Here is a 72,089-nt window from a genome sequence, read left to right on the forward strand (position 1 = left end):
CCGGACACATTTCCACTCTTGGATGAAGTAGTGGGTTTGATGCGGTCTCTCTCCATCACGGAGGCTCTACCTCCGAACTATACCCAGCTCCGACTGGGGGCTGAGAGCGGGGAATTTTACGTCCCACCCACCACCCACTTAATAGCCACTGTCGAGGACTTAACCGACATGTGGGAATATGCGTCTGAAGACATCTGGTATGGACAAGAATGCCGACGTCAAACCAAGCCAAGTCCCACTCGTCACAGGGCGTTGCTACCTCTTGAGCATGCGTTGGTTTTTCCCTTGAAGAGGAAAGGGTGATACAACAAAGTAGCGTAAGTATTTCCCTCAGTTTTGAGAACCAAGGGATCAATCCAGTAGGAGGCTCCTCCCAAGTCTCACGCGCCTACACAAACAAACAAGAACCTCGCAACCAACACGACAAAGGGGTTGTCAATCCCTACACGGCCACTTGAGAAAGTGAGATCTGATAGAGATAATATGATATGATAAATATTTCTGGTATTTTTATGATATAGATTAAAAAGTAAAGATTGCAAAATAAAGTAGATAGGAAACTTATATGATAGAGAATATACCCGGGGGCCATAGGTTTCACTAGTGGCTTCTCTCAAGATAGCATAATTATTACGATGGGTGAACAAATTACTGCCGAGCAATTGATAGAAAAGTGCATAGTTATGATAATATCTAGGCATGATCATATATATAGGCATCACGTCCGCAACAAGTAGACCGACTCCTGCTTGCATCTACTACTATTACAACACACATCGACCGACTCGTGCCTTCATCTAGAGTATTAAGTTCATAAGAACAGAGTAACACATTAAGCAAGATGACATGATGTAGAGGGATAAACTCAAGCAATATGATATAAACCCCATCTTTTTATCCTCGATGGCAACAATACAATACGTGCCTTGCTGCCCCCGCTGTCACTGGGAAAGGACACCGCAAGATTGAACCCACAGATAAGCACTTCTCCCATTGCAAGAAAGATCAATCTAGTAGGCCAAACCGAACTGATAATTCGAAGAGACTTGCAAAGGTAACCAATCATACATAAAAGAATTCAGAGGAGATTCAAATATTTCTCATAGATAAACTTGATCATAAACCCACAATTCATCGGATCTCGATAAAACACACTGCAAAAAGAGTTACATCGAATAGATCTCCAAGAAGAGGAAGGAGAACTTTGTATTGAGAATCAAAGAGAGATAAGAAGCCATCTAGCTAATAACTATGGACTCGAAGGTCTGTGGTAAACTACTCACAACTCATCGGAGAGGCCTTGGTGATGATGGAGAGGCCCTCCATGGTCGATTCCCCCTCCGGCGGAGCGCCACCGAAGGCTCCAAGATGTGATCTCGCGGATACAGAAGGATGCGGACCAAAGTTTGGGGAGTCGGTTTCGATTGACGTATGAATACTCTACGAATAGTTTTTTGAACTGGATGTTGTAAACGACCAAGAGCCAATCCGAATTGATCTTGTAACAGATCCGCAACATGGAAATAGTTTTTCGTGGTGCTCCTGGATGGTTTCGGGGTACGAAGATATATGTAGGCGAAGGAGGTAGGTCAGGGGAGCCACGAGGGGCCCACGAGGCAGGGGGCGCCCCCACCCCTTAGGGCACGTCGTCCACCCTCGTGGCCGCCTCGACTGCTACTTGACGACCACTCCAAGTTTCCTGGATTGCATTTGTTTCAAAAAGATCGCTCCCAAAGGTTTCATTCTATTTGGACACCGTTTGATATTCCTTTTTTGCGAAACACTGAAATAGGCAAAAAAAACAGCAATTCAGGATGGGCCTCCGGTTAGTAGGTTAGTCCCAAAAATTATATAAAAGTGTAAAGTAAAGCCCATAAACATCCAAAACAGGTAATATAATAGCATGGAACAATCAAAAATTATAGATACGTTGGAGACGTATAAGGCATCCCCAAGCTTAATTCCTACTCGTCCTCGAGTAGGTAAATGATAAAAACAGAATTTTTGATGTGGAATGCTACCTAGCATATTTCTCAATGTATTTCTCTTTATTGTGGCATGAATGTTCAGATCCAAATGATTCAAAATAAAAGTCCATATTGATAAAAGAATAATAATACTTCAAGCATACTAACTAAGCAATCATGTCTTCTCAAAATAACATGGCAAAGGAAAGTTCATCCCTACAAAATCATATAGTTTGGTCATGCTCCATTTTCGTTACACAAAAGTGCTCTCATCATGCACAACCCCGATGACAAGCCAAGCAACTATTTCATACTTTAGTAATCTCAAACTTTTTTCAACCTTCACGCAATACATGAGTGTGAGCCACGGATATAGCACTATGAGAAAGTCTCACATTGACGCGGCTAATCAACGGGTTAGGGAGATGCCCATCAATTGATGTCAATGCAAGGAGTAGGGATTTCCATGCAACGGATGCACTAGAGCTATAAATGTATGAAAGCTCAACAAAAGAAACTAAGTGGGTGTGCATCCAACTTGCTTGCTCATGAAGACCTAGGGCATTTTGAGGAAGCCCATCGTTGGAATATACAAGCCAAGTTCTATACTCAAAGAATCCCACTTAGTAAATAAAAGTGACAACATAGAAGACTTTCTATCATAAAGACCATGGTGCTATTTTGAGCACAAGTGTGGAAAAAGATAGTAGCATTGTCCCCCTTTTTTTGGTCCTTTCTTTTTTATTTTTGGCCTTTTTTTATTTGGCCTTTCCTTTTTTGGCCTTTTTAGGGACAATTTTCTAAAAATAATGATCATCACACTTCTATTTACTTACAACTCATGAATTACAACTCGATACTAGAACAAAATATGACTCTATATGAATGCCTCCGGCAGTGTACCAGGATATGCTTTGACTCAAGAGTGACATGTATAAAAATTATGCATGGTGGCTTTGCCACGAATACGATGTCAACTACATGATCATGCAAAAAGCAATATGACAATGATGAAGCGTGTCATAATAAACGGAACGGTGGAAAGTTGCATGGTAATATATCTCGGAATGGCTATGGAAATGCGATAATAGGTAGGTATGGTGGCAGTTTTGAGGAAGATATAAGGAGGTTTATGTGTGATAAAGCATATCGTATCACAGGGTTTGGATGCACCGGCGAAGTTTGCACCAACTCTCAAGGTGAGAAAGGGCAATGCACGGTACCATAGAGGCTAGCAATGATGGTAAGGTAAGAGTGCGTATAATCCATGGACTCAACATTAGTCATAAAGAACTCACATACTTATTGCAAAAATCTACTAGTCATCAAAAACCAAGTACTACGTGCATGCTCCTAGGGGGATAGATTGGTAGGAAAAGACCATCGCTCGTCCCCGGCCGCCACTCATAAGGTTGACAATCAAATAACACCGCATGCTTCAAATTTATCACACAAAGGTTACCATATGTGCATGCTACGGGACTCGCAAACCTCAAAACAAGTATTTCTTAAATTCACAATTACATCAACTAGCAAGACTCTAATATTACCACCTTCATATCTCAAAACAATTATTAAGCATCAAGTTGATCATAGTATTCAATTCACTTCTTATGATAATTTTTATTATACCCAACTTGGATGCCCACCATTCTAGGACCAACCATAGGAAATACCATGATGTTATAAAATACTCTCAAAATAATATAAGTGAATCATGAGAGATCAATAATTTCTATAAAATAAAATCACCACCGTGCTCTAAAAAGATATAAGTGAAGCACTAGAGCAAAACTGCATAGCTCAAAAGATATAAGTGAAGCACATAGAGTATTCTAATAAATTCCGAATCATGTGTGTCTCTCCCAAAAGGTGTGTACAAAAAGGATGAATGTGGTAAACTAAAAAGCAAAGACTCATATAATACAAGACGCTCCAAGCAAAACACATATCATGTGGTAAATAAAAATATAGCTCCAAGTAAAGTTACCGATAGACGAAGACGAAAGAGGGGATGCCTTCAGGGGCATCCCCAAGCTTAGGATTTTGGTTGTCCTTGAATATCTTGGGGTGCCATGGGCATCCCCAATATTAGGCTTTTGCCACTCCTTATTCCATAGTCCACCAAATCTTTACCCAAAACTTGAAAACTTCACAACACAAAACTCAACAGGAAATCTCATGAGCTCCGTTAGTGCAAGAAAGAAAAACCACCACTTAAGGTACTGTAATGAACTCATTATTTATTTATATTGGTGTTAAACCTACTGTATTCCAATTTCTCTATGGTTCATACCCCCCGATACTAGCCATAGATGCATCAAAATAATCAAACAACACACGAAAAATAGAATCTGTAAAAAAATAGAACAGTCTGTATCAATCTGTAACTTTCGAATACTTCTGAACTCCAAAACTCCTACCAAAATAGGAAGTCCTAGGTCATTTGTCTATTGATCTACTTAAAAAAGAATCAACTCAAAATCACATTTCTGTGATTTATTGAATTTTTTCTCGTGAGCGCAAAGTTTCTGTTTTTCAGCAGAATCAAATTAACTTTCACCCAAGATGATCCTATAGGTTCTACTTGGCACAAACACTAACTAAAACATAAAACCACATCTAACAATAGGCTAGATGAATTATTTATTACTAAACAGTAACAAAAAGCAAGGAACAAAAATAAAATTGGGTTGCCTCCCAACAAGCTCTATCGTTTAACGCCCCTAGCTAGGCATAAAAGCGAGAATAGATCTAAGTATTGCCATCTTTGGCATTCAATTCATAAGTGGCTCACATAATAGATTCTTAAGGTAATTTAATTTTCTTTCTAGGAAAGTGTTCCATGCATTTCCTTAACGGAAATTGGAATCTAATATTTCCTTCCTTCATATCAATAATTGCACCAATCGTTCTAAGAAAAGGTCTACCAAGAATAATAGGACATGAAAGATTGCAATCTATATCAAGAACGATAAAATCTAGAGGCACATAATTCCTATTTTCAACAATAAGAACATCATTAATCCTTCCCATAGGTTTCTTAATAGTGGAATCCGCAAGGTGCAAGCTTAAAGAGCAATCATCAAATTCACGGAAACCAAGCATATCACATAAAGTTTTTGGAATCGTGCAAACACTAGCACCCAAATCACACAAAGCATAGCATTCATGATCTTTTATTTTAATTTTTATTGTAGGTTCCTACTCATCATAAAGTTTTCTAGGGATAGAAACTTTTAATTCAGGTTTTTCCTCATAAGATTGCAGCAAAGCATCAACGATATGTTTAGTAAAAGCTTTATTTTGGCTATAAGCATGAGGAGAATTCAACACGGATTGCAACAAGGAAATAAAATCTATTAAAGAACAATTGTAATAATTAAATTCCTTGAAATCCAAAGTAGTGGGTTCATTACTATGTAAAGTTTTATTCTCTCCAATCCCACTTTTACCAATTTTAGCATCAAGATCAAAATACTCCAAATTATTAGAACGCCTTTTAACTAAAGTTGATTCATCTCCAATCCCATCATTATTCAGATGCATATTGCAAAACAGGGATGTAATAGGGGACACATCAATAACTTTTAGATCTTCATCATTATTTTCATGAAAACTAGAAGAACATGCTCTTACAAAGCAATCTTTCTTAGCACGCATCCTAGCGGTTCTTTCTTTGCACTCATCAATGGAAATTCTCATGGCTATGAGAGACTCATTGATATCATGCTTAGGTGGAATAGATCTAAGTTTCAAAGAATCAACATCAAGAGAAATTATATCCATGTTTCTAGCCAATTCATCAACCTTGAGTAATTTTTCTTCAAGCAAAGCATTAAAATTCTTTTGAGAATTCATAAATTCTTTATTACTAATCTCAAAATCAGAGGGCATCTTATTAAAATTTCCATAGGAGTTATTGTAGGAATTACCATAATTATTAGAGGAATTACTAGGCAACGGCCTAGGATTAAAGTTTCCTCTATAAGCGTTGTTACCAAAATTATTCCTACCAACAAAATTCACATCCATAGATTCATTATTATTCTCAATCAAAGTAGACAAAGTCATATCATTAGGATCAATAGTGGCACTTTTAGTAGCAAACAATTTCATAAGTTCATCCATCTTTCCACTGAAAACATTAATTTCTTCTATAGCATGAACCTTTTTACTAGTAGATATTTTGATGTGCCATTGAGAATAATTAATCATAATATTATCTAGTAGTTTAGTAGCTTCTCCTAAAGTGATTTCCATAAAAGTGCCTCCCATGGCCGAATCTAACAAATTTCTAGAAGCAAAATTCAAACCGGCATAAAATTGTATGATCATCCATAAATTCAAACCATGTGTAGGGCAATTACGCATCATTAATTTCATCCTCTACCAAGATTGTGCAACATGCTCATGATCAAGTTGCTCATGATCAAGAGATGATCTTAGCAAGAGGAAAATATTTAGAGATAAAAGCATCTTTGCACTTATTCCAAGAATCAATACTATTTTTAGGCAAAGATGAAAACCAAGATTTAGCATGATCTCTAAGTGAAAACGGAAATAACTTCAATTTAACAATATCATTATCCATGTCTTTCTTCTTTTGCATATCGCACAAATCAATAAAGTTGTTTAGATGAGTAGCAGCATCTTCACTAGGAAGGACGGAGAATTGATCTTTCATAACAAGATTCAACAAAGCATCATTGATTTCACAAGATTCAACATCATTAAGAGGAGCAATCGGAGTGCTAAGGAAATCATTATTATTAGTATTGGAAAAGTCACACAATTTAGTATTATCTTGAGCCATTGTGACAAGCAATCCAACACACATGCACACAAGAGACAAGCGAAAAAGAGGCAAACGGAAAAGAGAGGGCGAATAAAACGGCAAAGGTGAAGTGGGGGAGAGGAAAACGAGAGGCAAATGGCAAATAATGTAATGCGAGGGAGATGAGTTTGCGATGGGTACTTGGTATGTCTTGACTTGAGCGAATACCTTCCCGGCAACGGCGCCAGAAATCCTTCTTGCTACCTGTTGAACATGCGTTGGTTTTTCCCTTGAAGAGGAAAGGGTGATGCAGCAAAGTAGCGTAAGTATTTCCCCCAGTTTTGAGAACCAAGGTATCAATCCAGTATGAGGCTCCTCCCAAGTCCCACGCGCCTACACAAACAAACAAGAACCTCGCAACCAACGCGATAAAGGGGTTGTCAATCCCTTCACGTCCACTTGCGAAAGTGAGATCTGATAGAGATAATATGATAAGATAAATATTTTTGGTATTTTTATGATATAGATTAAAAAGTAAAGATGCAAAATAAAGTAGATAGGAAACTTATATGATAGAGAATAGACCCGGGGGCCATAGGTTTCACTACTGGCTTCTCTCAAGATAGTATAATTATTACGATGGGTGAACAAATTACTGCCGAGCAATTGGTAGAAAAGTGCATAGTTATGAGAATATCTAGGCATGATCATGTATATAGGCATCACGTCCGCAACAAGTATACTGACTCCTGCCTACATCTACTACTATTACTCAACACATCGACCGACTCCTGCCTACATCTAGAGTATTAAGTTCATAAGAACAACGTAACGAATTAAGCAAGATGACATGATGTAGAGGGATAAACTCAAGCAATATGATATAAACCCCATCTTTTTATCCTCGATCACAACAATACAATACGTGCCTTGCTGCCCCTGCTGTCACTGGGAAAGGACAACGCAAGATTGAACCCAAAGCTAAGCACTTCTCCCATTGCAAGAAAGATCAATCTAGTAGGCCAAACCAAACTGATAATTCAAAGAGACTTGCACAGATAACCAATCATACATAAAAGAACTCAGAGGAGATTCAAACATTTCTCATAGATAAATTGATCCTAAACCCACAACTCATCGGATCTCGACAAACACACCGCAAAAAGAGTTACATCGAATAGATCTCCAAGAAGAGGAAGGAGAACTTTGTATTGAGAATCAAAGAGAGAGAAGAAACCATCTAGCTAATAACTATGGACCCGAAGGTCTGTTGTAAACTACTCACAACTCATCGAAGAGGCCTTGGTGCTGATGGAGAGGCCCTCCATGGTCGATTGCCCCTCCGGCGGAGCACCGGCGAAGGCTCCAAGATGGGATCTCGCGGATACAAAAGGCTGCGGTGGTGGAAATTGTTTTTCGTGGTGCTCCTGGATGGTTTCTGGGTATGAAGATTTATATAGGCGAAGGAGGTAGGTGAGGGGAGCCACGAGGGGCCCACGAGGCAGGGGGGCGCGCCGACCACCCTCGTGGCCGCCTTGACTACTTCTTGACGTCCACTCCAAGTTTCCTGGATTGCATTTGTTCCAAAAAGATCGCTCATGAAGGTTTCATTCTGTTTGGACTCCGTTTGATATTCCTTTTCTGCGAAACACTGAAATAGGCAAAAAAACAGCAATTCGGGCTGGGCCTCCGGTTAGTAGGTTAGTCCCAAAACTGATATAAAAGTGTGAATTACAACCCATAAACATTCAAAACAGGTATATAATAGCATGGAACAATTAAAAATTATAGATACGTTGGAGACGTATCAGGCGTTGGACGACCACCTCAACCTACGATGTGTACAAGGTGGACACTCCGAGTAAAAAGAATGACGAGGATAACCCGAGCCCCGATGAGGACGAACCCGTCGATAAACCACCAAAGCGCCGGCATCAGCGGCGCCGCTCACAACCGCGTTGGGCAAAGGATAGCAATACTGGCATCGGAGATAATGAGACTCTGGACGATGTCGAAGATCCAGAATACCTCATCGAGCCCACGTCCAAATAGGATGAAAGGGAAGAGGGAGAAGACAGCCCCGGACACGTGAACAACAAAGATGCGAAGGACAGCAACTACATGCCAGAATCCGAAGAGGAGGTTAGCCTCGGTGATGAAGATTTCATTATCCCGGAGGAATCCCCTCGACCAAGAACGCTTCAAGCAACAGCGCATTGCTATAGCCCAGAGCCTGAGGAAGAAGAAGCAGCAGCTCAAAGCCGAACAAGACACGCTTATTGAAAGGTGGACTAAGGTCGTGGCCGCCAAGGAATATGGCCAGGTCCGACCTGTTAAAAGTCACCCTAATCGCAAGTTGCTGCCTCAATTCAACGAAGAAGCCCTTGAGACAATCCCCTCGAAATACAATCAGGCAGATCAACCAAACCGACCACCACGTGGACGAGACAAAATGGCATATCAAGCCGAACACTAGCATGCACCTCCTCGCGAAAGAGGCAGGGAGACAGCGACTGTCAGATATACATACGACTTGCAACGTGACCTAGCCAATAAAGCTAGTCAGACTAGATCAATCTACGGATCAAGGGTCGCGCCCCGGCGCGAGATAATAGCTATGAAGCCCGACGTGACGACCGTTACTACGTTCGGGATCAGAACCGAACTCAGATGCTAGCCGATCTCCGCCGCGACATTGCATGACATAGAGGCACCGCACACCCCCTGTGCTTCACCGATGAGGTCATGGAACACCACTTTCCAGAAGGGTTTAAATCCATAAACATTGAATAGTATGATGGAACGATGGATCCGACCGTCTGGATTGAAGACTTCCTTCTCCACATTTATATGGCTCGAGGATATGATCTCTACACAATCAAATATCTTCCTCTAAGCTGAAAGGACCAGCATGGCACTGGCTAAACAACCTCCCAAAAAACTCCATTGTAACCTGGGAAGATTTGGAAGATGCCTTTCGAGCCAACTTTCAAGGCACTTATGTTCGACCACCGGATGCTGGCCACCTGAGTCACATAATTTAGCAGCCAGGTGAATCAGCTCGCAAGCTTTGGAGCCGGTTCTTAACTAAAAAGAACCAGATCATAGACTGTCTGGATGCCGAAGCCTTAGTGGCCTTTAAACATAGTGTCCGAGACAAATGGCTCACACGACACCTTGGGCAGGAAAAGCCGAAGACCACGGCAGCCTTAACGGCACTTATGACCCGCTTCTGTGCGGGCAAAAAGAGCTGGTTAGCTTGTAGGAGCAATAGCTCGGGTGACCCCGGCACCTCCGAGGTGCGTGACGGTGATGTCTACTAGACAACCTTCTTCTTGTAGACGTTGTTGGGCCTGCAAGTGCACAGGTTTGTAGGACAGTAGCAAATTTCCCTCAAGTGGATGACCTAAGGTTTATCAATTTGTGGGAGGCGGATGAAGATGGTCTCTCTCAAACAACCCTGCAACCAAATAACAAGAGTCTCTTGTGTCCCCAACACACCCAATACTATGGTAAATTGTATAGGTGCACTAGTTCGGCGAAGAGATGGTGATACAAGTGCAATATGGATAGTAGATAAAGGTATTTGTAATCTGAAATTATAAAAACAGCAAGGTAACAAGTGATAAAAGTGAGCACAAACGGTATTGCAATGATAGGAAACAAGGCCTAGGGTTCATACTTTCACTAGTGCAAGTTCTCTCAACAATAATAACATAGATAGATCATATAACAATCCCTCAACATGCAACAAAGAGTCACTCCAAAGACACTAATAGCCGAGAACAAACGAAGAGATTATGGTAGGGTACGAACCCACCTCAAAGTTATCCTTTCTGTTCTATCTATTCAAGAGTTCGTAGTAAAATAACATGAAGCTATTCTTTCGGCTCAATCTATCATAGAGTTCATACTAGAATAACACCTTAAGACACAAATCAAATAAAACCCTAATGTCACCTAGATACTCCATTGTCACCTCAAGTATCCGTGGGCATGATTATACGATAAGCATCACACAATCTCAGATTCATCTATTCAACCAACACAAAGTACTTCAAAGAGTGCCCCAAAGTTTCTACCGGAGAGTCAAGACGAAAATGTGTGCCAACCCCTATGCATAGGTTCATGGGCGGAACCCGCAAGTTGGTCACCAAAACATACATCAAGTGGCACATGATATCCCATTGTCACCATAGATAAGCACAGCAAGACATACATCAAGTGTTCTCAAATCATTAAAGACTCAATCCGATAAGATAACTTCAAGAGGAAAACTCAATTCATCACAAGAGAGTAGAGGGGGAGAAACATCATAAGATCCAACTATAATAGCAAAGCTCGCGATACATCAAGATCATGCCATAGAGAGAACACGAGAGAGAGAACACAAGAGAGAGAGAGAGAGATCAAACACATAGCTACTGGTACATACCCTCAGCCCCGAGGGTGAACTACTCCCTCCTCGTCATGGATAGCACCGGGATGATGAAGATGGCCACCGGTGAGGGATCCCCCCTTCGGCAGGGTGCCGGAACGGGCTCCCGAGAAGTCTTTGGTGGCTACAGGGGCTTGCGGCGGAACTCCCGATCTATCTTCGTTTTTGATGTTTTTAGGGTACGTGGACTTATATAGGCGAAAGAAGTCAGTCGGGGGGTGCTCGAGGGGCCCAGGAGACAAGGGGCGCGCCCAGTAGGGAGGGCACCCTATTATCTCCTGGCCTCCTCAAGGCTCTTCTGACGTGAACTCCAAGTCTCCCGGATCATATTCTTCCCAAAAATCACGCTCCACAAGGTTTCATTCCGTTTGGACTCCGTTTGATATTCCTTTTCTTCGAAATACTGAAACAGGCAATAAAACAACAATATGGGCGGGGCCTCCGGTTAATAGGTTAGTCCCAAAAGTAATATAAAAGTTTATAATAAAGCCCGTAATCATTCAAAACAGATAATAAAATAGCATGAATGCTTCATAAATTATAGATATGTTGGAGACGTATCAGACGGCAACGGTAAACCACGCCGCAATAAAAACAAAGGTCGGAACAACAATAACAACGATGCAGACAATATGGTAGTTAACGCCGGGTTCAGCGGTCCTAAGTCCGCTCAGCGGAAAAAATCTTTCTAAGGCAATAGAGACGGGCCATCCAGCTTAGATAAAATCCTTGAGAGGCCCTGTCAAATTCATGGCACACCCGACAAGCCAGCAAATCACACCCACAAGACTTTTTGGGTCTTAAACAGGCCGGTAAAATCAATACCAAACACAAGGGAAAAGGGCCCCCAAGTGAAGAAGATGACGAGCCCCGTCGGCCGAACACCGGGGGTCAAAAGTAGTTTCCCCCTGAGGTAAAAACAGTGACCATGATATATTCCACTCAGATCCCCAAAAGGGAGTGCAAACGCGCATTACGAGACGTCTATGCCATCGACCGTGTCACTCCCAAATTTAACCCATGGTTAGCCTGTCCGATCACCTTTGATCGCATGGACCACCCAACCAGTATCCATCATGGAGGTTCGGCCGCCCTGGTTCTCGATCCAATTATTGACGGATACCACCTCACTATAGTCCTTATGGACGGACGAAGCGGTCTCAACTTGATCTATCAAGAAACTGTCCGCAAAATGGAGATCGACCCATCACGAATCAAGCCTAGTAACAATACCTTTAAAGGTGTGATACCAAGAGTAGATGCCTGTTATACGGGCTCAATTACACTGGAGGTAGTATTCGGCTCCCCAGACAACTTCTGTAGCAAGGATTTGATCTTTGACATCGTCCCCTTCCGCGGTGGCTATCATGCACTGCTTGGACGAACCGCTTTCGCCCGCTTTAACGCAGTCCTGCACTATGCTTACTTAAACCTTAAAATGCCCAAACCTCGTGGCGTTATCAAAATTAATGGTAACACGGACCGCTCCCTCCGTAATGAGGATCACACTGCGGCCCTTGTAGCTGAAGTATATGGCGGCCTTTGCAAGCCGCACAGTTCACCGGCTAGTAAAGCCAACGGCGTATCCAAACGAGTCCGGTCCGTGCTTAATAGCAATAAATCAATGGATCCGGACCTTGATTAGCAGTTCAGCCTCCGCCGATTGCCCCACCAGGTTGCGTCTTATGTACCGGGCGAACATAACTACGCACTGAAAATACCTTGGGCGGCGCCGGAGACATACTGCAAAAAGGGTCCAGGGCATGGCTTGACCATAGTTGGACCGCACATACCTTTTTCTTAAGGCGGGTTCATCAAGAGCCCTACTTGCGAGATGGTTGTCGCAGGAGATCCTTTTATGACTGGAGCATCCCATCTGTCAAATATCCCTCTCAAAGGACTTAATACTAAGGAGGAAAGGCGCAGACGTGCGGCAGGGCATCATTGGAGTTGTTTTCGCGAACTATGATTTTTACACCCTATGTTAAACTTTCCCTTACGTAAAACTTTTTATTTATTTTTCTCTTTAGGCATGTTACCTGACCTTTGTATTAAAGGGCATTGTCTGTCAAACCACACCTCGATGCGTCAAGAAGGATATAAAAGAAGCAGATGACTATCACCTTTTTGGTTTGATCGTATTATTTCACCATCTGTATTCCCACACCGTGTCCGACCGACATATGTGCTTCGGCACGGCCTTTACATTAGGGGCTTCATTTTGGCCCCGCCATACTCTTAAGTCCGAACTCCTATAGGGAACTCTTCGGCGTCCTGGATATTGCATTATATGCATCAGCTCAGAATCATGTCCTTGGTCAATAGTTGGGTTGCCCGACTCCTGTGCTTACCACCTTACGTTCCACAAGTTCGGCTAAATTAAGTAATAAAGGGAGAACTACTACAATTGTACTTCCCGCTTATCTGATTAAGTACCTCAGTAGAGAAAGCCGAAAACTGACTGTCATGATAGGCGAGTGTGGGTCAGCGATTCGTTGACTTAGTGTTATACTACGAATCGTTCGCGATTTATGCCGTGTTATATGAGGGGCTGGGTTTTTGACCAGCCATGTTGCAAAGGCGCCGTACTCCAGGTTGCCGATGATGCAATGAGGGGCTAGTACTTAGCGCCACCAATGGACTCTTATGGCTAAGTGAAAGCACTAAAGACCGCATAGTCTGATTGCCTAGTTCACCTCACAAGACGCCTCCTATATCAGACCAAGACATTGGATAAAGTGTGGTCATGCATTCCCGAACACCCCTGTAATATTTACGTGGGGGCTGAAGCCGATAACTGTTAAACTTTCAGATATATAAACAGCAAAAATAGGAGGATAAACTAATAATAGAAGCATAATTATAACTAGCATACACAATGAGTTCATTATATGATCCATACAAACCGGACTCAACTACTCAAAGATGACGTCCTTCAAACACTGGCCTTCTACGATGCGAGCTCGCTCAAGTACCTAGTCAAAGTACTTTTTCGGCCTCCGGTGGTCTTTCCCTTCAGGCGGCCCTATGGTGGCAATTTCGGTGGCCTTCATCTTTGCCCACTGCATCTTGACGTGGGCATAGGCCATCCGGGCACCCTCAATGCAGGACGACCGCTTAAAGGCATCAATCCAAGGAAGAGCCTCCACCAGCCTCTTCACGAGTCTGAAGTGGCTACTAGGGATGGATTCGGCCAGCCACAAGCGGACCACAACATCCTTCATGGCCAGTCCGGCCACCCTATGCAGCTCGGACATCTGCTTCAGCTGGTTGCTTAGGGGCACTAGAAGTTCTGGCGCAAGGTATTGCGACCAGAACAACTTCTCCGTCGAGCTCCCCTCTTTGGCTCAGAAGAATGCGGCAGCATCCACAATACTCTTCAGCAGGTCGGCAAAGGCGCCTGAGAACTCCAAACTCTGGTCAGTAAAATATATGTCTTACTCGTATATCTACTCTGCATGATAAAGGCCTTACCAGCCGCAATTTTCTTCTCCTCTTGGATCTCTTGGCGAGTGCCCTGGGCATCATCTCGGGCCTCCTGCAGGCTCTCAAGAGCTTTTGTGAGCTCAGAGGCCTGCTCCGAACTCTTCTGCTCTAAGGACTCACACCTTGCGATGGCGTCCTTGAGCTCCTGCTCGACTTCCCCCACCCGTGCCTCGTGTATTCGGTGGGTGGTTTGCTCTTCCTCTAACTCTTTGGCCGCTTTGTCTGCGGCCACCATACTCGCCTCTGCCTCCTTTTTGGCTTCGGCAAGGGCGCTCTTGAGGGACTCGACCTCGGCTGTGCCAATTACATATATATTTGTAACATGTTCGATAAGTTTAAAATCGACTTAACTAGCAAACAAATTTTCGGATCTGCTGGACTACCCCATACCTTGGGTTTTGTTAAACCACTTGTTGGTGCGGTCGAGTTCCTCATAGATAACCGGAGCTTCTGATTGAGCTCAGCAATTTTTGTGGCTTGGGCAGTAGCGGCCAGCTTAGAAGCCTGTCAATTAACATATACATCGCATTATTTATTTCTTTATGATCCTCTGTTAGAATTATTCTAATCCGGACTGAGTCTCAGGGGATAATCTACACATGGGCTTTCGCCTCACACATACATATACAAAATACTTGTGAAGGATATCATGTTGCTTACCCCGAAGCCTGTCAGCAGGCTTTGGAAAGCTTCTGTTAGCCTGCTATTCGCGGACTGAACCTTCTCCATAACCGCACCCATAAGGGTGCGGTGTTCTTCAACAAGGGAAGCACGTTACAGTGCCTCCCACATAGCATTAGCGGCCTCCAAATTAGCACAGGGCGCCGATGGAGCTACTGCTCCTCCCCCCTCTTTCGAAGGGGGTTTGGTCCGAACTCGGAACCGTACTGGTCTCCGGAATGGTGGTCGGCGAGGGTTCGGGCTGTTGAAGCCCCCCACCATCGATGGTGATGGGGGCCGCCCTGCCCCGCTCTATGGCGCCCGAAGTGTTGTCCTTGGGCGCCTTCTGGACGGCCTCGTCCGCCCCTCCTCGGCTCGGAGATGGCCTTTGAGATGATACCTCAGTGTCCTCCATGATTTGGGGAGAGAGGGCGCGAGATGGACCGTCACTCTCCGCCTCTCCAGGGGCTAGAGAGTTACCCTCTAAAGAAGAGGGGATTGGGATCACGCATGGAGGGCTGAAAAAACATAAAAGAATTCAGCATGACAGAGGCAGATTAAGGTGATAATGGGACGTGTTAGTTTTTTGATACTTACGTCTCAGCCGTGGGTTTCTCCCTTTGAACCCTCTTTGGGCTGTGATCGGACCCTGAATCCAAACTGTCCGAGAGGACCACCCGTCCCTTCTTCGGTGCGCTCCTTCCAGGTTCTCGGGGGCTGTCATCTTTCCCCTCCTCGTCTTGAGAGGGGACTCGCTCTCCACCTCCTCTTCCTCATCCACCTCCTCTTTGTCCTTGTCTTCCTCGCGGGAGGAGATGGTCTTGGTCTCTCCGGACATAGCTTCCAGAGGACCTTTGCGGAGGGTCCCGTCCTTGGGCCCCTTGCTCTTCTTCTTGGCCTTCTTTTCCGGCAGCGTATAAGGCACCGGAACCAGCATCTTCTCCAGTTGAGGAGTGACTGGGTCTTCAGAGAGTGGAGCCGGACACTTGATCCACTCCGATTTCTTGGTCCAACCCTGCAACGAAAGATGGGTTGATGAGTTCGGCATAGATCGAATGTGTATATGTTACAGGCATCTCTTCGGAGGTATTGATTACTTACCGGAGAGGCTGGATATGCGGTGTTGAGGCTGATGTACTCGGTCGCCTTGAAAAGCAGCTTCCACATCCCCTCATGCGTAGTGCCGAGGAAATGTTGTATCGTCCGCGGCTCCTCTGGCTTGCATTCCCACATAGGGGCAGCCCGACGCTGGCAGGGGAGGATGCGGCGGAAGAGCATAATTTGAACCACATTGGTTAGCCAACGTCATTTCCCAACACGTTGGTGATGCGCATTTGCAGTGCTAGAACCTCCGTCTCAGACCCCCAATAGAGGCCCTTCACATTCCAAGAGGTTAGCCTCATGGGGGGTCCGGATCTGAACTCCGGAATGGCTTCCCACTTAGTGTGGCGCGTCTCGGTGATGTAGAACCACTCTTGTTGCCAGATCTTCACGGTCTCCATGAAGTCCCCCTTGGGCCATGTGGTGTTGGGCAGCTTGCCAATCATAGCTCCACCGTAGTCCGCGTGCTGACCGTCGACCACCTTTGGCATCACGTTGAAGACCTTGAGCAAAAGGTCGAAGTGAGGGTGGACATGGAGGAGAGCCTCACGCACGACAATCAATGCTGAGATGTGGAGGAATGAGTTTGGGGCTAGATCGTGAAAATCTAGCCCGTAGTAGTACATGAGTCCGCGGACGAACGGGTGGAGTGGAAAACCTAGCCCTCTAAGGAAGTGGGGGAGGAAGACGACCCGTTCGCCGGGCTCCGAAGTGGGAATGACTTGACCTTCGGGGGAAGCCTATGCTTGATGTTGGCAACCAGGTACCCCGCACTCCGGGGATTTTCTATCTCCTTCTCCATCACGGAGGAGGCCTCCCACTTGTCTTTGGAGCCAGCTCCGGCCATCATTGGGAGAAGGTGTGGTGGTGGTGAGGAAGATGGAGACTTTGCGGGCACATAAAGCTTGGGATATTGGAAGGCTGAGGAGATGCGAAGGCATGGGGAAAAAAGGTGAGGATCTATTGCCCTCTTATAGGCAGTAAAAATACCAACCGCCCCCACTCGTGCCTTGATTCTCGCCTATTCCCGTCGAAGAGTTGGATTATCCAAATATCATTGAAGTGCAATCCCGTATTAAGTGGGCACAATCTTTGTTCGATGGGAAGTGCCAATGAGGTGTTGCCTCGGAACACGGAACGTGGGGCGGGAAAACGGTTCAAAATGCGGAAGGGTCAAGCCTGACGCTTCGTCGGAAAGGTTGTCGGTAAAAGACATTGTTCTTTCCTGCCTTTGCGACTAAGGGTTGTGTTTATTATAAAAACTCGGGATACAATTCTTTTATAGAGGAAAGCCAATGTGTATTCTTCAAGGAACCCGCCTAGCAATGCCGAAGACAATCTGAACGCCGAATATATCATCATTGGAGACTGGTTCAGGGGCTACTAAGTGAGTCCTAGATTAGGGGGTCCTCGGGCGCCCGGCCTATTGACATGGGCCGAACTGGTGGGCCGCCAAGATACAAGACAGATGATTATCTCTCGTGTCCGGTGGGGACTCCCGTATGCGTGGATGGCAAGTATAGGTGTTTGGATATGTTGTTCCTTTCTGTAAAACCGACTTTGTACAACCCTAAGCCCCTCCGGTGTCTATATAAATCAGAGGGTAGATCAGAGGCAGGATCATCACAATATTGCTAGGCTAGCTACTCAAGGGTTAGCCCAATCAATCTCGAGGTAGATCAACTCTTGTAACCTTTATACCCTCGAATATAATCAAGCAGGAGTAGGGTTTTACCTCCATCAAGTGGGCTCGAACCTGGGTAAATACTATGTCCCTTCTCCATAGTTACCATTGGTTCTCAGACGTGCAGCTTGGCCCCCCTACCCAAGATCTGCCGGTTTTGATACTGACAGTGTGTTCTTGGATCTAGCATATGTGTGATTGGATCTAATCAATTTGAGTGTTTTCCCTCTCTTGTGTTCTTCGTGTTCTTCGTGCTCTTGGGGATTTCCCCTCAAATTGTGAAAGATCTCCATCTAGGGTTCCCCCCTACAACATCTTGGTATCAAGAGCCATGGTTTCTCACGAAATTGAAGCCCCCCTTCTTGTTCTCTAGCCTAATTTTGTTGTGTTCTTCCCCAATTTTGAAAATTCCCCATCAAAAATACCCCAATTTTTTTGTGATTTGTTGGTTTGATGAGGTTTTGTTGGATTTGATCCGTGGATTTGCTTTGTTTCAAATGGATCTAGCCTTCCACCATCCATCTCCACCTTTCCCTCCACGAAATCCACCAATTTCTTCCATTTTCCCATGAATTTTCACCAAAATCCGTGACCCCCGGGCACCCGGACCTCAAATCCCGGGCACCCAGACTCCCCGGGCAAGTTCCGCCCAACCCCGCTGACCAACCCGGGTGCCCGCACCCCTTACCCCCGGGCACCCAGACCCCCGGGCCACTTTTTCCGCCAACCCTGCTGACCACCCCAGGTGCCTGCACCTCCAACCCTCGGGCACCCGCACCCTCCCGAATCATCCCACCAACAAAAACCATTTCGGCCATAACTTTCACTACTGAAGTCTGATTTTGACGTTATTTAGCTCGTTGAGTAGCTATTGACATCACCAATCCATCTAGATAGGTTCCAACATCATTTGACTCCATCAAAATTTTGGCACTTTGGCATCTTTGCCTAGGCCATCCACCATATCATCCACAAAACTACCATAGCTTTCCGCAACCAAACTCATTTTACTCCATTTAGCATTTGTGGTTGCTTGAGTGGTGACTTGAGTCTCCTAAGGTGTTTCGGCTACATAGGGACGGTCGCTTCATCATCAACCACCACCACCTCTTCCACATTGCTAACTCTGGAACAACCAAAGCTTTCCGCTACCACCATTTGACATTTCCCCTTGAGAGTTTGCGGTTTGTCTGTTTCCTAGGGTGTTTCGGCTAACTAGGAACGGTTCAACACCGACAACACCGCCGCTCACCTTCGACAAGGACTCGACTTCGACCACTTCACCATTTTGACACCCTAACCGTAAGCAAGAACGGTAACCTCTATATCATCTTGGTATCATGGTATCCCATCATTGTACATTCTTGCCATTACATTGTTAACCCCTTAGCCCATTTTGCGTCACTTGCCTATTGGGACTAGCCTTTGAGTATTGCCGGCAATGTTATTTGTGCACACTAGTGATCTTTGATCTACACCTTCCATTGCATATGTACAATATCATTTGGTATCATCTTGGTATCATCATGTCATCCCTTGTGTCACAAGATTGTTCCCGCATATACACAATTGCTATCTTGGTGTGTGCATTTAACAAAAGTGGCCATACAAAAAAAGCTTTTAAGCAAAAGGAAAAGAGAGCAAAGAGCTTGTAAGCAATATCCATAGCATCATACCATATTGCACATAAGATTGTCATATCCGATCATCTTGGATCATCTTGAGAATAACACCGGGAACATCATACACATAGCATATTTGGGATAGAATGCTCATTTTGCATCTTATAGGTTGTGCACAAGTGTCATATCCGCCTATTGAGCAATCAGGCTAGCTTCTCTCTTGAGTTGTACAACACGAGAGTTTTTCGTGGATTCCCCATTTTGTGCTCATTCCTTGGTTGCACGGCCCCATTTATCTATCCATGTGTGTGTTTCCGTGTGCCACCCATTACTATTGGTCTACTTGTTTCACTTGCGAATTTGTGAATCTTTTCCAACATTATAGACTCTTGCTAACATTTTGCATCAAATTTTTGTGCCCCCATTCTCACCGAGCTCCACCAGAATCCTTACGTGTGTAGGTGTGAGAATTGACAAGATCCTGTATCAATTGTGTTATTTCCTAGTTACATTATTGAGTGATCATTGACCCATCTTCAACATTGGATAAGGTACATTGGTCTAGTTCTTTCCTTTCTTCCACTCACATTTGCTCGAGGCTTGTGATGGATAGGCAAGGCATTTCATCTCCGGTCTTCCACGATAATGATGGTGTGAACAACTACATCAACAAAACGTCCATCTTCAGACTACAATGAGCAATGCAAGGCATTGAGCGACTCACCTTCGACATTCACCAAAATGAAGCAAGGAAAAGGGACTACATCGACACCAAGTTGTACGAACAAATGGATCAAGTACGAGACATGTTGACCAACTACAAGTCTTCTTCCCCTTCGTCACCTTCAAGGCGGCGACACTCTAGTAGCACATCTTTGGAAGGCCATCGAGCTCAAGCACTACAACACCATCAAGACGAAGATGCTCGACACGTGCAAACCTACAAGTTCGAACATGCTCTACTTCACGCCAAGAATAAGCTTCATGAGCAAAAGATAAGATCGCGAGACAAGCACCACCAGAAGGAAGCGCCGCCAAGGGTTATCAAGGCATCTTCACCTTCGGACGTAAGACATCTTCGCCTACTTCCCACGAGTATGCCTACTTCAACATCATCAAGTCCAGGGAGATCACCTACGAGCGAGGGCAACACTTCCATCTTCGGAAACCCTCAAGGAAGATGATCGAGCATGGGATTTTCCCTTCGATCATGGAGGAGAGCGATGATGTGCCATCTTCGGCCTTCATCCATGACGATAACGACGAGATGGTTGAGCATGGGATTTTCCCTTCGACCACGGTGACGTATGATGACTTGAGTGACTTGTGCCACCATATTGAGAGTGAGAGTGACTTCACCACTAGCCCATGTGAGTTGCCACAATTCCCATGTGAGTATTGGAAATATGCCCTAGAGGCAATAATAAATTGGTTATTATTATATTTCTTTGTTCATGATAATTGTTTATTATTCATGCTATAATTGTATTAACCGGAAACTGTAACACATGTGTGAATACATGGACCACAATATGTCCCTAGTGAGCCTCTAGTTGACTAGCTCATTGATCAATAGATGGTTGTGGTTTCTTGACCATGGACATTGGATGTCGTTGATAACGGGATCACATCATTAGGAGAATGATGTGATGGACAAGACCAAATCCTAAGCATAGCAAAAGATCGTGTAGTTCGTTTGCTAAAGCTTTTCTAATGTCAAGTATCATTTCCTTAGACCATGAGATTGTGCAACTCCCGTATGCCGTAGGAATGCTTTGGGTGTATCAAACGTCACAACGTAACTGGGTGACTATAAAGGTGCACTACAAGTATCTCCGAAAGTGTCTGTTGGGTTGGCATGAATCGAGACTGGGATTTTTCACTCTATATGACAGAGAGGTATCTCTGGGCCCACTCGGTAATGCATCATCATAATGAGCTCAATGTGACTAAGGAGTTAGCCATGGTATCATGCGTTACGGAACAAGTAAAGAGACTTGCCGATAACGAGATTGAACGAAGTACGGGGATACCGACAATCGGATCTCGGGCAAGTAACATATCGATGGACAAAGGGAATTGTATACGGGATTGATTGAATCCCCGACATCGTGGTTCATCCGATGAGATCATCGTGGAACATGTGGGAGACAATATGGGTATCCAGATCGCGCTATTCATTATTGGCCGGAGAGTTATCTCAGTCATGTCTGCATGGTTCCCGAACCCGTAGGGTCTACACACTTAAGGTTCGGTGACACTAGAGTTGTAAAGGGAATAGTATGTGGTTGCCAAAGGTTGTTCGGAGTCCCGGATGAGATCCCAGACATGACGAGGAACTCTGAAATGGTCCGTAGGTGAAGATCGATATATTGGACGAAGGGTATTTGAGTCCGAATTGTTCCGGGGGTACTAGGTGACGACTAGTGTGACCGAAAGGAGTTTCGGAGGCCCCGACAAGTGTTGGGGGGCCTTATGGGCCAAGGGGAGGGGGAACACCAACCCACTAAAGGGATGTGCGCCCCTCCCACCCCATCTCACATAACTTGGAGAGGTGGGGCGCCTCCCCTAGGGCAGCCGCTCCCTCCCGGCTTGGGGGCAAGTCTCCTAGGGGTGGGGGAGCCCAAACCCATCTAGGGTTTCCCCTGTGGCCGATGACCCTCCCCTAGGAAAACCCTAGGGTGCCTCCTACTCCCCCTTCCCCTATATATAATGAGGGAGAGAGAGGGCTGAACCAACCCTTCCCCTGGTGCAGCCCCTCCCCCCTCATACACCTCCTCCTCCTGTGTAGTGCTTGGCGAAGACCTGCCGGAGAACCACGAGCTCCACCACCACCATGTCGTCATGCTGCCGGAGTTCTCCCTCAACTTCTCCTCTCTCCTTGCTGGATCAAGATGGAGGAGACGTCCCCGTGTTATATGTGTATTGAACGCAGAGGCACCGTCCGTTCGGTGCTTGGATCGGATCTTCCGCGATTTGAATCACTGCGAGCACGACTCCATCAACCACGTTCTTGTAATGCTTCCGCTTAGCGATCTTCAAGGGTATGAAGATGCACTCCCTCTCTCTCTCATTGCTAGAATCTCCTAGATTGAGCTTGGTGACACGTAGGAATTTTTTTTTGAATTATTACTACGTTCCCCAATAGTGGTATCAGAGCTAAGTCTATGCATAGATTTTTCTATGCATGAGTAGAACACAAGTAGTTGTGGGCGATGATTTGGTCAATTTGCTTACCATTTCTATTCCTATATTGATTCGGCGGCATTGTGGGATGAAGCGGCCTGGATCGACCTTACACATACGCTTACGTGAGACAGGTTCCACCGACTGACATGCACTTGTTGCATTAGGTGGCTAGCGGGTGTCTGTCTCTCCCACTTTAGTCGGATCAGATTCGATGAAGAGGGTCCTTATTAAGGGTAAATAGCAATTTTCATATCACCGTTGTGGCTTTTGCGTAGGTAAGAAACGTTCTTGGTAGAAACCCATAGCAGCCACGTAAAACATGCAACAACAATTAGAGGATGTCTAACTTTTATTTGCAGGGTATGCTATGTGATGTGATATGGCCAAAAGGATGTGATGAATTATATATGTGATGTATGAGACTGGTCATGTTCTTGTAATAGGGATCACGACTTGCATGTCGATGAGTACGACAACCGGCAAGAGCCATAGGAGTTGTCTTAATTTATTGTATGACCTGCGAGTTAATATAAGCACCATGTAATTACTTTACTTTATTGCTAACTATTAGCCATAGTAGTAGAAGTAATAGTTCGCAAGACAACTTCATCAAGACACGATGATGGAGATCATGATAATGGAGATCATGGTGTCATGCCGGTCATGATGGTGATCATGTCGCGCCTCGGAGATGGAGATCAAAACTGCAAGATGATATTGGCCATATCATGTCACTTTATGATTTGCATGTGATGTTTGTCATGTTTACATCTTATTTGTTTAGAACGACGATAACATAAATAAGATGATCCCTCACTAAAATTTCAAGAAATGTGTTCCCCCTAACTGTGCACCGTTGTGAAGGTTCGTTGTTTTGAAGCACCACATGATGATCGGGTGTGATAGATTCTAACATTCGCATACAATGGGTGTAACCCAGATTTACAAATGAGAAACACTTAGGTTGACTTGACGAGCCTATCATGTATAGACATGGCCTCGGAACACGAGAGTCCGAAAGGTTGAACATGAGTCGTATAGTACATGCGGTCAACATGGAGATGTTCACCGTTGATGACTAGTCTATCTCACGTGATGATCGAACATGGCCTAGTCAATTCGGATCATGTATCACTTAGATGACTAGAGGGATGTCTATCTGAGTGGGAGTTCATTAAATAATTTGATTAGATGAACTTAATTATCATGAACATAGTCAAAAGGGTCTCTGCAAATTATGTCGTAGCTTGCGTTGTAGTTCTACTGTTTTAGATATGTTCCTAGAAAAAAAATTGTTGAAAGTTGATAGTAGCAATTACGCGGATTGGGTCCATAAACAGAGGATTGTCCTCATTGCTGTGCAGAAGGCTTATGTCCTTAATGCCCCGCTCGGTGTGCTGAACCTCGAGCGTTATTTGTGGATGTTGCGAACATCTGACATACACGTTTTGATGACTACGTGATAGTTCAGTGCGTAATGCTAAACGACTTAGAACTGAGGCACCGAAGACGTTGTTGAAACATCACAGAACATATGAGACGTTCCAAGAGCTAAAATTGGGATTTTAGGCTCATGCCCACGTCAAGAGGTATGAGACCTCCAACAAGTTTCTTAGCCTTCAAACTAAGGGAGAAAAGCTCAATCGTTGAACATGTGCTCAGATTATCTGAGTACTTCAAGCGCTTGAATTGAGTGGGAGTTAATCTTCCAGATGAGATAGTGATGGTTCTCCAAAGTCACTGCCACCAAGCTACTAGAGCTTTCTGATGAACTATAACATATCAGGGATAGATATGGTGATCCTTGAGCTATTCATGATGTCTGACACCGCGAAAGTAGAAATCAAGTAGGAGCATCAATTGTTGATGGTTAGTAAAACCACTAGTTTCAAGAAGGGAAAGGGCAAGAAGGGATACTTTGTGAAATAGCAAATCAATTTCTTCTCTAGTGAAGAAACCCAAGGTTGAACCCAAACCCAAGACTAAGTGCTTCTGTAATGAGGGAAACGGTCACTGAAGCAGAACTACCCTAGATACTTAGTAGATGAGAAGGCTGGCAAGGTCAATAGAAGTATATTGGATATACATTATATTAATGTGTACTTTAATAGTACTCCTAGTAGCACCAGGGTATTAGATACTGGTTCGGTTGCTAAGTGTTAGCAACTCGAAATAAAAGGCTATGGAATAAACGGAGACTAGCTAAAGGTGAGGTGACGATATGTGTTGGAAGTGTTTCCAAGGTTGATGTGATCAAACATCGCACGCTCCCTCTACCATCGGGATTGGTGTTGAACCTAAATAATTGTTATTTGGTGTTTGCGTTGAGCATAGACATGATTGGATTATGTTTAATGCAATATTGTCATTCATTTAAGGAGAATAATGGTTACTCTGTTTATTTGAATAATACCTTCAATGGTCTTGCACCTAAAATGAATGGTTTATTGAATCTCGATCGTAGTGATACACATGTTCATAATATTGATGCCAAAAGATATAAGATAGTAATGATAGTACCACCTACTTGTGGCACTGCCATTTGGTTCTATTGGTATGTACGCATGAAGAAACTCCATGCAGATCGATCATTTGGACTCACAAGATTTTGAATCACTTGAGACAGGCAAATCATACCACATGGGCAATATTACTGAAAGGCCTCGTTTTCAGTGAGATGGAACAAGAAAGCAACTTGTTGGAAGTAATACATTTTGATGTGTGCAGTCCAATGAGTGTTGAGGCACGCGGTGGATATCGTTATGTTCTTACTTCACAAATGATTTGAGTAGATGCTAAGTATATTTACTTGATGAAACACAAGTCTGAATTATTGAAAGGTTCAAGTAATTTCAGAGTGAAGTTGAAGATCGTCATGAAAAGAGGATAAAATGTCTATGATATTGAAAGTGCTAGTTAACGAATAGAGGGGGGTGAATAGGCAATTTTTATGAAAGTCTTCAAAACACGGTGGCTTTGAAGACAGACAAGTAACTGGGCCTAAATAGTAAGCAGCAGAATGAAAACTACACTAGGTAAGCATAAGTCTAACATACAACATAATGAAAGCATGAAGACTAATTGCAACTGGGTAGACAGGATCAGAAAGGTAGATAGTATGAAGCTAAACAGATAATAGTCTTCACAGTGTGAAGTTAAAAAGATTAGACAAGTAAGCAATGACTTCACAAAGACAACTATAAAGCAAGGAGAGTATAGGATAGAACCAGTAGCTTGACGAAGACAAGGATTTGGTAGACCAGTTCTAGTTGTTGTGACAACTGTATGTCTGGTTAGGGCGGCTGATATTTAACTCAGATTGATCTAAGGACACTCAGTCCTCGCCCAATCACTCTGGTAAGTCGTCGAGGTAGACTTCCAAACCTTCACAGACTTCATTCGCCGGCAATCCACAATGACTCTTGGATGCTCAAAACGCGACACCTAACTGGCTGGAGGATACACAATCCTCAAGGGTGACAAGTCTTTAGGTCACACGGACAGAAAGACTTCAGTGATGCCTAACACTCTTTTGCTCTAGATGTTTTGGGCTTCGTCCTCGCAAGGATTTCTCTCTCAAATGCTTTGGAGGTGGGTTGCTCTCAAACCACAAAAGTCGTGCACTGACTCTGAGCAGCCAGCAATTTATGGTGTAGGGGGTGGGCTATTTATAGCCAAGAGGCAACCCGACCTGATTTGTCCAAAATGACCTTGGGTCACTAAGGAACTGACACGTGTCTAACGGACAGATTTCAAACACACGCGACAGCTTGGCTTGGGCTACAAGCAAAGCTGACTCATCCAGCTCTGGATAAGATTTGCTCTCATTGTCTTTGCTCGAAGACATAGGATTTGGTTGAGCATCACTTCAGTCACTCTGACTTTGTTCACTTGGACCCCAGTTAACAGTATGGTGGTTCCTATGACTCAATAAGAAGAAAAGGAAACTAGGAAACAACTATGTCTTCGCATTCCATAGTCTTCAAGTGAATAGCTTCACGCGTCATAATCTTCGTCGTGAATGTCTTGACGAACCACCATTGTCTTCAATGTCTTCACACATTTTTATGGGTCATCTCTGGTAGGTAAACTGAATCAATGAGGGACACTACCTGTGTTATCCTGCAATTCTCACAAACACTTTAGTCGCTCAACCATGTTTGTCATCAATACTCCAAAACTAACTAGGGGTGGCAATAGATGCACTTACAATCTCCCCCTTTTTGGTGATTGATGACAAAGTGGTTGAAGGTTTCAACGGGGATAAAAATATGTGAAAGTTCAGTGTTGTGAGTATTGTCTTCATACATATGACGAGGCTCCCCCTGAAGATGTGCATATAAATAGTTTTATTTTGAATGCAAATGCACATGGCAGGTTTTGCTTTGTGGAGGCCATCTTCAAAGTGCGAAGAAAATGCATCATGCATATAAGAAGATAATGAAGATGATGATATGCATAATGAAAAATGGATGTCTGCAGAATGACTTCATGCGGAATTTATCATCGCATCACAAAGTGGCAGCAAAAGTAGCAGACGACCATCAAGTTTAAGTGTTACAACTCAAAAGCCAAAAGTTTCAGAACGAGAGTTGTAAGAACTTAGCAAAAATTAAGCAACCACCCATATGGACCCGTTTGAAGATTATCAACTCATATGCTTCTCCCTCTTTTGTCAGTAATGACCAAAAAGGTTTGAAGACATAGAGTATCTACTCGTTCCCAGTTGGAGATGATGTTGTAGCAGCAGGGTCGACGGTGGATTTAGGTGGTGCAGACGTGCCTTGTGGAGCAACATCATGCTGAGCAGTGAGAGCGGGCAAAGTGGCGTCATCTTCTTCATCGACGACTCTCACAACAATAGTTGCAGCCGAGGATGAGTACTCAGAATCTTCAATGGAGGTTGTGCGATGCCAACTTGCATTTTGAGGAGGCCTGGAATCAAACTTGAAATTTTCAGTGAAGCCATCCGCGCAAAATCATCTTCAGCGCAGAGCAAGGTGAGACTCTTCCAGGAATGGCGACAAGCTTCATGAGCAACAAACAAGTTCTTGGTGGCTAAGTTGTGAATGCGGTTGACATCCACCAAGATACTCTTCATCTGACGCTTTAGCCAATCATGATGTTTGTCCTGCTTTTGATGTAGATCCACCAGAAGCTCACAATCATTAAGAACACAAGGATGCTTCTGAGGCCTTTGAGCAATGGTGCTTGCAGTGGCTTCAGTATTTGCATGGTGCGGTATGCGCAGATTTCCAGCCAAAGGATAAGCAGGAGTTGCAGCATTGGGCACATGAACACCTTCAATGGGCTGAGAGAAGCTGTGATATTCAGCATTGTGCAGATGTTGTGGTTCCTTGGCAGGCTCGGGGTAGATGGCTTCAATGGACATATCAATTTCAGGCAAGAAGACAATGTGATGGCGCACTGAAGGCTGGGAGTCAATGGTTGAACGTAATTTGATCAAGCGCATCACCCATGGAGCATAAAATTTCAGGCCAAACAGATCAACTGCATAAGCAGCAAGTTGTCTGATGAAGAAATAATGGGTGTTGAATCTGATGCCATGGATGATATAGAATACCAAAGTCTTCATGGCACCTTCAAGTTTGGCTTCAGAAGAGTGTCCTTTGATGGGCCAAAGAGTATGCCTCAGAATGTGATATACTATGCGTGGCAGATACTCGAGGTCCTCAACAAAGAATTCCTTTGGATACTCAGCGTCTTGGGGCAAAGGCTTCATCATGCTAAGCATTTGGATCATGTTTGGCTCAGGCTTCTGAAATATGCTCTGCAGTTCATTCTGATAAAGCGAACAACCAGGTTCGTATAGCTCACCTAGAGTGGGCAGGGAAGTCAGCTCGATGATATCCTGAGCTTTGGCTTCGTGATATACATCACCTGTCATCGACTCAAGGATCCAAGTCTTTGGATCCGTGTTGTTGCCTCGAATGTGTAATGTGGCATAGAACTGCAGGAGGAGCTCTTCATTCCAGTGCTCTTTATCAGTAACAAATGCCAGAAGACCAACATCCCTGAAGCAGTCAAGGGCTTCTTCCAGACATGGCAGCCCAGCCATAGCATCACAATCCAGATGCATGTGCGAAAAAACCTTGTCTTGATTGTACAGAATGCAAGAGTAATAGCTTCACTGTTGGTGGCTCCAAAATCTGTCAGATGATCCTTGGCTTCTTGTAAGGGTTCTTGGCACAGTCAAAGAATGCATTGTCTTCTCTGAAATTGAGCACACTGAATGAGCCTTGTGTAGTTACAGTGCTAGGAAGCCCTGGCAGACACGGCTTTGGCTTCTGGACTTGAGGCGTTCACTCCACATGATAGTCATATTATGGTCCTGGAGCAGTAGGAGGAATCATAATTGTCCAGCAATCAGTGACAAGCTAACCTTCACGTTTGAAAGCTCTTTCCATGGTGTGAGGCCGTGGTGGAGGAACAATGCCATCAGTGATGACTGGCGTCACAGTAGCTTCAGCATTCACATTGGCTTCAGGCTCCACATTGTCTTCAGCCATGACAGAGTCATTGGCTTCAGTAGCAGTGGTGGTGGCAGCCTCATTGTTTTCGACCTCCATTTGGTCAACGACGGGAGGGTCAGGCACGATCACATTCTCTTCAAGAATAACTTGATCAACAATAGGGGGTGTGGCTTATATTTATTCTTCTCTTCTTTCTTCATTGGCTGAAGTAGCCGGAATGTCTTCAGCAGCATTAGCTTCAGACGCTTGATCAGTCGCAGAAGGATTCTCTTCAGGGAACACTTGACCTACCACTGAGCTGGATTGTTGTGAATCTTCTTATGGAATGGTGGACATGGAGACAGATAGCTTGAGGCCTTTGCGAAGCCTGTGAAACGCTGCCAGCGCCTTTGGAGATGGACTGGTCTCCATGTAATTGTCATCATCAAGTACTGGATACATAACTTGAGCTGGTGGAGTATGGGGTGTCTCATCTTGAACAGGGGTATCTTCTTGCTGGCGCTCAGCCCAGCAGTCATCTTGAGCAATTGGCGTTAATGGACGACCAATGCTAATGTATTCACTGCTCGGGGGAGTAGGCGATGATACCAATTGGCGCTCGAGCTGAGGCAGGACTTCATCATCAACTACATTGTCTTCATGACCAATGTCTTCAGCTGCGTTGTGGTCAACAACTGGAACTTCATCAGATTTTGGTGCCTCTATGGGAGCAGGCTCATGAACAATGAGAAGGCGCTCACAATTAGTAGAGGCAGGATATGCAACAGAGATGGGTTCAACAACAAGGGGCTCAGGGGCAACAACATGATCTTTCCTTAAATACTTAGAGCCCTTAGTCTTCAGCTTTTTCTTGGAAGGGGCATCATCAGATGTATCCTTGTGCTTCCTCTTCCTGGCTTATGCTTCAGTTTGCCTAGTCTTCTTGAGCTCAGAAGCAGCTGAGGAGACCTTTGGCTTCGAGCCCGTCATGCTAGTAGGGAAGACAATGCTGGGCTGTCCATGCCTTGCAGTGTCAGGATTAGCTTCAGCATGCCTTTTGCTCTTCTTAGCAGTCATTCTGGGATCAATGCCAGGACGCCCAAGAGCTTTCCTCTTTTCAGCTTCATTGTGCGCTTGCACACATTTCTGAACATAAGATTTCATGCGTTCTCGAGAGCCTTTGGCTTCTTCACGCATCTTATGAAATTCAGTTTTGAGGTCATTCAGCTTCTTCTTGAAGATTTGCACATCTGCCACACTGAGCTTGTGCATGTTCTTATTGAAATGGGCCTTCTCATAGTCAATCTTGTTCTTGAGATCGACGATTTTTTGTGCCAGGGCGAGCTCATTAGCAATTGCAGAGTGGAATGTGACGCTGATGCCCACTGGTAGCTACAGACTGTCAATGCTTATGTTCTGGTTGTCGAACCACTCATCAATGAAATTGTTCAAGATGTCAACATCAAAGTGGGGCAGATAACTGAAGATCTCCGCCTCTTACTTACTCTTGATCAGCATCTCAAGGGCTTCATCACCAAGATCTTCATCGCTTGACAGATCAATGGTGTCTTCCTTGTTGCACAGAATGGCAGCAGGAGTGAGGGGTTGCCGAGTAGCCTTCTTGGGAAATGACTTCTTGGTCCTCTTGGGCACGTGAGATAAATCTTTAGACTACACACTGGATTCTGGCGTTGCAATTTTCAGTGAATTCTTGGTTGAAGCTTTTGGAGCAGCAGAGTCAGATGGCTTTGAAGCTTTTGCCTTCTTCTTCTGCTGCTTTGGTGGTGATGGAGCATCATCAAAATCAGCTTCTTCAGCAGATTGCTCCCCATCAGCTATCTAGACAGCAATATGAGATAGAAGCCCGTCAAAGTTGGCGAAGGGGCCAATCCTGTTCTCATTGGCTTCACGAGTTCCATCTGACCTTGGAGCGGAGGGGCCAGGGTTGAAGTTGAGGCCAAACTCCTTTTGGTTCTTAACAGCTGAATCTTTTGCAAACTGGAAGTTGTGCTTGAAAATATTGTCTTCACGACATCATAGGAGAGATGATCGGTCGGCATTCTTAGGCTGTGGTCCTCTAACCATACAGGGATAGAACTCATGTTCAATAGCTTCAGCCATATTCGTTGGCACCAAGTTGCAGTAAAGACAATCACCCCACGGGCGCTTGATGGCATTCTTCTCAGCATATTCAGGTGTTACAAACCTGTACTTGAACCATTGTTCTGCCCAATATCTTCGGATCCACTAGATCTGGTTCTTGCGCTGGGTGTAGCTCTCTTCTGGGTCAGATTTGTACAGTTCATACAGATCTTCAGGCAAATCAAGTGCAGTGTTGCCACGTTGTTGCATGTCTCCTTTTCGTGTAGACTTCTCTGAAGCCATAATATTCAGACTGATTGGCTTCAATACAGTGAAAGGCTTTCGTCTGCTGGTCAGACAAGAACTAGATTCAGGAGATTCGATGTGACGCTATAAGAATTCTGCAAATGAATGCAGACTATGACAACCAAGGGATTCTCCCATAGACATGTACCTGTGACAGCATTAGAGATGCGAGGGAAGGGGAAGAGGTCATATGCATTCCCAGAAGATTTTGAAGATAAATCAGTTTAGAAGACATTGACCTCACAGTGCGAAGACATTCACTTATTGAAGGAAGTTGGTTCCAGATTTGTAAGAATCCGCGAATAGGTACAAGTGAGGAATCAAACTAGTTTTTATGCATAAGTGAACATACTTTGAAAAATCTGAGATTCATAAAGAGACAGATCCAGATTTGGAAGTGTATAAACCAGTTTTGGTTGAAGAGGATGGATTTGTCAGATCGAAAGACTGTAAAAAGTTGGTATTAATTACCATTAATGAACTGCTAGACGAAGTAGAAGGGAGGCCGAGCAGTCCAATCTCCTGCGCCCTAACTTGGCGGCGGAAGACACCTATGGCGGCGGTAGAGAGGAAGAGGTCCGCGGCCGGCGTGAGGACGATGTTGAAGAAGTCGCGGCAGCTAAGCGCTTCGTCTCTGGCGTCGACGCGAGCTAGCGGAGGCGCTAGGGTTTGAGCGAGGTGGCGAGGTGGAAGAAGTATATTTGACCGCGAGGGATGTGTATTTATAAGAAGGAGGAGGGCGGCGCAGCACAATTACACAGGTGCCCCCAGGGTTTCACATCTCAGGAACACGTAGCATGCATGCAACTTATCAGGAGTTGACCTATGTTCCATGCACGCCAGGATTGTCGGGTGGTCGTTCCAGCTTCTCCGGTTTTCAGGCAAAAGGATAGAACATTAGAAGCAGTTTGTAAATGTGTGTGTCTGTATCTTCTGCTGACAAGGACAGGGAGAAGATATTAGACAAGTGTCAACAAAATGCACATGACTTGGACAGAGAGAATTTTAGGGAGTAGCACAGAAGGGATTAGGGTCCGATCACATTCACTTAGGTCAGAAAAATAGCAACATGAAGACATAGCTATAAGTGAATGCTGTAGAGGATACAACACATATGCAGATATAATTATTACTGAAGACAAATCAACATTGTGAAGATATAGATTTGAAGATAAACCAATGTTAAAGATAATCCAAAGACGAAGATAATGCAGTTATGACGCCAAATGAAAATCTTCGAAAAGTTTTGGTGGTGGTGTTACCCACCGTGTAGGAAGTATTAGACCCCAGACACGGCGCACAATTATCGTGGCGCTCTGAAGTCAAATTCCATGTTAATGTATTCACACTTTGAGGGTAAGTCTTCATTAATTGAAGAAATACGTTACTTCGTGTGTTGCACATCTAAGTCATCAACATGCATAAGCATTAGGATGTGTGTCCATTCACTGGACATTTGAGGATTCTAGGATATTTAGCTCACACCGCAGCTTGCAAAACCTCTTCTCATCCAACGGCTTAGTGAAGATATCAGCCAGTTGCTCTTCAGTGTTGATGTGAATGATGTCAATGTCTTCCTTGTTGACATGATCTCTGAGAAAGTGATGATGAATCTCGATGTGCTTTGTCTTCGAGTGTTGAACTAGATTCTTAGAAAGCTTGATGGCGCTTTCATTGTCGTAGAAGAGTGGCACATTCTTCGTGTTGATGTCATAATCCTTGAGAGTTTGCTTCATCCAGAAAAGCTGAGCACAGCATGATCCAGTAGCAATGTATTCAGATTTGGCAGTGGAGAGTGATACACAATTCTGCTTCCTTGAACACCAATAGACAAGAGATCGTTCAAGAAAGTGACATGTTCCTGAAGTGGACTTGCGATCAACCTTGTCACCAGCATAATCAACATCAAAATATCCAACCAGATCAAATGTTGAGCCCTTTGGATACCATAATCCTAGTGTTGGGGTGTGAGCCAAATATCTAAGTATTCGCTTCACCGCTAGGTGATCCGACTCCTTTGGTACCGCTTGCAATCGGACACGCATGCAAATGCTAAGCATAATATCATGCCTAGATGCACATAAATAGAGCAAAGAACCAATCATGGAGCGGTATACCTTTTGATTGAACTCTTTACCATTGTAGTCAGGGCCGAGATGACTTTTGGTTGGCATTGGCGTCGTGTACCCTTTGCAGTCTTGCATTCCAAACTTTTCAGGCAATCTTTGAGGTATTTTTCTTGCGATATGAAGATGTCATTGCGCCGTTGACGGATCGCACTCCCATCATGGACATCTGATATTGCTCTTGCATCATGTATCCAAACTCGTCACTTTATCTCTTATCAGTGCATCCGAAGATAATGTCATCTATGTATATTTGACACACAAATAGTTCACCATCATATGTCTTCGTGAAGGGAGTGGGATCTAGTGAACCAGGTTTGAAGCCTTTGCTCTTCATAAATTCTTTTAGTGTGTCATACCAAGCGCGTGGTGCTTGTTTGAGGCCATACAGTGCCTTGTTGAGCTTGTACACTATATCAGGATGCTCAGGATCTTCAAAACCAGGCGGTTGAGTGACATACACTTCTTCCTCGATTTTCCATTGAGAAAGGCTCTCTTAACATCCATTTGGTACAGAAGGATGTTGTGATGGTTGGCATAAGCCAGCAGTATGCGAATGGCTTCAAGCCGAGCCATAAGAGCAAAGGTTTCATCGAAGTCTATTCCTTCCACTTGTGTGTAACCTTGAGCAATGATGCGAGCTTTGTTTCTGACAACTTGTCCAAGTTCATCTTGCTTGTTGTGAAAGATCCATTTCGTGCCAATGACATTGTGCTTGCGAGGATCAGGACATTTGGCAAGCTCCTAGACATTATTCAGCCCAAACTGTTTAAGCTCATCTTGCATACCTTGAATCCATTCAGGTTCCATGAAGGCTTCTTCGACTTTCTTGGGTTCAGATATAGAGACAAAAGCAAAGTGAAAACAGAAGTTTGCTAGTTGTGTAGCACTTGATCAAGTGAGAGGGCCAGGAGCGTTGATGCTATCAATGATCTTCTCAATTTGGACTTCATTTGCAACCCGAGGGTGAGCTGGACGAAGATTTTGATCTGAATGACTGTTGTTTTCGTCATCAGCATTAGCTTTGGACTGAGCATTGTCTTCAGGTTGGTTAGGTGCAGAAATGATGATCTCATCCTCAGCCAGTTTCTATCTGGGTATGACTTCTCAAGTACCCATTAACTTTATAGCTTCACCTGGTGTAGCTTCATCTAGCACATTTGGCAGGTGCTCTCTTTGCGATCCGTTAGTCTCATCAAACTGCACATCCACAGTTTCAACCACTTTATAGTGGAAGAGGTTGGAGACTATGTAGGTGTGCGAGTCCTTTCCGTAGCCAAGCATAAAACCTTCATGTGCTTTTGGTGCAAATTTAGACATGTGATGTGGATCTTTGATCCAGCACCTAGCACCAAAGACTTTAAAGTAACTGACATTTGGCTTCTCACTAGTCAGAAGTTCATAAGATGTCTTCTTGAAGAATTTGTGAAGATATACTTTTTTTGATGATGTGGCATACAGTATCAATAGCTTCAGGCCAGAATTTTCTTGGATTATTGTACTCATCGAGCATCGTTCGTGCCATCTCAATGAGTATTCTATTCTTGCGCTCCGTGATGCCATTTTGCTGAGGTGTGTAAGGAGCAGAGAACTCATGTGTGATTCCAAAGTATAAAGATAAATGTCGAGATCAGCGTTCTTGAACTTAGTGCCATTGTCACTCTGGATGTGCTTGATCTTGATGCCATAATTCGTCATGGATCAGTTTGTGAAGCGTCTGAAGACATCCTGCACTTAAGTTTTATAGAGAATTATGTGCGACCAGGTGTATCTAGAGTAATCATCAACAATAACGAAGCGATAGAGATGTGCAGTAGTAGTGAGAGTGGAGGAGTGAGTATGGCCAAATATATCCATGTGAAGCAGCTCGAAGGGGTGTGAGGTAGTCATGATTGTCTTCAAGGGAAGCTTGGATCTTGTCATCTTTCCAGCTTCACAGGTACCACATAGATGATCCTTCTTGAACTTGACGCCCTCGATGCCAACGACGTGCTTCTTCTTTGCAAGTGTGTACAGGTTTCTCATGGTCGCATGTCCTAGCTGTTGATGCCATATCCAGCATTCTAAAGCCTTTGCTAGAAGACATACGACAAGCTGTGGTCCTGCTGAGAAATCTACCATATACAGATCACCTCTTCGATAGCCTTCGAAGACTAGAGTTTTGTCAGATTCCATTAGCACAAGACAACGATATTTTCCAAATATCACAATCATGTTCAGATCACAGAGCATTGACACAGAGTTAAGTTGTAATCAAGGGATTCAACAAGCATCACTTTATCCATGTGTTGATCCTTTGAGATAGCAACTCTACCAAGACCCAATACCTTACTTTTACCAGTGTCAGCAAATGTGATGTGGCTCTTAGTAGAAGGACGTAGGGTTGAATCCATTAGAAGATTTCGATCACCAGTCATGTGGTTGGTGCAGCCGCTATCCATGATCCATTCAGTGGCTTTCGGAGTTGTACCCTACAGTGCAGTTAGCGGGATAGGCTTCACCAAGAGTATTGTGAAGTAGAAACATGTAGCGAACAAGCATATTATCAAAGTTTAAATCCTGGTTAGGCATGATAGGATGCTCGTCAAGGAACCCTGGGATGAAATACATGATAATACCATTTGAGCATTTTATCTTGCGTCCCACAAGATGTTTTAGGTATCCAGCATTGTTGTCAGAAGATTTAGTTTTCCGACTGGAGACCTTTCCCTGCAACAGAAGTTAATTCTTCTTAACCACCCACATCTTCAGGGGTGGCTTAGAAGCAATGGGTCTAAGTGCAGCATCTAAGAACTTTGTCTTGGGAGCCCTAATAAATAGCTTCGCAGGAGGAGAATAATACTCATAAGAATATGCAGAAAAGTTCTTAGTTTTGTGAACATAGCGATTGGACGAAACACGCTCATATTCATGAGTCTCATAGCGATTCTCCTGCAAAACATTGAAGTTAGGGTGACCATAAGTGGTTCTCTATCTGTATGAAGCCTTTGGACCATATGACACATTTGGCCGAGGGTTTGTCTTCTTCCCAGGTGGTGTCATGATGACACTCACGGGAAGCTTCTCAAGACAGCTTTTGGGCACCCAGATCTTCTTCTGGGGTGACCCATTCCTGCAGTTAGTACCAATGTACCTGGCAAATACTTCACCATTCTGAGTCTTAAACAGTTTATAATTTGCATCAAAGGATTCATCAATGACAATTGGATTAGCACAAGTGAAGCCAGATAAAGTAGATGGGTCCACTGAAGGATCCTTAGCAGCAACCCAGGTGGTTTTGGGGTACTACTCAGGCATCCAATCGACGTTCGTTTTCCTCTCAAACCCAACACCCTCTTTCCTAGGGTTTCGGTTCAGAATCTGTTTCTTGAGGACGTCGCACAGAGTTTTATGCCCTTTGAGGCTTTTGTACATGCCAGTCTCAAGCAATGTATGCAACCTAGCACTCTCATTAGCAATAGTAGTGGCATACTCAGTAGAGGGGTTAGTTACCACATGAGTAGTTGAAGATATAGCAACATCAGAGGCAGTAGAACATTCAGCAACAGAGATAGCATTATCACGCTCAAGTCACTTCAAGCATGGTGGAACAAATTCTACTTGAGCGGTAATGATCTGTTGGGCGAGTAGTGAATCGTTCTCCTTTTGAAGATCTTCATGAGAGGCTTTCAGTTTCGCTAGATCCTGCTTCCTTTGAAGATAATCGTAGGGAAGCTTCTCCTGAGAGGCTGAGAGATTTTCATGACGACTTTCAAGATCTTCGTACTTAACATGAAGACTTTTCATGTCTTCGATTAAGGACTAAGTTCGATTCATTTCCGCGTCCAACAGGTCATCGCTTTAGTCTAGCAGCTTTTGAATATGTCACATAGCAGTTTGTTGCTCAGTTGCAATTTTAGCAAGTGTCTTATAGCTAGGTTTGGATTCACCAGAGGTTACCTTGACACTATGTTCCATGAGGCAGTAGTTTTGATAAGATAGCTCGGGTTCAAAATACATCGTTTTAAGAGATTCTTTGAACTCGCAGAACCATGGGTCTTGACGGGTTCGATGACCCTCATAGACATCAGAAATCCGGCCCCACATAAGCTTCGCATTGCAAAGATGCATGATGCACCTGAATTCTTCATTGGATAGACATGAGCATATGATATCCTTAGCCGTGATATCCAGACGAGTGTACTTTTGAATGTCGTCAGCATTCACCATCTTGCATAAATTGGTGAGACCAATCTCTGTGATGGTCCACAGTTCACTGTTCAAGGCAAGGAGGTGCTTCTTCATCATTACTTTCCATTTGGGATAATCTTGACCATCAAAAATAGGGCACACAGCAGAGACTTTGATTATCCCTGAAGTCGATATAGCTAACTCCAGGTGGTTAAACCGAATCACACAGAACAAGGGAGTACCTTGCTCTGATACCAATTGAAAGTGCTAGTTATCGACTAGAAGGGGGTGAATAGGCAATTTTTCTGAAAGTCTTCAAAACATGGTGGCTTTGAAGACAGACAAGTAACTGAGCCTAAATAGTAAGAAGCAGTATGAAAATTACACTAGGTAAGCATAAGTCTAACATACAACATAATGAAAGCATGAAGACTAAATGCAACTAGGTAGACAGGATCAGAAAGGTAGATAGTACGAAGTTAAACAGATAATAGTCTTCACAGTGTGAAGTCAAACAGATTAAACAAGTAAGCAATTACTTCACGAAGACAATTGTAAATCAAGGAGAGTAGAGGATAGAACCAGTAGCTTGACGAAGACAAGCATTTGGTAGACCAGTTCCAATTGATGTGACAATTGTACGTCCTGTTAGGGAGGCTGAGATTTAACTCAAAAGATCGTGTCTTCACCTTATTCCCCTTGATCTAAGGACACTCAGTTCTCGCCCAATCACTCTGGTAAGTCTTCGAGGTAGACTTCCAAACCTTCACAAAGTTTGTTCACCGGCAATCCACAATGACTCTTGAATGCTCAGAACGCGATGCCTAACCGGCTGGAGGATACACAGTCCTCAAGTGTAACAAGTCTTCAGGTCATGCGGATAGAAAGACTTCAGTGATGCGTAACACTCTTTGGCTCTGGATGTTTTGGGCTTTGTCCTAGCAAGGATTTCTCTCCCAAATGCTTCAGAGGTGGGTTGCTCTCAAATGACAAAAGCCATGCACTAACTCTGAGCAGCCACCAATTTATGGTGTAGGGGGTGGGCTATTTATAGCCTGGAGGCAACCCAACCTGATTTGTCCAAAATGACCCTAGGTCACTAAGGAACTGACACGTGTCTAACGGTCAGATTTCAAACACACGCAATATCTTGGCTTGGGATACAAGCAAAGCTGACTCATCCAGCTCTGGATAAGATTTACTCTCATTGTCTTCGCTCGAAGACATAGGATTTGGTTGAGCATCACTTCAGTCACTCTGACTTTGTTCACTTGGACCCCACTTAACAGAACGGTGGTTCCTATGACTCAATAAGAAGAAAAGGAAACTACAAAACAACTATGTCTTCGCATTCCATAGTCTTCAAGTGAATAGCTTCACGTGTCATAATCTTCGTCATGAATGTCTTCACGAACCACCATTGTCTTCAATGTCTTCACACATTTTTAGGGGTCATGTCTGGTAGGTAAACCGAATCAATGAGGGACACTACATGTGTTATCCTGCAATTGTCACAAGCACATTAGTCCCTCAACCATGTTTGTCATCAATACTCCAAAACCAACTAGGGGTGGCACTAGACGCACTTACATTATGATCATAGAGATGAATATCTGAGTTACGAGTTTGGTACACAATTAAGACATTGTCGAAATTGTTCCTCAACTAATGTCGCCTGGGACACCATAGTGTGATGATGTGTTTGAACATCATAGCTGCACCCTATGGATATGGTGCATACCATGATGTCTCTTATCGAATTACCACTATTGTTTATGGGTTTGGCATTAGAGACAACCGCATTCACATTAAATAGGGCACCACCTAATTCCGTTGAGATGGCACCGTATGAACTATGGTTTAGAGAAACCTAAGTTGTCATTTCTTAAAAGTTTGGGGCTGCGACGCTGATGTGGAAAAGTTTCAGGCTCATAAGCTCGAACACAAAGCGGATAAATGCATCTTCATAGGACACCCAAAACAGTTGGGTATACCTCCTATCTCAGATCCGGAAGCAAAAGTGCTTGTTTCTAGAAACGGGTTCTTTCTCGAGGAAAAGTTTCTCTCAAAAGAATTGAGCGGGAGGATGGTGGAGACTTGACGAGGTTACTGAACCATCACTTCAACCAGTGTGTAGCAGGGCATAGAAGTTGTTCATGTGGAGCCTACACCGATTGAAGTGGAAGCTGATGATAGTGATCATGAAACTTCCGATCAAGTCACTACCAAACCTCGTAGGTCGACAAGGACGCGTACTACTTCAGAGTGGTATGGTAATCCTATCCTGGAGGTCATGTTGCTTGACAACAGTGAATCTACAAGCTATGGAGAAGCAATGGTGGGCCCAGATTCTGACAAATGGCTCGAGGCCATAAAATTCGAGAGAGGATCCATGTATGAAAAAAAAGTGTAGACTTTGGAAGAACTATTTGATGGTCATAAGGCTGTTGGATACAGATGGATTTTAAAAGGAAGACGAACAATGATGGTAAGTGTCACCATTAAGAAACCTCGACTTGTCGCTAAGATTGTTGGATTACGGGTTCTGCAAACCCTTGAGAGGTTCGAACACTGGGGTGCGTGCGGAGATCTCAACCTACCCAGTCTGCCTACTCGCGGTCCTCCTAAGCCTAGCGTGTCAATCTCAAAGAGACAAAGAGACACATTAGTTTATACTAGTTCGGGCCACCATTGTGGTGTAACACCCTACTCCAGTGTGGTGTGGTGGATTGACTTGTAGGCTGAGGATGAACTAGTGCAATGGTTGAACTGGCCTCAGGAGGTGAGGTGTTCTTGAGCTCGATGGAGCTGGTGTGTGGTGAGCTAGTTCAATCTGTCCCCCTTTCTATGGTGGTGGCTAAGTCCTATTTATACTGGCCTTGGTCCTCTTCCCAAATGTTGGCGGGAAGGGATCCCACAACGGCTGGATTTGAAAGGGGACAAGTAGTACAGCTTATCCTCACAAAAGTAGTCTTCGCCTGCTAAAAGCCTCTGGTCGTGACACTGTGGTGGGCTCGTCGATGACCTCCGTCCTATCGTCCTGGCAGTCTTGGTATTGTTGCACAAGAATGGAAACCTTTAGCTGATTCCTCGGGACTCCGCGCCTGTGGTTTGCCTCCATTGCACCGAAGAGGAAACTTGTGCTCTGCGCCCGCCTGGCGCCTGCCTGGCCTTGGTCGTCATGGCTCACGTCAGTTGAGTCTCGTGAGGTAAACCTTGCATAGAACTCTCCGCCCCTCGGGAGCCAGTCTGAGGAGGTCGATCCCTTCGGGGGTCTTGGCGTCGTCCGCCTTGTGAGGCTTGGCCCCTAGCGAGGGTCTTGAGTTGTTGATGTCGAAGCTAGGTCGTACCGGGCCGTCGATGGAGCCACGTGGTGGGCCCAAGGTAGGCAGGGCTGGATACCCCCATATCCAGGACGCCGAAAGTAGCCCCCAGGCCCAAGGCACGCTCGAGCTTGGCTTCCAGGCGAAGCCAAAGGGCAAGTGCGGAGCGCTGTGGGCACTAACCGCCTGCGGCGTTGATGACCCGTGGCGATTGATTGGACGTGGGTGACTCCGCTTCCCCGCGCTGCCTCAGCAACCGTCCCCATCTGACAAAAGGGCTACTATCCACCGTCTGGCTTTCATTGCCTCTCCGTCATCTTGCTCCAGATCCCCTTCTCCCAGTAGCAGAAGAACTCACCAGATCTGCCGATTTTCTCCTCCAATCCCTTGCTTGATGGCTGCTGAGAAGACCGAGGCCTCAGCTTCGGCTACCGGCTCCGCCTAGTACGAGCCGACACTGCTTGCGCTCTCCGTGGCCGGGGAGAAGCTCCATACCGCGCTCCTCCTAACGGTAAGTGAAGACAACGAGTGGAAGGGGACAACGCTCCGGGTCGCCACCGACGCACCGGAGCCTGCTAACAACACTTTCTTCCCTTTCTTCCTACACAATGTCTATTCGGGGCTGGTGCCCCCATTCTCCCGCTTCTTCTATGTTGTTGTTCATCACTATGGCTTCCACGCGCTCCACATTCACGCCAACTCCATCCTCCTCCTGTCCATATTCGCCTTCTACTGTGAGGCGTTTGTGGGGGGCGATGCCCTCCGTCACAATGCTCCGCCATTTCTTCTTCCTTCGCATGACTGCCGACCACCCGATCGGGTGCATCGGCTTCGTCGCGGCGCGGGGTGGTGACGCGATCTCCCGCGCCGGGAAGAAGGTGGAGGATGCCCTGAAGAGGTGGGTTCTGATGGACGCCAACACTACAAAAAAAGACACATCCGTGACATTTTGGGTCGAACGAATTTTTTTTCTGTCATACATATGACACTTCTATGATGATAATTGTGACAAAACCCGTTATCATCATAGATGTGGTGGGCTCCTACTTCTATGACAAAAAATCATGACAGAAAATGGGCTTTTCGTCATGGGCGGGCCGGAGATGCAACTGCATGACATTCTTTGGGCTGTCCATGACGGAAAAAACCGTGGTAGAAGCGAGGGCGAGGAAAATTTCGGGGAGTTGCCGGTTACGGTGGGTGGTCGGGGGACGAGCGATGCACGTTTCTCTCGTACACGTACACGTGTGTGTGCGAGGTGTTGGCTCTAAATAAACCCGAGCGAGGCGTTGGGATCTATGTACATGATTTGCTCGTACACCTGGATGTGTAGGTCGACGAATTCTTGCAGGGCGAGGCGCCTCGCAGCGAGCGCGACCTCCAGGTGGACATTCTTCGTGATGTCGGCGGGCAGTCGCAGGGCCACCAGTGCTTGAAAGAGGTTTGGCCATGGAGGCCGATTAGGGTGGCAGGCAATGAGGAGCCCAGGCGCGCGGGCTGGAGGAGTACGGCGATGTCGTCGGCAAGCTTCTTGAAGACGGTGAACTTGTTGCTGGTGGCAATGATCATCTGGTCCAACTGAGAGTCGAAGTTGGCGTCGACGGCTGCCATCCACCAGCGGGTCTCCAACACCGTCTGGAGACGATCCTCGGTGCCATGCGGCAGGCCGGCGTCGTGGACCATCTGGCGCAGCCGCTGGTCGCTCACACGCATCGCCGCCATGGGTCTGGAGTGTGCTCTTTTGCGATTAGTGTAGGTGCCTAGGCAAATGCTTAGGTGCGTATGATGTGGTAGATGCATTGGAACGGAGGGGCGCCTTTATATGATGGCAATGAGGGCATACTGCGTTGCATTCACATCGTGCAGCCTCTTTTCCCGGACCTCCTCCCATTACTTCCCTCATGCATTAATTGAAGGAAGATGCATTGGCCGTTCAACATGTCGGTAACTGCTACTCCCTCCCTCGTCTGCATTAAAGCCGTATCGGGAACTGCGCTGCCCGCTATCAAATCGAATACTCCCTCCGTCTAGGTGAGTATTAATTCATCTTATGAAAACCAAATAGTAAACACATAGGCGTGGTGCATTAACTCTCACGTTGTTTCTTACTTTTTGACATAAATAGAGGAATCAATCAATAAGAGATGTGGGGCTTGTATGCTTTTAATGACTTGAGAATATCGAACATGACATGCAGTGGTCAGTTCGTTGCACAAGAACAAATACAACCCGCGTCAACACACACACATCTTATAACAGCACATCCAATGGCTATAAGATGAATGAGACCAAATTATATCTCATCTAGATGAGTTCTAGCGAAACTGTATTAATAGTACTACTTAGTACTCCTGCGCCATGTATCATATATTAGTATCATGTAGTACTTTATTTATTGCCATGTATGACACATAGTACTCAACTCTCTCTCTTTCTTCATTTAATTCTATGACACCTCATCAAAATTGCTAAGGCTAGTACCATTACAACAAGCCTTAGCAAATACTCCCTAAACATTAAGTTCTCTCATTTTCCTCTCCACCTTGGTCACCTAGACGGAGGGAGTATACTGCGCGGGATTTTCCTGCGTGGTAGGAGGCGGGGCAGTTCTGCCTAGTCGGTTCGACAAAGATGCGAGAAGACGAGGGAGTAGGCTGCTGCAAACGTAGGGCTTTGTGATTTTACATTGAGTTACTGCTGGACAGGTGGGGCCTCATGATTTGACTTGCCATTATCATTTTAACGGCGGCGCTACGACCGGCGTGAGTCTCCCGATTCCTGACCACCTCCATACAGGTGCCTCTCCCAATGTTCCACCATGTAGTAGAGGCTGGCTCTTGCATGAGAGCCCACTTCTCCACTTTTTCCTTGCCTCTCTTTCCTCCACATATGCAAAAATGCCATGTAAAGCGCACTATTGTACTTAGGTTGGTCGTAATGGAGAGTATCATATACTAGTATCATGCATATGATACTTTTGTATGATACTACATCCGTAATGCATAGTATCATGTGTTGGTATCATAGGATAGTTTATTTATTGTCATGCATGACACATAGTAGCACATCATTTAATATGATACTATAGTAGTATCATATTATGATACTCAACTCTCTCTTTTCTTCATTTAATTCGACATCACCTCATCAAGATTGCATAGTTGGCATGCATGATACTACTCCCATTACAAGCAGCCTTACTTGCTCTAAAAGTGCTAAGCTTGCCACATAGGCATAAAGTCTGATGTGGCAAGTTAATCAAGAAGAGAGAGAATAGTTTGGTGACCCAAGGAAGAAATGGTGCTAAGCGCGTGTACCTAGGTGAAAAGACAATTTTGAGTCTATAGCTAATTAAATGAAGCAAACTTAGCAACACCATTTCATTGGAAGAGGTCACTCCTTGGCAAATGCAATAAATACTAGTACTCCCTATGTCCTAGTGTCAAAAACGTTCTTATATTATGGGACGGAGGGAGTACGAAGAAAGAGATGGAGATGAGTAAACAAATACACTTATAGCCAACCTTATAGCTAACCTTGTTGTAGTATGAGTGACCAAGTGATGACTATGTATGACATGCCAACATCAGATAGCCTAATGCACCGTGTTAAATCTCCAAGGGCGCGACCGCGCGAGCGACGCGACGGTCGTGGTAGGCGCGACCATGATACGGGCTGCTGGCAGCCCTTGGATCTGAGATCAAACGGTCGCATGCTAAGTTGCTGAAAAATTGCAGAATAACCCTCCAAGATAGGATATTCACCCATAGGTCTAGAATCACGCCATGCAACCGTTTGATCTCAGATCCAAGGGCTCTCGGAAGCCCGTATCATGGGAGAATGGAAATCCACTACCCTATCGTTCACACGCTGGCAGTTCGCTCCTACTCGTCCCGCACGTCCTTCAATACTACGGTGGTTCGCTCCTAGTCGTCCCGTCCATTCACATTACGGTAGTTCCACTAATCCTAACCCTCCTCCCAAATCCATGGAATCCCAAATATCCATGATCAGCGGTGATTACAACGTTAGAACCATCACTGGCAATGAGTTCGACGTCATCTACACCCGTTCTTCCGCGACGGTGAAAGGATGCCTTTCTCGCTTCAGACGCATGCTCGAAGACTCAGATGATGAGCGGGTCGCTGGGCCAGATGTAGAGTACACCACAGTCCTGGGACGAGAGAAGGATCTAAAGGATGAAGAGAGGAAGAAGCCCTCCGTGATCCAGGTTTGCGTGCATGACTTATGCTTGGTCTACCACATATGCCATGCCGACGTTGAATGCCTGGATTTTAAGGACTTCCTCGAGAGAAACCTAGTCAAATTCATTACTGTAGACTTTGCTAACGACAAAGAAGTCCTGGGTCGGATAGGCCTCGTTGTAGGCAACACCTTCAAACTCCAGAAGAATCGGCTGGTGTCCTTTCGTCAGCCTTCAATGTTGACCCTGGCAGGAGCCATGGTTCATCCTTCATATGGTAAACTGGAGAAACCTCCATACACGTTTCATCGTTATGCTTGGCAGCGGAATGTACTAGATATAGACCACATCCACTATGCTGCAATGGATGGCTACCTTTGTTTCAATATCTACAAGGCTTGGATGAAGAGCAAGAGCCAAGTGTGCGGTTCAAGCAAAGAAGTATCGTCCAAGAGGAAGAGGGACAAGGACGAAGTCGAGGACGTGGACGAGGACTCCGAGTAAGGTGGCAGTGTCGTTGCTCATGGTGGTTCTAATGTTGTGTCTCCAGAATAGTTACAAAGTTTAATTTCAGGTGTGCTTAATTTAATTTGAGGGGTGTGTTGTGTTGAGCCCCCAGCAGAACTATGTTATGTTTCTTCTCGTTACTTTAACTCTTCAGTACGTACATACTAGTATTTCTTACATTTCATCTTTTAGTTGGTATAGTACTACCACTCGTTTCTTCACATTATATACGTACAATATATATGGCCAACATCATATAGCCAGCAGTTTAGTTGTCAAAGAATTTCAGGGTGCTTAGTTTTGTCAAAGAATTCCAGGATGCTTAGTTTTATTTGAGGGGTGGGTTGTGCTGGACACCATTATTGTGAGTAGCCTTTTTAATAGTATACTATATGCATAATTTGGCGACGAGCGCTCTCTATATGTACCACCTTTTTTTTAATTTCAAGTTTTGCTCCATGGCGCAATCCATCGATACTACTATTGTACAAAAGTATACATTTTTAAAAGGCTAGAGGGCGGTGCAGTCTAGCTCGGTTGGTTTCACGAGAGGCGAGGGCCTTTGTGATTTCACGGCTCATTACTGCTGTCAAATTGAATAGTACTGCGCCGCCTACTGCACGCCCGACGCCTCCATTAAACCCCTCCATTAAACCCGCATGCAAACCGAGAATCCTACTCCGGCCACACGTCCATTCATGAGCGGGCCGGAATTAAACACAACACCGGCCGAGCTCCTCCCGTCCGCCCTCAGTTTAAACGAGGCCAGACGCCGGCCAAGCTCCTACCGTCCGCCCTCTATTTACACGAGGCCAAACAGACAGCGGGTAAGAATCGCACCCCTCTACCGCTCCCCCATCTCCTCCTTCACCATTTACTCCACTCTGCCGATGGCTTTCGATGAGCCGTTCTCCGGCATATAACCCGGCTCGGTGGCCCGCCGAGCCCTCCGGATACGGGCGAGGCCGCTCGGTGCTTCACCAGCCTCCCTTGGCCCAACGGAGCCAGTTGCCGCCCCAAGTAGGCGCGTGGTTCAGCAACTCGACGCTCCGGTTCTGCTCGATGAGGAGTGCCAAGTTGCTCCCCGCCGGCACGGCGGCGAGCACGCCGGTACTGCGCCACCAGTGTTTGCGGTGGTCGCGCCTCCCGTGTCTGTGGGTGCGCCTCCCGTGCCTGCGGCAGCGCCATGCAGGCAAAGACAGAAGTCGGGTGCATGGAGAGCGACGAGTCGGTGGCCAGCTTCTCCGTATCCGCCGCCATCATCAAGGAGAAGTAGAACACGGGAGGCCGCCGCCACTTAGGACCCATGAAGGCCACCGCCGAGGCGACGACCATGGATTCAGGTGGTTTCTTTGCTACTTTGTCTCTTTCAAGGACCTTCGTCGACCCCGCAAGTGTCTGACGGACATGAGGAAGACAAAGGGATCCTCGGGCAGCCATTTAGAACTAAAATAAGTCTAGATACATCCATTTCTAGGACAAGTATTTCCGGACGGTGGGAGTATTAATTATACAAGAGAGCCGGATTGGCACCTCTTAGTTCATGTAAATGTAATGAAATCCATCATGTTTATATGAAGATCCGGCTTTTTATCCGAAATCCTTCATGCTTATTTGAAATCAGTCCGTGTTTGCACGAATTTCATCTAGTTGGTTAGAGTTGTAAAAATGTATGCCGCTGGCGTTTGATGTCGTCCTCCGCGGAAGGAAGCGGGAGGAAATTTGCCGGCTGCCGTTGGAGATGCTCTTTATGCTGGAAATAATAGAGTGACATCCAATCCATTTGAGTTAATTGCATGTATGATTGTCCCTCTATAAAAAGTTAATTGCATGTACAGTGTACACGTGACTTGCAGGGTGGCTACAGCTTCGTACATAAAGTTAAAAAGAAACAAGTCCATCCTAATCTTGTATTCTAAGTACTCTATGGGTTTCACTGTCAGTACAGTAGCGAAAGAAGTATATATTAAATAAGAAGAGTAATATATAATATAAAAATCTAAAGTTAAAAGACAGAATTCAAACTCATGTCATCGCGTTGCGAGCATCCGGCGCTAATCAGCCCAGCACATTTTTGTTGTAGACCATGCTGGAGATATATCTCCATGTCTACTCTTATATATACTCCATTCGTTCCTAAATATTTGTCTTTTTCAGATTTCAAATGGACTACCACATATGGATGTGTATGTAGACATATTTTAGAGTGTAGATTCACTCATTTTGCTCCGTATGTCTTTTCAGGAAGGGGTCAGATTTGTCCTTAATTTATTTATGAGGTATCCAGATGGCACTGCACCGCCAAGAAAAGAGGGTAACATCAAATTTATGGACTACTTTTTTGAGTATGTTGGTAAGGTCCGATCATAGTCACTTGTTGAAATCTCTAAAAAGACAAATACTCCCTCCGTTCGGAAATACTTGTCATCAAAATGGATAAAAGGAAATGTATCTAGACATGTTTTAGTTTTAGATACACCTATTTTTATCCATTTTGATGATAAGTATTTTCGGACGGAGGGAGTAGAAAGAGAGTTGGTGATGATGGTGTGCGTGACATCCTGCAATATAGGCCGTCGGATTTATATCCAACGGATAGGAAAGAAACTATGGCAATTTTGCAAAAATATACCCACATGTCTCTCCACGTTCACAAATAAGGCCTTCCCTCGTTCAGCCTTTTCTCTCACAAGATAAACTACTCATACAGATGCATCTTGATGTTCCGTGCAACGCACGGGCAGCTAGCTAATTTCTTTTAAAATAGTTGCTGCGATAATTGGGTTGAAGTGATATATTTTATGTCTGCCCGAACGATTTCAGATTCACTAGTAGTAACAAAGGAAAGGTTGCCTTGTTAATTAACAGAAAACAGGGTGAAAACTATCAAATGAGGCCGGTAAAAACAAGGCACACTGGGTTTAGCATCACCGTCACTACAGTTGTGCGCGCGCGAGAAGTCTACATATCGAGGGGGCTACCGAGCGAGGCACCGAAACACAATGTTTGAGAGATAAACCAATTGACAGATTATGATCAGATCGAGTTGTCACCCTTCTGCTGTAATTGTTGGGGGGGAAAGAGAAATACGTATCAAGAGTGTGTGCGGTAGGCACAGAGGCACAACTAGCGAGTGTGTGTGTGTGTGTGCGTGTGCGTGTGTGTGTGTGTGTGTGTGTGTTTGAAAGAGCAGTAGATAGATTGTTATCAAGATCGATGTGCCACCCTACTCCTTCGGTGTCGGGTAGTGTGTGTGTGTGTGTGTGTGTATGTTTGAGAGAGAAGCCAGTCGATAGATTAGTATCAAGATCGAGGTGTCACCCTACTCCTTCGGTGTTGGGAAGTGTGGGTGTGTGGGTGTGTGGGTGTGTGCGTGTGTGGGGGGGTGCAGTGACACTCACATATCTCTACTCTTATAAAAAAACAGAGTTGGTGATGATGGTGTTCCTGTCGTCCTGCAATATAGGCCATCCGATTTATATCCGACGGATAGGAAGGAAACTATGGCAATTTTGCAAAAAGATACCCACACCCCTCTCCGCATTTGCAAATAAGGCATTCCGCCGTTCATCCTTTTGTCCCACAAGATAAACTTCTCATACAAATGCATCTTGATGTTCCGTGCAACGCATGGGCATCTTGCTAGTAGGGAGAAGGAGTTTGTGTGACACATATCTAGCTATATTAAGGGATAGGTAGATAGCATATGTGTGAGAGACATTATTATACTTTGTGGCTGTGGGTGGGCGGAATTAAAGGGGTGGGCATGTTAGACATAGAGAGCGTGTGTGTTTCTGTGTGAGAGACTTGTAGGACGGGGTAGAAAGACGAATTTAACCCTGGCGGAGGGATAGAAATACATGAAGTGCGCATGCGTGATTCCGATGCCCACATGGAAATGAGATATGTATGCGTGTGAGAGAGATTGCACAATTCATTCACGTATCACTATCAAGCAATCGTGGACGTGCATCGCTTGAACATAAGTCAATATCTAATTCGTATCGTGCCCAAAGGTACAATATCGATTCAACGCTATAAAGATTGGACACTCACATATCACATTTTTTTCTATTTAAATAAACCTTTTCAGTTGTGCATGCCAAAGTTACAGTGATGTTTCTTAAAACAACCAATGTAGCTATCATGTACATGCACCATTGTTACTCTTGCATTCAAATTCATTAGTCTTGGATGATTTAAGTTTCTATTTTGAAGTAATTTATGTAATTTTCATATATGAATTCAATGGGTATGCAATTTATGAAATGGAGGCTATGTACTAATATGAGGTAAAACTTTTAAGTAGCTAACTACAATATCCATTTCTTTTTGTGCGCCTCTACACTAACACGTCGATGCATTATGTTTAAAGTAAATAACCAATGGCACTAAATTATCTATTTACACGAAAAATACATAGGATGAGCGTTTCATCCCTTTTTTGTGAACGCGCCACTACACCCGTACGATTGGCCGCGCCCATGTGAACGTCCAAGTTATCGGCGCATCATCCCGAGTTATTGTCTTTTTTTCTGGTGTGGACTTCACACCAGTTATTAATTGCTGACACGTGCCCCGTGTACACCGTCTAGCATGACCTTCCCGCTAGCACGGTCCAAAATTAGTTGAAACCGGATACGAACGATCCCGTGGGCGGCAAAATCTCCCGTCTCCTTCTAAAATTTCCGCCACCTTAGTCTTTAGCATGCGAAATCCCCCTTCTGTCCTTGGTGCATGGAGACCAACAGTTATAATACCGCCCTCATCTACATGATAGGTCGGGGATGCTTTGGTAACTTCCGGTTCCCCCCACTACACGGCACCCCCATTTCCTCTCCCCCTCCCGCAAAAACGACTAACTCCACAGCACCAGAGCATCTTACATCACGCCGTCCGTACTTCATCGCCCTTTCTCCCCTCCCCTCTCGAAACCCTAGACTGCTCATCCACCGGCGTACCATAGCCCATTCACTGCCAGCGGCGTCCACCTCGCCGGATCTGCTTCTGCAGCTGAATCTACCCCTCCCACCTCCCCTAGACACAAGTAGATTGCTCATACAGCACTGTACCACACCCCATTCAGTGTCGGTCTTTGTCCACGACGTCGGATCTGCTTCGTCGGTACTCTCGTCAACCGCCGCGCATCTGCAGCGGCTCAATCATACTCCCCACCGGAGACGCTTCGTCCACACCCCCCGGAGCCGCCCCACCGACGACCCCGTCGACGGCCTCTGATCCTCTTCGTCGACACCTTCCTCAACCCTAATGGAGCCGCTTCACCGACACCTTCCTCAACCCTACCGGAGCCGCTTCGCCGACACCATCGTCAACCCTACCGAAGTAGCTTCGCCTATACCATTCTCAACCCTACCGGGGCCGCTTTGCCAACTCACAAGTCTATGGCCTCAGATCCGCTTCCTCGCACCCTCATCCAACCTACCGGAGCAGCTTCTGACGCCACGTCCACAGCCGCAGATCCGCATTGTCGACACCATCCTTAACCCAACCACCGGAGCAGCTTCACCTACGCCCTCGTCCACGGCCACAGACCCGCTTCACCCACACCGTAGTCCACCCTACCGGAGCCGCTCCATAAACACCCTACTCGACGGTTCTAGATATCCTTGCCGGACCCCGACAGCCAGAGCAGCATCATCACCCTTGACGTTTCTAACCTGATTCCCACCGTCTGGAGAGATGCCAAGCACCCTCCACAGCCTAGGTACTTGTCACCTTTAAACCCGTCCAGCATCACCTGCCTGATGTACTTCAAATATACTAATCATTCGCTGTTACCTGTTATGCAGCTGGCAAAAACTACAAGGACAATGTTTCTTCTGGGTCTAACAGCTTGGCCAACCAAGATCCTGGACTGAGGCATTGCTATGATCTTGTAAGCGTGTCTCTCTCTCTTGTATTGTTTTGTGCCTGCCAGTGCGCTTTGCTAGGATTTTCCACCAGTAATCCCTTTGTGCAGACAATGATTTCCACTACTGGCTGCTAAATTAGATATGTAGATGTCATACATGATACTACCTCGTACCTCCATTCCTAAATATAAGTCTTTTTGGAGATTCCACTATAGGCTACATAAGGAGCAAAATGAGTGAATCTACACTCAAAAATGCATCTATATACATCTGTATGTGGTCCATACTGGAATCTCTACAAAGACATATATTTAGGAACAGGGGAAGTACATTACACAAAATCGTAGGTGGCATGTAGGAATTCCAGTGCACTACATTAGGCTTCCTTAGAGTGCCTGCTAGTCCAGCATACAGAGTAATGGCTAGTTTATGGTACGCACACAATCGTTAATTGGTGGTTTAAATATGCGCAAGGGATATGCAATGTAGTATCATGTAGAGATGTCTGAAATTAGCAGTGTCAACTTGTAGATAGGGTTACACAATGAAAAAGTACAACATGTATGTGGCAATTTCATGGAACATCGCAAAAAAAGGAGAGGCAGCGGTGAGCCTATACAGTGTGCTATGGTACGTCACTCCTCCATTGCAGTTATTTGTATGCCAGTTCTATTAGCCAAGTTTCTTAGGGACAGTTATTACGAGTTATCCTAAGAAAATAAGCACCTGTGTATATAAGCTCCATGTAATAAGCCAACCAGTTCTTTTCATTGCGTTTTCAACTTATCTTTGATATTATCAGTGGAAAGTCTAGATTGCATTTTTTTTCATTTTGCAGCCCATATGGAAATTAATTTGACTTGCAAACATCACAAATTGAACCTAGTGCAGTAATTAATATGATGGGAAAACATACCATCACTATTTGCTCAAAATGCAAATACAAAGATACCATCTACTTGGCACAATCTACTTTGGTCAATGTTTTCCATAGAGATCCCATTGCCTAATTTAAACGAAGAACGCATGACCCACATTTAAATGAAGAACAATTATTTATTGAAATTTGATGGTCCAAGTGGCTGGTTATTATCATATAGCAGCAGCACCTGAAAGCATCATATAGCAGCAACAGCAGCTCATAGCAACTCATCATACAACAGCAGCAGTCTGCAATTCATCATATACCAGCAGCAGCTCATAGCAATTCATCATATAACAGCAGCAGGAGCAGCTCATAGCAATTCATCATATAGCAGCAGCAGGAGCAGCTCATAGCAATTCATCATATAGCAGCAGTAGGAGCAGCTTATAGCAACTCATCATATAGCATCAGAAGCAGCTCATAGCAATTCATCATATAGCAGGAGCAGCAGCTCATAGCAACTCATCATACAACAGCAGTAGCTCATAGGAATTCATCATATAGCAACAGCAGGAGCAGCTCATAGCAATGCATCATATAGCAGCAACAGAAGCAGCTCATAGCAATTCATCGTATAGTGGATCAGAATGAAAATTTGGCAAAAGATCAGAGTAGATCCTCACCTTGTTGGATGAGCTCATCCTTCAACAACACCTCAAGGCCATGGCCTGGGAGGAGGGGAGGGGGAATAAGGTGCCTTCTGCTGCAGTGTGGCATCAGTCATAGTTGTGCAGCGCCCGCCGAAGTAGTGCGTTGGACGAACCATAGTGGAGCAGCTGCTGTAGACCATGAGAATGAGGGGCGGCACCAGAGGGAGGAGTAGCCAGGGAGATTTGCCCCTACCCGCCGGCCATGTAGCCTAGCTAGACATAGCATCATCGAGGACCAGGCCAGATGGGACCAGTGGCGACGGCTCGCTAGAGGAACCCTAGTGCTGCAGGCAGGGGATCGAGGTAGAGGGAAAGGGGGGAGGAGATGCAAGCGGGCAGGCAATGAATGCTTGTGTGTTTGATTTTACTTGAGGGTCAGGTGTGACACAGGCGTCAACAGTTGCATTTTCAGTGTAATATAGGCAGACAACAGAGTCATTTCACTATTCCCCTACCCTTCAATTTTTAGTGAGGTTCTACCCGAAACACCCCCCTCCAAAGCAAAATTAGTTAAGCCCAAGCCCATAACTCAAAAATGACTTCTTTACATCTTTTATGGCTTATTTTGACAATATGCCCTGAAAAGGCAGAATCGAACTGGCCCTTAACCTGCAATTCAATTGTGCGTGCAATGATGAATCACTCCTACCTGCTATCTGTACATTTAGGCATCATCATACATGGCATAACCTAATACATGTGCATTCCATTGTAGAATCTGGAATATGCAATGTTTATGTTAGTTCATACATTGCACATGATGTTTAAATGCCCCTTAAATCTGGTCAGTCAAGTGATGGTCTTTAAGCCTCCTTCTTTGCTTCTTTTCTTGATATCTAAGATTTGCTCACACATTTGTTCAATTGCTTGTTTGCATCAGCCAGCCATACTAGGACTGTTTGCTTTGATTACTTGTTGTTCTTGACCTAACACTCTAACAGAGCTTGTCAACGATTTAAACACCAAGGGCTGTTGTAGTGGGGCCTTGTCTAACTCATAGGTGACATAACGGTTTGGCTGTACACTACAGTAGGCTCTCCAAGAGTACCTGGAGATCCAGTTCGAAGGTATGCCTAGTTTTTACGTAGTGCATACATAGTAAATGCTCATTTCCTTGTGTGCAAGTGCAAGAGATGCGGCATGTTTCATTATGTGGTGTTGTTTTGTTATAATCTCATCCTTTTGTGTTCACAGACTGGAAAGTATGCATATTTATCTTCCAAGGAGACGAGTAACTAGTTTGTGTCACCTTGCAGAGGGGGTGCAATGAAGATAAGATTGAGGATTTCCAAGTACAAGATGTTAGGAAGGAGCCTTGCAAGAGAAGTAGGAGTTGCGCTGAGCCTCCTCAACCTGCTAAGGTAAGTCACTGTATGCAACTCAACAGTTCAATTCCTTGCTTGTTTCAGGCATAGTTAATTTGCTCTTTTCAATTGATTTATTTGTCCTCAGTTAATGATATGCCCAAATAATCATGCCTAATGTTCGGTACTTGTATAACTATTAATTGACATATTAAAGGCCTTACCATTTAATTACTCTGCCGAAGTGTGCCTGAAGCTTTGAAGTCTATTAACCAACTATTATTGCATGAGGCTCACAATCTAGTTTATACTACGCTCATGATTGCATAGTTTTACCTGTTGTAGTATGTTTGTATGAAACCCTCTATTGTTCATTATGCTCCCTAAGACTTTAATTGAGATACAGAATGGCCAACTGCTTGCTTATATGTAACGTGCTATCTAAATTTGTAACTTGTCTGTGTTTTCGATTGGGCCCCAACATCATGCTCCTCTGGTGAACTAAGAGGGATTTCTGTATGCAGGCTGCACAGACTATCTTTCTTATAATTTTTAAAATATCACCTGCTTATGCTTCATGACATGTAACATTATTGTTAGTCCTGTTTTGCCATGTAGTACAAAATAGTGTCTTGCTCGCTTCACTGTTGTAACTATATTTTTTCCCTAGTCATGTGTACTTACAGAAACATTTCAGGATGAAGTGACATCAACACAAAGATCTGTGAGTAGTGCGGCATGGCCGTTACCGAATGATTGTGGATTGGAATTGGAATGTGCTGATATTCTCGAGCATCAACTAGAGGTGGCAAGACAATGTGTACATGATTGTCAACATTTAATAAACAAGTTGAGACTGGACATGCAGGTATTAGATGCAGGAGGCAAAAAAATGAAACAAGACACTAGGGTAACCATGAAGGAATTGGAGATTTTGCAGACTGAAATTTGTGCTCCCCGAATCCGGCCAATCGATTATGGTTCAAATGGAGTTAAGTTGATGCGCGTCCATGATGTATGAGTTGTATTTGCCCAGTGTATGTAATTTGATGTTTGTGTATGCTTTATTAACACCTGTGCCGAACCATAATGCCTAGTGGGTATAATCGGCTGTAATTTCTTTATTGTATAGTGTAAGATTATTCTACCTTTCTATGCCTTGATCTCTTTGTTGTATAGTGTATGCTCTTTAGAGGTGATAGTATTGAGTAGGATAATTCTTTGAATATGCTATATCGTTCAAACGGGGGCCAACTCGCCCGACCATGGCCCTTCACGGGTCGTACGATCCATGGGTCATGTACGGGCCGTCGGATCCATGGGCCTTCAATCGGCCATCGGGCCCATGTGCCTTCAATGGGCCATCAGACCCATGGGCCTTCAATGGGTCGTCGGGTCCATGGGCCTTCAATGGGCTGTCAGGTCCATGGGCCTTCTACGACGTCTCGTAGGCGCATGGGCCTTCTATGTCTCGTAGGATCCATGGGCCTTGTAAGGGCCGACTCATTTATGGGTATTGTACGGGCCTTTAATGGGCCATACACGGGCCTTTAATGGAAATCGTACGTTTTATGGGCTGACCATAGCGGGTCGTTAATAGGCCGTATTTGGTGATGCTATGAAAATGGCCCAACAGATTAACAGTCCACAAACGGGCCGACTGTAACGACGGGCTGAATTTGGCCCACAAGCAGAAAATGACAGTAATGGGCCGTAAGTAACCGAATGCTGCAAATGAGCAAAAGAATAAATGGGCCCTCAGAAGGCCGAAAGATAACTTGGGCTGGAAACGGCCCAATGGAATAACGGGCCGTTAATGGGTATAAAGTGATACACTGTTCATTACGGGCCAGTTTCACCACGGGCTGTTTATGGGTGTAAAGTGATATACTGTTCATTACGGGCCAGTTTCAACACGGGCCGTTAATGGGCCAATAGTTACAAAGGGCCTCGTATGGGCGGAAAGACGTCATGGGCCATACATGGGCCAGAAGTGAAAACGGGCTGGAATCATATTTGATGGCCCAGATGACGCTATTGGGCCTAATTCGGATAAGGCGTAACGGGACTTGGGTTAGCGGGCTGTAAATGGGCTATACGCGAATAGGCCGTTAACAGGCTTTCCATGGGCCGGCCCGCCACCTTTTGACCAAGTCAAACGGGCCGGCCTTTTCATAGGAATGGGCCACTGTTGGGTCGTGCCACGTGTCCATGTATCATAGGCGCCTTCCATCCAATGAGTGGATGACATCTGTCCCAACGATGAGCCGACACGTGTTTCCTCCAGCCAACGATGATTTTACACGTGGAAAATCCCCATTAGTCGGGGCTGTTAACGGGTTATCGGATCCAAAACCTGACCCAATAGCCTAACAGCGTTCCGTTATGGTGGATGCCACATGTCGGTAACCCTTGACGAAAGCACTTCTGTGATGCGTGATTTATCGTCATGGAAGTGGACACTTCCGTGATGATAATTTTGGTAATGTCATGGAACACTTCTATGACAGCACGGGTATGACTATCTTGATTCTGTCATAAATTTGTCATGGATGTACATGCATGACAAAAAACGCGACCAACTATGACAAACACGTATCATCACGGAAGTGTATTGTTTTTGTACTGCAAGTGCTCCCAGAGCTCGCTGGAGCTACCGACCAAACTCCCCATCTCTGACAAGGGGTGGTATTCTGAGAAGATCATCGATCCTTCTCTGACGCCGTTGGTGAAGAAGATGGAGAAGGACCTGAAGAGCGGGAAGCTGACAGGGACCATGTTCATCAAGGAGTTCTTGAGGCAGCGCATTGCATCGCTCCAAGATCGCTCCCGCCCTCTGTGAAATATCGGGGGTGCCGACGACAAGATCCGCCTGCGCCGGGACGCCCTTCCCGAGGAGGAGCTGAGCAAGGTGCTGCTGCACTTGCCGGGGAAGGACCCGAGTGATCCTCCGGGGGACTGTCTCCCGTTGTACTGCCGAGCCGACGGGGAAGCGGTCGCTGCTGCCATGCCGGTCTTTGACGAGTTTGGGCTTGTGCGGGCGGGGCCTCCCCCGCCGCCTACCGCCTTGGTGCACCTATCCTCGGTTGACCCGTCCTCCGAGGCCACCGAGGACGAGGTTGTGGAGGAATCTTCTGCCCCGCGGCAGAGAGAGCTTCCGCGTGACTTCCCCGGCGATGATGACGATGATGAGCCACCGGTGGTGGAGGTGCCTCGCCCCTCAGGAGTCACCACGAGATCCGGGGTGTCCTCTTCGTAGCTACCCAAGCGGACGGCCATGAAGAAGGGAAGGACCGCGCTAATACCTCCGGGTAGCGCGCCGCCTTCATCGACGGCGTCCCAAGTGGCTCCAACCGCGAGTTCTCCTGCTCCCAAGAGCTCTGCAACAACTGCACTGCCTCCGTGCCCGCTGCTGAGCCTGAAGAGGAACTATGTTTTCGCTGGCCAGTAAGTCTTTCATTAGCCTTGCTTGTTGATTCTTGAAGCGATTCTTAGCGTCCTTGTTTGTCGTTAGGCAGCAGCCATTGAAGAAGCAGAAAGAGGACGTGGAGGTCGCCGCATCCCTGGTGAAGGAGAATGTCGCGGCCTCTGCAGCTCCGGTGGTAATGTCATATCCCTAAGGCTTGGAAGCCCATCCTTAGGAGATGCCAGCGCCTTTGGTGGGGCTGGCTGTCGGTGTCAAAATTGACAAATCTCAGGTAGGGGGTCCCGAACCGTGTGTCTAAGGTCGATGGTAACAGGAGGCGGGGGACACGATGTTTACCCAGGTTCAGGCCCTCTCTATCGAGGTAATACCCTACTTCCTGAATTATTGATCTTGATGATATGAGTATTACAAGAGTTGATTTACCACGAGATCATAATGGCTAAACCCTAGAAGTCTAGCCTATGAGGATTATGATTGAGTATGTCTATATCTCTTCCTACGGACTAAGCCCTCCGGTTTATATAGACACCGGAGGGGACTAGGGTTGTACAAAGTCGGTTACAGAGAAAGGAATCTACATATCCGATCGCCAAGCTTGCCTTCCACGCCAAGGAGAGTCCCATCCGGACACGGGAGAGAATCTTCAGTCTTGTATCTTCATAACCCAACAGTCCGGCCCATATCAGTAGTACGGCCGTCCGAGGACCCCTTAATCCAGGACTCCCTCAATAGCCCCTGAACTAGGCTTCAATGACGAGGTGTCCGGCGCGCAAATTGTCATCGGCATTGCAAGGTGAGTTCCTCCTCCGAATACTCCAAATCTTCCTTCGAACACAAGAAGCGTACCCGGCTCTGCAAAACAAATACCACACATAACCGCAGAGAGTATAATAATTCACGAGTTCAATCTGCTGAAAACTTTTTACAACATGACATCACGTCGGCGCCTGGTTATTATTCGAACCGTTTTTAGCCCACCGCTCTATATTTCAAGATGCGGTTCCATTGGCACGTCTTGTCAAAGCAGAGATCATGTCCCCTTATTGCAGGATTCTCATCAATATGGGTATGGGTAATCCCACTGCACCGTTCGCACGGCCCTTGGGGATAAGCGAGTTTTTAGGGCAAGTGGGGAGGCGCTTGATATTCACTGCCTTTATAAAGGGATAAGGATCCAACTCTTTCACCCATGCCTTCTCTCTGCTTCCCCATTCTCGAGCTCCAGCGCCCAAGCTCCCATTTCTTCCACCCCCAAAAAGCACTCCAGCCTTGTCCGAATCCGGAGCGCAGGGCAAGTGGATGGCCTCCTCCGTCAAGGAGAAGGATATCAAAAAACTCTGGGACACCGGGTGTTTGGCCAAGGAGATCACACACCGTCTTCCGGTTGTGGGACAGATCGTCCCTACTCCGGAACCCCATGAGATGGTGGTTTTCCTCCCTAATTTTGTCCGCGAGTTGGGGTTTCCCCTCCACCTATTCGTTCACGGACTCATGTATTACTAAGGGATAGATTTCCATGATCTATTCCCGAATTCCTTCCTCAACATCTTGACATTTATTGTCGTGTGCGAGGCCTTCCTCCGCATCCCTCCACACTTCGGACTGTGGCTAAAGATCTTAAATGTGAAGCCGAAGGTGGTGGGCGGCAAGCACGGTGAGTGCGGAGGCGCCATGGTGAGCAAGATGCCCAATGTCAAATGGCCATTACATACATTCGATGAGTCCGTTAAAGGGTGGCAACAATAGTGGTTCTACGTCACTGAGCCACGTGACACCAAATGGGTCGCGGCTCCTGAATTTCGATCCAGAGCCCCGATGCAGCTCATGTCCTGGCCGGAGAAGGGCCTGGACTGGTCTTCGTCAAACGAGCTGATGGCGCTCCAGGCGCGTATCAAGAGCATGGGGGACAAGAATATAAAACTTGTCGATGTGGTCTAGGTGATGCTAGTTCGTCGGATCCTTCCATGCCAACGCCGGACTTGGAATCTATGGGAGTTCGATCCGGCCAAGCACCAGCCCTGCTGGAATTCTTCGGCACAATGCTTGAAGACATCTGGAAGGTGCTATTCAAGCTCGGCAAGTCATGGCCAGACTTGGCCGAGGATCGCGGCCACAAATTGTACCGTCCCGCAAGTTCGGTAAGTCATTACATGTTTTCAAGGTGTATTCTTTACTCGCACACTTGAGGGAAACGCCTAATATTTCCCTAATGATTCTCCTAGGGCTGGACGAAGAAGGCGGAGCGGATTTACTATCCGGCCCCACTGCCCGAAGAACAAGCAGGCCCACTTCAGAAAAAGATGCTGGTCCAGGCGCCTTATAAGGCTCTGAAGAAGAAGGCCAAGAAGGAGGCCAAGGAGAACAGGGGCAGTCTCCGTTGCAAGGGCACTTCCGACGTGGTGTCCGAAGACGGCGAGGCTCACTCCTCCGGCGAAGAAGACGAGGAAGAGGAGGAGGAAGAAGAAGAAATCCATTCCCCCCTGTGAGGGGGAGAAAGAAGAGGGCAGCCTCCACGCGTTTGGAGGCCGAAACGTCTAAGAAGGGGAAGGCTTCCCTTCCATACGAATCCACTGCGGCCACCGTGCGCAGCTCGAAGTGGGAACCCAGGGTCAAGCCCCTGGCCAAATCGTGAGTACTAAGAAACCCGGATGCATTCATATATCCAGCCTCACTATTGCATAGTATTAATCTGTTGAGTCACACATTTTTGAAGTCCGGCCAGGTCCAACGTCGAGCAATCCTCATCAAAGGACTCGCTGGACCCGGATGCGATGGACAGCGGGACTCTCCCGACGGCCTCCTCTCCCAAGGCCATGGATAACACCGAGGTGTCGTCCCAAAGGAACCCAGGCCAAGGAGGGGCTCAGGAGACCGTCGGAACAGCGCCGGAGGGTGAAACCTTGGCAGCCAGACACATGGGGGAGCAGACCCCCATGGACAGTGACGGCGGGGGCCATTCTGAATTCGGCCCCAGCCGAACACAATTCCGGAGACCAATACGGCTCCGGAATTAGGCAAGCAACCTCCTTCAATAGAAGGGGGTGCGCCTATTCCATCGGTGACCTTTGTCCACCCAGAGGCACCGGATACTTTGTTGGGGGCACTGCAAGGCGCTTCCATTGTTGAAGAGCACCGTACCCTTATGGGTGTGGTGATTGAGAAGATTTAGTCCGCAAAAAGTGGGCTGACCGAAGCCTGCACAAGCCTTTTAACAGGCTTTGAGGTAAGAAATAAAATGAGATATAGAAAGAATGTCACAATATAGACAATAGCCCCTGATACACTGTCCGGTGTTCCAAAAGAAATGCCGGACATAGGATCAAATAATTTTCACAGGAGACTAACTATAAAATGTCTATGTGAATAAGCAGGCATCGTTATTGGCTGCAACCTCCCATACTGCTGAGGTCTCCGGACTAAATCAGAGTCTGGAGCGGGCCAAGGAAGAGCTCGGCCAGGTAAAGAAACAACTGGAGGATAGCCAAGGTATGGAATAACCTTGTTTGTATTCAATACGGATGAATACTTTATTGTGACTAAAAAATGCATGATATATATTAGGAGCGGCAACCGAGGTCGAAGCTCTCAAGAAGGCGCTAGCCGACACCGAGAAGAAGGCGTCCAAGGAGTAGGCCGCTCGTGAAAAGCACGAGGCCAGGGTCAGTGAGGACCAACAGGAGCTCCAAGAAGCCGTGAAGAAGTGCGAGTCCTTGGAATAGAGTATTGCAGATAAAGAATCTGAACTCACCAAGGCTCGTCAATCCGCAGATGATGCCCGAGTTGAAGCCCAAGGCGCTCCACAAAATCTAGGAGGCTAGAAAAATCACGGCGGGTAAGGCCTTTATTATGCAGAGCAAATATGTGAAGAAAAGATTCCTTTTACTGACCCAAATTCGGAGTTCTCTAGGGGTGTTTGCTGCCATGCAACGTGTCCGGCGCCGCACAATTCTACCGAGCCGAAGAGGGGAGCTCGACGGAGAAGCTATTTTGGTCGCAATACCTTGTGCTAGAACATCATGTGCCCTTTATTGATCAGCTGAAACAGCTGGTCGAGCTGCATAGGGCGGCCGAACTAGCCATGAAGGATTTAATAATCCGGCTATGGCCTACCGAAGCTATTTCCAGCAGCTACTTCGGACTCGTGAAGCGGCTGGTCAGTGCCTGCCCTCGGCTTGATGCCATTAAACGGTCAGTCTGCATTGAAGGCGCTCGAATGGCCTTTGCCCGCGCCAAGGTGCACTGGGCGAAAATGGATGCCACGAAGCCGATAACCGAAGGACCGCCCACAGGGAAGGAGCACCGCAAGCCTGAGATGTATTATGACAGTTTCTTGGAGGGATCCCGCATTATGGCGGAGCAATGTGCCAAGGATATTATATTCCCATGAATACATTCATGTTATCCTGTGTTGTAATATGAAACAAGATCGTTATGTAATATAGTGCTTGTTATTTGAAATTTTACCTCCTGTGCGGCCGTTTTATATTAATCATGAGAGTTGGCCAGTCATCGGCTTCAGCCCCCACGTAGGAAGTATGGGGATGTTCGGGATAAATCTAAACACTCTTTACTCCAGATTTTGGTCCTTAAAGGAGGTGTTTAGCGCAACGAACCAGGCAATCGGACTATAAGGCTTTATCACCCTCACTTAGCCATAGGAGTTTGACAATAAAAAATGTAGGCGCAACCCCTAGTGTTTGGAAGTCCGAACTTGGGGTACTGTAAACACCTAATCGGATAAAAACTGACTCATCGGACGATGCATTAGATATCGCACAATGCGGAAGAAATCGCTAAAGATTTTGTGACCTCTCGAATAGCTGACCAGCTCTCGTCGTATCATGACAGTCAGTTTTTGTCTTTCTCTACTGAGGTGCTCACCCAGAAGAACCGGGACACAATCGCAGTAGTTCTCCCTTTACTACCCTAGCCGATATAGCGGAACGTAAGGTAGCAAGCACAGGAGCCGGGCAACCCAACTATTGACCCAAGTCATGATTTGGAGCCGATGCATATAATGCTATAAGTTTGGGGTGCCGAACAACCGTAAAGGTGTTTGTACTTTCTTGCCGTGTTATGGGGTACAATGAAGCCCCTGGCGAATTAAGGCGTACCAGATTGTACGGTTGCAATTGACAAAAATATCAAAACATGAAACAACAAGTTATTGTCATATAAATAGAGCCACAAATTATTTTCATTGTAATTTAATAATACATCGAAGCGTATGTGTACAAGTAGTGCGATAAACAATATGACTTCGTAACCTGCTGAGGCCAGGGGGTGCTGCGTGCGAGTCCGGAGACAGATAGAATGATCATCGAGAAGAATATCTAGAAATTCCCTCGCGTGTTCGAGCTACTTCCCTCTTTGGTATATCCGTCCTTTGATAGGTCCGGCAATCAGGTCGCCAGTAACGGCCTAGACAAAAGTAACCTGAAAATAAAAAGGAAATATAAAATAATGTGAGTTCAGGGGCGGTTGAGCCGCATTGTGGAACACAACCTAGTTGTGCCTCCGTCTATCCCCATGGTATTTTGAGTGTGTAGTTATGTACGCACGTACGAAGGCCACTGTTTGGTCGGGGTTGGGACAGAGGCCAATTTGCTAGTCGAGCTCTTGACGAGCTAGACTGTCCTGCTGCAGGGTAGTTCGGACTCGTTTGACAGTGTCCGGGAGCTTGGCCGCCGAATTAAGGTTCGACCTGAAGAGGCCGCTCTAAGCTTCTGTTGCGAGGGCAGCAGTGTGCTCCTCAGTATGGAGGGAGCGTTCCGTGTTTCCATTGACTGCTATGATACCACGTGGACTGAGCATCTTGAGCTTGAGATAAGCATAGTGTGGCACCGCATTGAATCGAGCGAATGCGGTTTGTCCGAGCAGTGCGTGATAGCCACTGCGGAAAGGGACGATATCGAAGATTAACTCTTCGCTTCGGAAGATATCCGGGGATCCGAAGACCACTTCCAGTGTGATTGAGCCCGTACAGCGGGCCTCTACGCCTGGGATGACACCTTTAAAGGTGGTTTTAGTGGGTTTGATTCTTGAGGGATCAATACCCATTTTGCACACTGTATCCTGATAAAGCAGGTTCAGGCTGCTGCCATCGTCCATTAGGACTCGTGTGAGATGAAACCCATCGATGATTGGCTCGAGGACCAGTGCGGCTAAACCGCCATGATGGATACTGGTCGGATGGTCTCTGCGATCAAAAGTGATTGGTTACGACGACCATGGGTTAAATTTGGGGGCCACTGGCTCCACCGTGTAGACGTCCCTGAGCGCACGCTTCCGCTCCCTCTTGGGGATATGGGTAGAGTATATCATGTTCACCATTTTGACTTGGGGGGACTTCTTCTGACCCCCTGTTTTCGGTGGCCGGGGCTCATCATCATCATCTTCGCTTTGCGGCCCCTTCTCCTTGTGTTCAGCATTTAACTTGCCGGCCTGTTTAAACACCCAGCATTCTCTGTTAGTATGGTTGGCTGGTTTATCAGGAGCGTTGCGGATTTGGCATGGACGGTCGAGTATGCGGTCCAAATTGGACGGGCCCGGGTTATTTCTTTTATATAGCTTATTCCATTGACCGGACTTGGAGCCACTGAATCCGGCGTTGACTGTCGTGTCTTCGGTATTGTCACCATTGTTTCGACGCTTGTGTCTACTGCGTCGGGGCTTGCCGTTGCTATCTCTGGCTTCAGAAGTGCCAGGTTTACTTGAGTTGTTGTTGCTACGAGCTAGCCAGCTATCTTCGCCCGCACAAAAGCGGGTCATAAGCGTCGTAAGGGCTACCATGGACTTCAGCTTTTCTTGGCCGAGGTGTCGGGCAAGCCATTCGTCACGGATGTTGTGTTTGAAGGCCGCTAGGGCTTTGGCATCTGGACAATCGATGATCTAGTTCTTTTTAGTTAGAACCTAGTCCAGAATTTCCTGGCTGACTCTCCGGGCTGTTGGATTATGTGACTTAGGTTGTCGGCATCCAGAGGTCGGACATAGGTACCTTGGAAGTTGTCAAGGAAGGCATCTTCTAGGTTCTCCCAACTGCCGATGGAGTTTTCGGGCAGACTGTTCAACCAGTGCCGAGCTGGTCCCTTGAGTTTTAGCGGGAGGTACTTGATGGCGTGCAGATCATCACCACGGGCCATATGAATATGGAGAAGAAAGTCCTCAATCCATACCGCGGGATGTGTTGTTCCATCATATGATTCAATGTTTACGGGTTTAAACCCTTCTGGGAATTCATGTTCGATTACTTCATCAATGAAGCATAGGGGGTGTGCGGCGCCTCTATGTCAGGCCACGTCGCGATGCAGCTCGGGTGGACCTGGTTTGCGGTATTCGGCCCGAATAGGGTTGTATTTTTTACGTTCAGCAATGTGGTTGTCGTTGTGCATTGGGGTGCGCCCCCGTGATCCATAGATCGATCTGGTCTGGCCTACTCTGTCTTCTAAGTCATGCCGCAGATCATGTGTGTATCCCCGAGCTGTTGTGTTTCTATTTTTCAGTGAGGTAGTGTGGGCTGGTGTTCCGACTAAGTTGCTGCTTTATCCCGGCCACGTGGTGGTCGGTCAGCCGCATCATGCGCTGGTAGTGCGGGCTCTAGCGCCTTGTCATCAAATTGGGGTAGCAATTTGCGCTTTGGGTAACTTTTGGTTGGGTGCTCGAGGCCATATTCCTCGGCTGCCTGGACCTCAGTCCATCTATCGGTGAGCAAATCTTGATCAGCTAGAAGCTAATGTTGCTTCTTCTTCAGGCTCTTTGCAGTGGCTATTAGCCGGCGCTTAGAACGCTCCTGCTCGACGGGATCCTCAGGCATGATAAGTTCTTCATCGTTGAGGCTCACCTCGTCCTCAGAGAGAGGCATGTAATTATTGTCCTTCGGGTCTTCATTCATGGCCTGTTCATCAGGGCTGGCTCGCCCGTCTTCCCGTTCGGCCTGTTCGGAAGTTGGCTCAACGGGGTCTTCATTGTCTTCGGCATCATCCAGAGTATTATTTTCTCATGTGTTGGTATTGCTGTTTGTCCCATGGCGTGATTTAGAGCGGCACCGCTGACGTCGGTGCTTTGGCTGCTTCTAAGGAGGCTTATCCTCGACTGAATCCTTTTTTGTCATCGCGCTTGTTTTCCTTGGGTGTATCCACCATATATACGCCATACGAGGAGGTGGCCGTCTAGTGCCCTATGCGTGGTGGCTCTTGCATCTACTCCTCTCCAGCATCGTCCATACCGTCGATGTCTTCGGAGTTGTAGTCGAGCATGTTGGTTAAATCTTTGATAGTAGCTATGAAGTGGGTGGTGGGTGGGGATTGGAATTCTTCGCTCTCAACTTCCAATTTCAAACCGGATATAGTTCGGTTGAGAACCCCAGATAAGGCAAGGGCCCTTAATTAGTTTAGCACATCGCCTAGAGGTGAGTGCCGGAAGATATCCGTGGAGCTAAACTCAATGATCGGCGCCTGATCGGTAGGCGCGGATGTACATGGTTCGGAACCTATGGCCGGAACCGAGTCCGAGGTTCCGATGACACAGGCCTCGTTCGAGGTCGGATCTGTGTTCGGCTCTAGCGCCGCTGAGGCTGCGGCTTCCGTGGCGGGGTTGAGCTTCCCGTCCTCGGATGGCGCGATCTGCTTTGGATCTAGGGCCGAAACAGTCACAGGCGCTATCTCCTGAGCACGGACCGATGATAGATTTAGGTCATGTTCATCGTGGCGGCAGGGTGCGGCTGTCATGGGCTCGAATCTGTCGAAGATCAAGTCTCTGCAGATGTCGGAGGTATAGTTCAAGCTTCCAAACCTGACCTGATGGCCAGGGGCGTAGCTATCGATCTACTCTAGACAGCCAAGCGAGCTGGACCGCAGTGCGAAGCCACCGAATACGAAGATCTGTCCAGGGAGGAAAACCTCACCCTGGACTGCATTGTTGTAGATGATTGATGGAGCCATCAAAACCTTCTGGTAACGACACGGCGGAACTCTCAATGAAAGCACCAATGTCGGTGTCAAAACCGGCGGATCTCGGGTAGGGGGTCCCGAACTGTGCGTCTAAGGTCAATGGTAATAGGAGGCGGCAGACACGATGTTTACCAAGGTTCGGGCCCTCTCTATCGAGGTAATACCCTACATCCTGCTATATTGATCTTGATGATATGAGTATTACAAGAGTTTATCTACCACGAGATCATAATGGCTAAACCCTAGAAGTCTAGCCTATGAGGATTATGATTGAGTATGTCTATATCTCTTCCTACGGACTAAGCCCTCCAGTTTATATACACATCGGAGGGGACTAGGGTTATACAAAGTCGGTTACAGAGAAAGGAATCTACATATCCGATTGCCAAGCTTGACTTCCATGGCAAGGAGAGTCCCATCTGGACACGGGAGAGAATCTTCAGTCTTGTATCTTCATAACCCAACAGTTCGGCCCATATCAATAGTCCGGCCATCCGAGGACCCCTTAATCCAGGACTCCCTCACTAGCCCCGCCAGCGCCCGTCCTTATTGCGGCTGCTGAGGTCACCCAGCCTCCGGAGCCCCCGGTCCTTCCCGAGGCTGAGGTTTCCTCTCTCTTGGCGCCGAGGGCGTCTCCTCCCCTGCCCAGCGTGCGGCCGGGCTGTGTCGCTCCTGCCACCTCCGGGACCCTGGAGGAGGCAAGGGTGGCGCTGGACCTCCTCCAGGATGAACTTCGGGGCCCGGATCTTTGTTCAGCGCAGGGATGCCTCGGGCTGATTTCTAGTTGGCTCCAGGCCGACGCGTCTGTCCTTGCGGCCTGGGGTTCTGCGGAGGAAGACCAGAAGGTGCTCAGGGTGGTCGCCACCAAGTGTGACCTGACGCGGAAGGAGGCCACAGAAGTTGAGCATCGGTGCCACGTGGTGGAGGCTGAACTGACGGCTCTTCAGGATCAGCAGGCCTCTCAGGCCAGCTAGCTCCAGGAGCGTGAGGAGAAGCTGAAGGCCCAGGAGGCCGCCGTTGCCGATCGAGACACCGAGGTGAAGAAGGTAGCCTTGGAGTAGGCTGCAGAGCGCGACCGCCTGACGAAGCTGAAGGAGGAGGCAGAGGCAGCCCAAGCGGCTGTTTCCGAGGCCAAGAAGGCGGCCGCCATGGAGCGCAGCACCCTTGCCTCCATCGAGGCGCGGTTCCATGAGGCTCAGCGGTCACTCTTTGGGGACGACCCCTTGAAGAAGGCGTCGACGACGTCCCCAAGGGATAGCCTGCTCCTCTACTTCCTGAAGTCTTGGCCGTGCTCGAAGATGCTATGACGGGTTTTCCTCCTTGGTGGAGAACGAGGCACGCTCGCTCTCTTCCTCATCTCTTACGTGCGTCTTCAGCCATCTTTATCTCCAGGACGCCGCTTCGACCTCTCCTCCTTCCTTGCTCCCATGGATCCCGACTCCCAGGACGTTGCTGCTGCCGCCGTGAAGAGCTCTGTGGACACCATGCTGAGTAAGTTCCTGGTCGTCAGCCCTTCGACCAAGGCCGAGGAGAAGGGTGACGCGTCTGGTGATGAGGCTCCACTCGTAGGTGATGGTGGCGCCCAGCTCTGAGGAGGTGGCCCGGCGATGCAGCTCCTTCCTACTTATCCTGCATCATGTAGCATGCCTCAGGAGGCGTTTTAAAATTGTTTGTCTGGAACAATATGTTTTGTAATAATTAGATTATGGTTCCTCGACTTTTCGGTTTGCTTTGTTGTTCTACATCAGCGGAACCCGGCCCCGCGCATACCTCAGCCGCCGTTGGGTCGTCCGGATTGCCAGGACGAGCCCAAGGGGTGAGGGGCTACATGACCAGTTAGGCTCTTGAGACACGATGCTCAGGAGTCCTCCTTGACGTGCAACAGGTTAGGAAAAGGCGCAGGGGCAAGCCTTGATGTTCTGTGTTGGCAGGGGCCGGTCCCGCACGTGCCTCAGCCGCCATTGGGTCATCCGGATCACCAGGACAAGTCAAAGGGGTGAGGGGCTACGTGACCAGTTAGGCTCATGAGACGTGATGCTCAGGAGTCCCCCTAGACGTACGAACGGCTTGAAAAGGAAGGGTAGAAGTCTGGTCCTTGATGTTCTGCGTCGGCAGAGCCCGGCCCCGTGCATGCCTCAACCGCTGTTGGGTCGCCTGGATCACCAGGACGAGTCCAAGGGGCGAGGGGCTACGTGGCCAGTTAGTCTCCTGAGACGCGATGCTCAAGAGTCCCCCTTTGACGTACGAACTGACCATCATACCTTTCCCTCGCCGAGCTCTCGCTTGGGAGGGGTGCGCGAAGACCAGGCCCGTGAGGCCTGGTGAGGTGGGGTACGCCAGGCATGACCTGAGCGTAGCCCCCGTGCCCAACCCCCTCGCGCTACCCTCCCGGGGGAGAGCAGCGCGTTGAGGCTGTCACTGAGCCCAGAGGCTCCCTGAGGTTAATGCGGCCGTGAGGCCACCCCCAAGTTGTTTATCACCAGCGGGGAGCATAGCGCTTCCGCTCTTGCACGGGCATAGCCGCTCCTCGGCAGTGTCGATGGCCAGCATAGAGCATGGTGCCTCCACTGGTGCGTGGGAGGGGGCTCCCTCTGAGGAGAGCCCCCGGGGCGTGTACAGCCCCGCCCTGACACGTGGCTTGCACGGCAGGGCTGGTGGAGGTGTGTGTGGGCACCTGTGAGCCAGCATGGGATTCATGAGGCCCTACCTCAAGGCGGGTTGCGCCTGGTCTTGATTGGGGATGCTTGTGTTAATCCTGCGAGATGGTTAGGTAGCCTGCGTTGAATGAGTCACCTGAGGTTATTACATGAGAAGGCCAGACACCAACGACCCCAGGAGGTGACGTGAACGGGGCCAGCCCGCTAGACACAGCTTAGCCGTTGGGTTTATCGACACTGCAGGGATGGACCCGAGCACAGACGCCGTGCCTAGTCTTCTCATGCAAAGATACTGAAGAATAACAACCGGCGCGCGATTCCTGTGGCGACGGGAGCACCAGGTCACGCGCCCTCAGTCGTCCACCTGCGATTAGCTCATGCAAGAACAAGGCACCAATGGCCATGGGAGGTGACGTACACGGGGACTGGCCCGTGAGCCAGAGCTCAACCTATTGGATTTAGAGATGTTGCAGGGACGGACCCGAGCATAGACGATGTGCCAGTCCTTAATCATGAGGCGGTCGCAGGAGGGCTTGCAAGGGCTCGACACATTCTTAGCGCCGAAGCGCCGATCAGGCAGTTAATAATCTGAAGGTAGCTTGCGAAGGATTGTAAACTAGATCTGATAGATGTTCAAGGGATACATGCCGTAGGGACGGACCCACATGGCCTGGGGATGATGCAGCCCGAGGGGCGCCCCCAGACTGAACAAACTAGAGAGATGTCACCTGGTACCGTCGCTGAAGAGGTGTTGAAGTAGCCAAAAAACGCGCGCTGCTGGAGTCATTCCTCACGAGCTCCTCTGGTGCACAGCCTTGGGAGGCTCAGAGGGCCCGGGAGGCTCCTGGAGGCGCCCCTCCATCTCCACGAGGATCGCCTGATGCCCGGCCTCGCGAGCCGCCAGGGCATCCCTCATGCAGCGCTGGAATACCACATCCACGCCTGGCAGGCCGAGGGGCATGCAGACGTAGCTGTGTGGTGGTCCCTCACACCGGCCGACGCGAGACGGCCAGATGAGCTGCTGAGACGCGACCCTATTGAGCCCTGGGATGTTGATGCAGATGCGGAACTCCTTACGCTCGCCAGGGCAGTGAGCCGTGCCGCGCGGCAGGCGATGATCGCCTTGCAGAACCCTTGCTTCTTGTATCTCCTTGATAGCCTTGCTAATGAACTCCTGACCACCTGGTGCCTCACACCTGCTGCCTTCTCCTGGGAAGCGTGCTCTGAAGAGCGCCTCCACATGGTGCCCGAGCGCTTCCCTCGCGACCCTGGCTAGGTCTGACGCCCTCCCGAGGAGAGCCCCCGAGCCCAATCTGAGAGGGGCGCCGAGTGCGCCTTCCTATGCGATGGGTGAGGGTGCTTAGGGCATCCTGGATTAGGGGGTATTCGGCCAGCCGGACTATATACTTTGGCCGGACTGTTGGACTATGAAGATACAAGATTGAAGACTTCGTCCCGTGTCCGGATGGGACTCTCCTTTGCGTGGAAGGCAAGCTTGGTAATTCGGATGTATAGATCTCCTGCTCTGTAACCGATTCTGTGTAACCCTAGCCCCCTCCGGTGTCTATATAAACCAGAGGGTTTAGTCCGTAGGACAAGAACAATCATAATCATAGGCTAGCTTCTAGGGTTTAGCCTCTACGATCTCGTGGTAGATCAACTATACTCATATCATCAAGATCAATCAAGCAGGAAGTAGGGTATTACCTCCATCGAGAGGGCCCGAACCTGGGTAAACATTGTGTCCCCAGCCTCCTGTTACCATTAGCCTTAGACGCATAGTTCGGGACCCCCTACCCGAGATCCGCCGGTTTTGACACCGACATTGGTGCTTTCATTGAGAGTTCCATTGTGTCGTCGCTGTAAGGCTCGATGGCTCCTCCAATCATCAGCAACAATGCGATCCAGGGTGAGACTTTTCTCCCTGGACAGATCTTCGTATTCGGCGGCTTCGCACTGCAGGCCAATTCGTTTGTCCATCTGGAGCAGATCGACAGCTACGCCCCTGGCCATCGGGTCAAATTTGGAAACTTAAATTACGCGGCTGATACTCACGGAGACTTGATCTTCGACGGATTCGAGCCCGTGTTAGGGGCGCCAAAACGACCGCGATGTGCATGACCTAGATCTGCCCTCGGATGGTATTCGGACTATCGCACCTGCAGCTGCCGCGGCCTTTAATGTGGAGTA

Source organism: Triticum dicoccoides, chromosome 7B (genome assembly GCF_002162155.2).
Source record: "Triticum dicoccoides isolate Atlit2015 ecotype Zavitan chromosome 7B, WEW_v2.0, whole genome shotgun sequence".
In the NCBI taxonomy this organism is placed as follows: Eukaryota; Viridiplantae; Streptophyta; class Magnoliopsida; order Poales; family Poaceae; genus Triticum; species Triticum dicoccoides.